Raw genomic sequence first — 71167 nt, 5'->3', positions numbered from 1 at the left:
CCTAACCCTAACCCTAACCCTAACCCTAACCCTAACCCTAACCCTAACCCTAACCCTAACCCTAACCCTAACCCTAACCCTAACCCTAACCCTAAGCCTAAGCCTAAGCCTTTTTTAGCGGCCTAAAACACCTAACATCTAGAGGCTAAAGAATATAAGATAAATAAGATAGCATGTAAAGCGTGATAATCTTCTATTCTTTGCAGAAAATCTTAAATTCTGTAGAGTAGTAACTTTTATGCCTATCTAGGATAAGAAGATAATATACGCTATAAGTTTAAGGCTTAGTATGCTTTTTAAAATGCCTAATCTATTCTATAGCTTTCTTATTTGTGGTCTAGCTATTTTAAGTTATAGAGATAACCTAATTGCTTAGTAGGGTAGAATCTTTATACTAGTTTATAAGGTAATACTGCCTTATAACTATAATAAATAGTAGGATTACCTAACTGCAAGAATTAATAGACTAGAGTACTAAAACCTATTCTCTATTACCTAGCTAAGCTAAAGTTAGATTACCATGTCTTTCTAAGCTTATAATAATTATTATAGTTAAGATTATGCCTATTATAAAGCTAGTCTTATTAAAGTTATAAAAATTATTATTATATATGCTATATTTTATAACTGTATTGTGTATAAGCTTAAACTAAGAGCTAATTATCTTTAGATCTTTGCATAAGGCCCTCTAATAGTTATACTTATATATAAAATACATAGAAAGCTATAGTTAGCATTTAATAAAGTTTAAAGCCTATTATAGTCCTATAGTTAGCGCATTACAATTAGCAAGCAGTTAATTTGCTATATCTTCTATACTACTAAGCTAGGGAGGAAAGGATTATGCGTCTAGGTTAAGAATGTATTTAATAATAGTTAATTCCTCTAGATCTATAAGCTTTTAAGAATTAGGCGTGGTATTATGTCTTGTAGTTTTACCATTACGTTAATTATACAGTAAACTATAGCTAATACTATATACCTTTACTGCGCCTTAAATGCTTAGCTTTAGGTCTTATTATATTACTTTAAGGGCTAAGTTTATATAATTCTCTTTACTTAATAATTCTATGATTTATAGCGGAGAAATATGCAATTAAAGAAGGATAGTGCTATTTTTATGGTTGCGTGACTGACTTGCTATGTTAACTAACTCGCTATGCATTCACGTTAGTAGTATTATAGTAGTATATATAGCAGACCTATATACTCTATTTTAATTAGCTCTTATTAAATAAAAGACTTTAGCATTTCTATACTCTCTAAATAAAAGACTTTAGCTTTCCTGCTAGCCTACCTAAATAGGTTTTCTGCTGTCTCTACCTATACAAATTACCTACTCTTGCCCTACTTTTTCTTTCCTAACTGCCCGCCACATCCCTGCTAACCCTAACCCGAATAACCACTCCAATCTTTACATAAGGCCCTCTAATAGTTATATCTACGTGTAAAACGTATAGAAAGCTATAGTTAGCGCTTAGTAAAGTTTAAAGCCTATTATAGTCCTACAGGAGGCATATTGCATTTAGCTAGTAGTTAATTTGCTATATTTTACACACTAGTAAGCTAAGAAGGAAAAGATTGCGCATCTAGGTTAATAATATACTCTATAATTATAGACTCCTTAAGTTTTATAAGTTTCTAGCAGGGAGGCATAGTATTATACTGTGGAGTAATTCCGTTAATATAAGTGCTAAGCATACTATAAGGTACTATATAGATCTTTATAGCTTCTTAGATGCTTAGATTTAGGGTTTTCTCTATAGCTTTAATAGCTAAGAGTATCTTCTATTCTTAATTTAAAGTTTCTATATTTTTTGGTGGAGAAATTAAGAGATATAGAAGGGTAGTTCCATTTAGGCGGTTAGGTGGCTAGCTCACTATGCACCTACGTTACTGCATTTCCTTTATAGTACTATACTTGAGTCAAATTTTATTCACAATCTCGGCTTCGCATTAACCACCACCAGCGCTAATTTAACCCCGACTCCTCTTAGAAAATCTTCTAACAGCCCACGCACGCAAAGGGCACAAAGGGCACAGTCTCTGTAGATACCAACTTGTAAATGATAATGCAGGTGCTTTTGGATGAGCAGGTATGTCAAAGAGATCTGGTAGAATCCTATGGAAATCAATGCCAATGGGCAAACAGCACCAAAGGCGGTGATAGGGCCGTGCATCTTTATTAATGGGAGCTGCTTTGTGACCGCACTCAAAAGACATCACAATGTTAGCAACCCAAGCGGGTGTGTTAACAATTAGGCAAGAGCCTACTACATGGCAGTATCAAAGGCTACCGCATGTACATAAATGGGAAAGAAGAAATAGTGAAAGAACTCAAGAATCTTGTTGACCATAAATTCGCAGGTTGGTAGGTGCAAGTCGCTAACCCCCAGTTCATGTCATGTTTCCATAATTTAGTATGTCCTGCGGTGTCGTTTTCGCGGATAAAACTTTTGCTGTTCTCGCTGCAGCAACGTGATAATGGCTTCGTCATGATTTAATTGAGCCAGCTGCAGTACCGTCCGACCCCGATCATCCTTAGATTCAATTTTAGCGCCGTAATCCAGCAAATACTGCACAGTGGCAATGTGCCCATTTTCCACGGCATATAGCAAGGACGATCCACCCAAGCAGTCTTTTGACTCAGTGTTGGCGCCACTCTTAAGAAGTATCTCGACGGTTGCTGCATATCCCGACCAGGCGGCTAACAAGAGCGGGGTGTTGTCGTGTTTATCTACGTCTTCGATGTCGGCCCCATGTCTGAGAAAAATCTCAACAATGGAGCAGTGTCCCTCTCCGGCGGCACACAATAGGGATGTTCGACCATTCAACTCCTCTCTCGCCTCCAATTTGGCACCTTTACTAGTCAAGAGCTTAACGATGTTGTCATGGCCATTTGTGGAGGCACGCAACAGTGCTGTCCAGCCATGTTTATCTTTCGCTTCAACGTCAGCGCCATCACTAGCCAGGAGATTAACGACGGCACAGTGGCCTTCCATTGCAGCACAAAGCAACGGTGTCTGGCCGCAGTTATCAGTTGCGTCAATATGGGCTCCATTATAAACCAATAATCTGCATATGGATTCATGTCCCTTGCTGGCGGCCAACCATAGCGGTGTGCAACCACAATTCGCGTCATGCGCGTTGATGTCGACGCCCTTGTCCAACAGCATCTCCACAATCGCCTCGTGGCCCTCATAAGCGGCCCAATGTAGTGACGTTCGACCGAAGCTGTCTTTCGCCTCGGTCTCTGCGCCTCCTTCTAAAGCTAGCATAGCGACAGCTTTCAGACCCAAGAACGATGCCATCATAAGATTCGTAAACTCCTTGGGCCTGTACGGTGGAGGTTCCCAGTATATATCAAACCATGCCTCGTGCACATTCGGATCGCAAACTTTTAAGGTAGCAGTCGCCATTGCTGAATTGTCGACCATATCGCCTTTTCGAAGGTGAACAACCCAGTGAGTTGCCGCGTAATCGAGTAAGGCTTCCCAATCGACAGATTGGCTAACTTCCGAGCCCGTTGTGTCCGGAGTGTCCGGAGGACTGACGCCTGAGTTAAAGAGGTTCAGATACAGCAAACAAACCTCTGCGAAGACGGCGTGTGCGTGTTGGATTGTGATAGACTGATACCATTGTAGCTGTGGTCGAACATTTGAGGGTGACATTAAATCTGCGAGGAGAAACTCGCGAGCAGTTTGATGAAGAAAGTATATATTGCCGTCGTGGACTGAGATAAACAATCCGCACCAAGATCTAAGATGCGTTATGAAGTCCTCTTCGCTCTCCAAGTCAAGGTCGTATATAGATTGTGCTTTATTGTCTAGATTTACGGCAATATTCATTTCCGCGAGTGTTAGCGGTCGGCTTGCAGCTAACATAATGCATAATGTCTTTCGAACTATTGGATCGTCTTTGGACTTGTTAAGAATTTGCTCATATGCCTCATTAATACTCCTGGGGAATGCTGTAATTGCTGAGTCTACCCCTTTTTTCGTTCTCTTGAAGTCTTCTTTATCCAAGTAATCAAACATAAGGTGTACCCAAAGGTAGGTGCGGTGGGTGATCTTCTGCAGTCTTCTCTTCAGGTGCCTCTTAATTTCGGGTGAGAGGCCCTCCATCTGACCCTTTGTTGGGTCTTTCGTCCGCAGTTGATTGACTCGGTATGTGATGACGCGATTTACCTCCTGACTAATGGTTTCCGAATCTTCCTCCCCTGGTATACGCATACTTGGAAACGGTTCCAAAAGGTCTCGGAATTTAGACGTGATCTCGTTGTACGGGCGACTCGTTAGAAGGTACTTTAACTTGCTATGTTTAGACCGGCTGCTGCAGACTTGGCTTCTTATATTTTGCATTAAGTTGGCAAAGTCTAACTCAGCGCATTCGTCTAAGGCATCAAGGACCACGATTACTGGTCCCGCCTCATTATTATTTATAGCCATTTGTAGAATTTCCCAAAGCGATCTTGTTGAGTTAATAAGACCTTTGCCATGCTTTATATAATATGGTAAGGCGTATTTAATTAGAGGTAGCTTCTGATTAAAGAGCTGGTGGAGTAGTGCGCAAAGCGCTTGCCGGACTGTATTCTGATCATGATCCTTAAAGAAGAAGTAGCAGATAGTTGATGATTGTGGCAAGCCGTAGTCGATTAGGTACTTAGCTAGCACTGACTTACCACAACCAGGATCTGCTGTAATTAGCAGAGGCCCAGACTCCCGTGTTAGCCAACTCTGGAAATGCTTGTGTTCGAGGAGCCACATGCACGTGCCGTCAACCCTTTCCCTCACTTGGTCTTTATACCACTCGTATGTGATATCTCTGTTGCTATTTGTGAGGCGGAATAGCTGGTGGCACTCCTGTTCCATGTCGGACGTCCTCTTCTGAACAAGGTTTACCTGGGCTTGGAGCTGGTCCTTTGCTATCTTCAGTTGCTCTTCTACATTTTCATCAGGGGTCAGTACAGGCGATTCAGCACATATCATAATGGCATCATTTACAATCAGGCTCTTCCTTGCCGAGCCCGTATTGTAAAATTGAGAGAAAAACTACGTACGTGCTGCAATCCTATTGTTGCCATCACCAGGACTAGCAATAGGAAGCGCCAGGTCGGCAAGCCTCTGGCGATGCTTTGCGTCTTCAACCGCACGCTCGACAAGCTGTATAATGTTTCCAGCCACCTGCTCATACATGTCATCATCGGCTGACGCAAATTTACACATCTCATCATGATCAGAGTCGAGTCCAATCGATGTTTCACGGGTGCCTGGAAGCCCTAATGTGGCTGACTTCTTATCAACAATCTGCAACCCAAGACAAAACCCCGAATTAGTAAGTGAAGCAGAGGAGGGAGTAGGTTCAATAGTATACAGGGGAACAAGTATTCAACAAAATTTGGCTATTGTGGATGGCTCAAACATACCAGTCCCAGCTTCAGTCCATGCTTCTTATATGGCTTCGTCTCGAAAAAGCTGATGATGTGTCGGTCTTCGAGTTGGTGCTTGAAGTTCTCAATGAGCTCGTTAGAGAAGAGTGTATCCTTCTTCAATGACTCCATGAAAGAATTTGGCACATCTCGTCGCACTGCACGCGTCACTGTTGCGACAATTTCTCCGAGGCCGGCCTTGTCGCTGCCTTGGTGGGGGGTTCCGAAGAAAGCTATGCCGTATGTCAACCTACCGATTACTTCGTATGTTGGGTTCAATTTTGTCTCGACTAGGGCCTTTGATGAAAGTTGTAGATGTTAGCCTCCTCTGCTTTATTAGGCAACCTGAGAGGGCAAGTGGATACCTGTTTCACTACGATGCCCCCAAGGCTGTGTGCAATAAAGACAATCGGCCTATTAGCCGCATCACGGCGTTTTAACTGGAGTCGGTTCAATAAGTTCGATGCCTGTTCGCGGACGCCACTAATCGAAGTCTCAAACGCAACGTTGGAATTGTACCCAAAGAGCATCACACGCGCGTTTGGCAACTGCTTCGGAAGGAAATCCCGCAACCATAGTGCACCTCTGTCGCTGTCGCTATGAACAGTCCATGTCCTTTCAGCGTGAAATTTGGTGTTAAATGGATTAAGGCCATGAACAGCGACGATGCTATAAAGACCCGTGGAATGGCGTTAGTCTGACTTAACACGGCGGGCAATATGAGACGTTTTGTTTCGGGTCTGGCGTACTCAACACACGCATCATCCGGATCGACGATGACTCTAAGAAAGTTTTCGGACGTCGTGTCGCCCTACACAATCATAGATTAGAACTTGTGAAATTCGGATTCATCATATATCCTTCAATGACACACCATCGCTGAATATTTCGTCCTCACCCGCAATACTCTTGTTTTTGTCCACTTTCGGTACTGGCTAAGTTGCTTCGAGATGAAAACAAATGAGTAGGGGAGAATCCGTGTTGTCCAGCTGATCAGCCAAACCCCTCATCTCATGTAACTTCGTCCACCGTATGGACAGGGGGCGGCACGGATCCAGCCAACAGCAGAGTAAAGCGCCCACCCACCACATACACAACCCCACCAAGGCAACAGATATGCACCGGCCCACAACCGGACTCAGCGTCAGTAGCCTGCGTCGGCCCTTCAAGTTGAAGTACAGGCGTGTTCATTGCGGATGAGAGTTTTTCGAGATTTTCACTCAGGCTTTGTGTCACAAGCTGGATCTAGACGACTAGATGTTTTGCCGTCTGATGTTTACGTGTTACTGTTGCTGCGGGGAGCTAGCACCATAACAAAGCTTCGGAGAAACTTAGTTCCGTCTGGCTCTAGAGAGTATCTCATCCAGATGCTTGGAGCAAGCAATGGGTTCTCATCTTTGCGCTCCTTGGCGAAGGTAAAGCCGCCAATGTCGTTAAAGGGCAAGACAGACAGGTGGTATTAGTTTAGTAGGTTACCTTAAGGGCTTCAAACTGAGTCTGGACAAACCATATTATCTTATCCTTACGTTTCATCTACAGAAGGCTCTAACTATTAGCGTCTAGGTTAAAATTAAACACATTAATAAGCGGCCTGTATATAATCTTTAGCATCTTATTATTTAACGTCTTTAATACAATCTTATGTCTTATTAAGTCTAGTATGTATGGAAGATAGTGGTCATAAAGTACAGATATGTCCTTAATAAGGGTGTTCTATAATTTAAGTATGTCTTCCCTTAATAAGGGCAGTAAGGTTGCGTCCCTAAGAAGACGCCAAATGCAATAGTTTGGGTACTTAGGCTGAAATTATCTGCAAGTAATCTCTGTGCTCTGCTAAGAGCATACATGCAAGATCCTATTCGCAAAACGCGATGCTTTAAAGCGTCAGAGTAATTGTGAGTACAAAACCATGCCAGTTAGTTTGTAATAGGAGTGCTCTAACTCTAGGCGCCTTATCTTTTTGGCGCTTCCTGTGTTAGCCTCTTGGGTTTTGCCTGGGTTTGCTAACTTAGTGTTAAGCTGCAGGCTGTTATTTGCGATTGACGGGTTAGCTCGTTAAGGTCGCACTAATGCCGGTCAAGAGCCACCCGTGTTATCGGAAGTTTAGTGCGTTTCGGCAGAAACATAATACTTAATAATGGGGAGCGCAAGTATAGCTCTTTGAACTGCATGATAGTTTATTGATACTTTGCTTCTGGCACTGTATTTAGTGGGCTGGTCTGTGTTTATTCAGCTTTATATGGTTTCTATAGTGTGAGCCGCAATGTTTGTACTGGCTTGTACTGTACGCGCCCAGGATCACAATAACGTTATCGATATGGCTACACGCAAATGCCGCGACAGTCACAGCCCCTCTACTGCAGAGACCAACGATTGGGCATGTTTAGAGGGGCTCCGCACTGCATTGCTCTTGCGCGTTGCCAACCGGATGCCTAAAAGTGGGGTTGTCGCCCAGGCAACGACGACTTCCACCCATACCCTCACAACCTACAAGAGACACACTCTCATTCTTCTCGAGAACCATGAGATACACGCCAAACACGAACCCCAATCACCATGGTGGATGTCTCTAAGTGGATTGGCGAAATAGTTACTCCCACAGAGGAGGTCGGCTATTGTCCTGGCCTACCTATATCTTATCAACAATCACGCAAGCGAACCCATCCGCTGTCACCAGACCCGAGCTCCATGGATGAAGGGTCGACTCCAACGAAGAGGAGGCGACAGGATGATGCAGATCGAACGCCAGTTGCGACAGTTCTGAAGGCACCACCGAGACCTCCGAGAACCTCATCCTCCTCCCCTACGAAGTCATCCGCATCCGCCAGCATCCGGAGCAGCTCACAATCATCATCGCGCCGCAAATTCTCCTCCCTACAGGTCTCTGAAGAGGGGATCATCCCTCGACAGCTTAGCGGTCTTCAAACGCAGAATCTGCCTTCAGCCATTGAAGCGGCGCTGCTGAGAATCAGACAAATTGATCGCTGCAAAGGCATCCTGTCAGCAAGATCAGACCAGTCCAGATTCGAGGCATTCAGAAGCGACAACGACCTTGATATGAATGTATTTGCCAAGTCAGAGACTGATGGTAGTAGACTCACACCTGAAGAGGCTTGGGATATTGCAAACGGTGCACGTCGCTGCTTCGAGAAAAATCATGACGAGGACAACTAGACGTGCGACGTCCACTGCCCACTATTCAAAAAAGTGTTTCGCAGTTCGAATCCAAACACTCCTAAACAGCTTGTCGATTTCGCTTGATGGTGCGTACAGCCTCAAAGCCTCCAGCTCAGAGAAATTGCTAACGGGATCATATTTGCACAGCACAAGCGCCTGCATCATTCGCGAATACTTACCGACAGCAGCACCGGATCGACGGATTGACATGTGCATGTATATTGACCCCGAAGGCGAGCCAAGTTATGCGACCAGAATCGATGAATTGCGACGAACGCTACCCGAGAAAAGTATCAATCACTCTTCATATATCGCACTCCAAAACTGTCCTACTTCCTGCAATGTTGAGATCAAAAGATCTGGCAATGATTATGACGGTGCGGTGCTGCAAATAGGCGTCTGGCAGGCTGCCCAATGGAAGATGCTGCGAATTCTACTGCAGATCACCGCGCGTCGGCGCTTTTCCGCTATTCGGACAATGCCTGGCCAAGACGACGTATTCGTTGACAATGGCGAGGAGGGGCGGTATGTTGATGAGTCTCTCGAAAAACTGGGAGCTCTCCCGGGAATATATTCCCAGGGACATGAATGGTACTACGTTGCAACTTCACCAGAAATTAGGGACGAACAAGGGCGGCCTTCTCTAAGAACAGTATGTTGATTCCCCCACCGACTGCGCAGAGACTCCTAGCTTACAGTAGATGAAAAGATACTCTGGCTTCAGGAGCCCATCGGACGTACCAACACAGAGTTAGGTATTCATCGCATCGCCGCATTTCTAGAGTACATAAGAGACTGGTTAGCCTCTTTCTACTGGCCCTGGTTTAAGGAATGCATTTTAGACTAAGACCTGCACTCGGTCCTCATACGTCGCGATAAGGCACTCAAAAACGCTTTGACATTCCCGCCGCAACTGAATACCCAGCAAACCGGTAGTATGTTCTTGATAGCATGGCAAAGGACGCATTCGCACCTTCTAAGTTCAATGCCTACGACCTGCTCAAGTATCCATAGCCAGGCTGGCGAGTGCGAAGCATCAAGTGAATCAATGATGCACTGTGACACCATCGTTCGCCCAGTTAATGCAACGCTCGAGTTTGGCGGTAATTCGAAATAGTTTCCTTTATGTCGGCAATATGATGTTCTGTTGGAATATCATGGATCTATCGCCCAATTATTCTCCCATGGTTAATCGCAAGGCCTTACGGCATTACTATAATATGTGTTGTATTAAGAATATAGCGGCTAAGATGTTTTTGTTAGATATCTACGTTTCTAAGATAACGTTAAGGCTGGCAACCTTAGGACCTATTTTGCCTTTTAAGTCTGGGTATTATACTCTAATTATCCCAATATTATAAACACAGCTAGTAGTTTATCTAAGGACATTCTGGGAGACCCTTAAAAGCGGGCATAACTAGGATCAGACAAGCCTGCTACTTATATAAATTAGTCCCTTAATAAGATTGAGTTGTCGACGGGTGACAGCTCGTCTGCCTCTAGTTCACGCTAATACAACCCTAGCCCACTGGACCGGATGGACCTCGCAAAAGATAGGTGGTTGGACTTGGAATAAAGCGGCGGCGAACTTCAGAATGCGACTATTCCGTTTAGATACACGACGGAGATAACCAGTCATTAAGGCTTCTCTGGGGGGGGTCATATCACGCCCAAAAATCACAGAATATTTTTGGCAGGCGTGGACGGGGAACTAAAGGGATTGGATAGTGCTGGGTCCTCTTATTAGTAGTAGCATCCAGTACATTTGGAGCTAATTCCAGCTTCATTTGCACCGGTTTAACCGTGCCCGTATGATAAGGTGTTTCGTTCAGCATGCCTCCTAGAATACCAGCAGGACATAGGGCCGGGAATAAATTTGACAGAAGTCCAGCGCTCGCGTCAATTGGCAATAGAGCAGTAGCATAACGACTGACGCGTGCAGTGCTTGCGGCCAAGGAAATACCATCCTGGAGCGTTCACAATCTTCGAAGAAGCAAATACCGAACAGCCAGTAGCGTCTACGGAGCTGCGGCAAACAGTGTTGAACATGATACAACATCACGTGCAGGGTCCAGCCTGCGCCTTCCATAAATAGCCTATGTTTGCGGAATCTCTAGGTTACAGAATCAACACACTCTTTCCATCTGTGTTCCGCTGTGAGGTTCAACAAACAGTACATACCTACCGGAATAATCTCTTCCCCTGTATGCACCGCATCGCGTCCACAACTAAATTCTGTATCTAAGAATATGAATCACAAATCTCAGAGAGGGGACAGGTTATTTCGGGGACAGCTAATTTTAGCACCAATGCGCAAATGTCCCTCACAAATTCACCCTCATAACTAATGTGAGGACGACCTAAGCATCAGGGAAGGTTGTATGTGCAACGGCAAAACTTAAATCCGAAAATTTCGGATAATTTAGCCCTGTACATTCTCATTTCGGATAACAGTTTCTCATATATTTTACACAGATACAGGTTGAAGGATACAAAATAACCGATACATTGTGTTGCAGTCTAGGCTGCATGGGTATTTTGCCCCGCCCAGAGGACAATTAGGTCGAGTTTTGCAAACCAGTAGAGCACGCACTTTCACCGACTACGTTCTCATTTCATATTGCGGTCTTTAGCACGATTACGAGAGTTATGGAAGCGGGGTGGTTTGTGCTCCGTACCATCGCTCAATTAGCTCCGATAGTCGGAATTCTTGATCAAATACGCACCAATCGGGTCGTACGAAATGAGTCAATAGTGAATCAGCTCCGCGATGCAGAGAACGCGGTGAACAATAATCCGACGATCCATCCCAGAGAAGTCCATATTCCGGCCAATGGATTTAACGCGAGCAATGTGTTTACATCAGTCTTTGCTGCGAGTGCTATTATGGGGTCAGTTCTGTTGACCAATACGACTGGTGAGCTGCAAAATATAAGTGCACATGTTCGGGGTATCCGAGACGAGCTCAGCACACAGTCCACCGCTATAACAGCTGGCTGGAGAAATGACGGTTATGGAACTTTCATCTACAAATTTTTGAAAACAGAGATCAACGACCACGGCGGGCCTAAATCTGTCGGGCACCATGCCTTCTATGTATACAATCCATCGACCATCGCTGATGTGGAGTTTAAAGAAAAAATAAACCACCAACCACTACCTTCATCTTTTGGAGGTTACGGTTCCGACCTCCAAGCCCTATTCAGTCTTATGTGGGCAAATCGACGAACTCTCCGAGCCACGATGCCCAGGGAAGAGGCGGATGCGATTGTCTTCCATCTCCTTGTCCCAGCGAAACGAACACTAGTTATTTTGGACCGCATGTCTATACACGAGTCTGTCGGTCCGCTTAAGATTAAAGGCCATAAAGACGAAGACGCCTGTTACGTCCACATGAATTTCGTACATTTACCTAGGGAAGTCACTTTACATGACATCAACAACCTGGACACTGATAGAGCTATTTCGAATGAGCGAGAACGATTGAGACAGAAACATCAGGGCTACATGGTGACCGGGTTGTGCTCGACAGCTGCAACAGGGCTTGGGATTATTGGCTCCAGTTTTGTTTTTCCGCCAGCAATGGGTTATTTTGTAGGCGGCTACTTTGCCTCGCTTCTCGGCGTCTCCGGGACCGCGGTATACCACGGGATTGTCAATCCTCCCCTACCTCTGGAGGAAGTAATAGTCTTAGGCCCTCCAGACCACTTTTTTGAGGATATAGCAGCTCTACAGTAGCCCTAGATTCCTGATCAAACAGTGCCTACATAAGAACAATGCAGCGTGACTACCCTGAAAATTGTATGACTTTGTATGCCAATTCGACATGTAGATTGCTGCTCAATAGGCATAACCACTGTTAACTCCTGGGATATTGGAAAACAGCCTCAAGTTGTCAACAACAACCCAGAGGGCCTGAGCCGCCACGTGGCGCATGAGTGGACTTGCTTGATTGGCTGTTGCTACAAGGACGATTCATTCCAATGCTGAGAGTCTGAGACCACCCACTTGTAGCCTCATGAACCTATTAGCTCCCACAATGTCACGGTCCTTGTCTGATATTGTTTGGCCAGCCTATCCCTGCCACGTCCGGCTCCTTGGCCTGGTTTGTAGTCGTCTCCTTGGCAGCGAACCTCGTCTAAGGATGAGCGGTATTTAACATAGAAGACAATGTATTTATCATATTAAATGCACATCTAGGGGCAGCAAATTGTGCGCCTTTTATGCTATCCGCTATAATGGTTTGTTCAAAATAATACAATTTAACCATTCGGAAAACAGGTTAGATAACAAAACAGATGTCGCATATACATTAGGGATGCTAGGGCATTCCAGGCATTGCCAAGGACACCATGTGGTGCATTTATAACTTTAAATATCAAGTTTATTTTTTAAAAACACAGTTAGGATCACGGAAAGTAAGAAAATGCAAGTATACAACCACATCCCTGCGCCTTCAAGCAATTTCCGTCGTTACACTTCTTATCTAAAATTTTATTAACATACATAACATTTAATAAACAGCACGTCTTTAAACGTTTGTTTCTCAAGGCAAATAAAATCATGTAAAGATATTATTAGATATATCTTCACAGACAAAATGTTATACATAGAAGCCTTAAATGTTAAAGCGGATAGCATAACACATTACGTAGAGGACGGAAGAATCTAAATACTACTTAATAATAAATATCTCGCAAAACACAGTAAGGTTAAGGCATTATAGAAACTAGAGCTAGGGTGGGGTTAATTTACTAGTTTAGGGAAAAGTAAAGTTTTTTTTCAGATAGCTATTATTTTTTTAGTTTGCTACTATTACTAATAAGCTACTATATAGGACTTTAGACGTTTGTTAAGGCTAAAGTAATGTGTAATAATAACCTAGCTAAAATAGTACTCACATAAGGCCTTTACTCCTGTATGATTCCCAATAGGGGCATGCATTATATTACACCATAAATAATAGCAATAACCTTAAGAGCTATCTTTAGTGTAGTATATTTAGACAGCAGTAGTAACGCTCTTAATATAGTTTTAGAATAGTTAGGCTTAAGCTAGGCCTAAAATTAAAAATTATGGCTTTAGGAAGTGCAGAGTGGCCTTTTAGATAGCGCTTAGCACTATACTTATTAATAACACAAGCCTAAAGAAAGGGATAAAGTCTTAAAACGTAATATAGAGCCTAGTATACTTAAAAAGCAAGAGAAAGCATTTATTTCTTACATACTAGGCTGCAAATTCTTCTTAAAGGGCAAATTAACTAAGGCAGAGATACAATTCAGACAAGCCGCAAGAGATTAGGAGTAAATACTAGGATAGTTTTATAAAGACACTATAGAATCTTTAAGTTAGCATAGCTATATGCTTTACAATTTATATAGATATAATAAGGCAGAAAAGGTACTATAACAGGCATTAAAGGGATAGATAGAATTATATAGAGAAGACTATATAACTTTACTTACTAATTTGCATAATCTTAGCATAACGTTATTTTATTAAGGAAATTATTCTAAGGCAGAGATAGCATTTTAGCAATATACACTAGGACTATACTAAGAATTTAATTTGCAGCAGTTAAACGTATTAAGGGTCTTTAAGCATCTTTATAGCGCTCTATTTAAGCAGGGAAAGAATAATGCAGCTAAAAGAGAATATTAGAAGGTAATAGAGAGGCAAAAGCAATTGCTAGGGGATAGCTACAAGGAGTCTCCTCTATTTAGGCTCTTACTTCATAGAGCTAGAAGTAAGAAGCTAAAAGCGCAGGAACTAACCTAGCAAGGTTAAACTTTTAATAGAAACTATGAGTTCTAGTTAGCATAGCGCTTTTCTATTGCGTGGCAAGTATATCCTTATTCTAGGACCTTTCTAGACGTATTTTAGTATTAAATTGGGCTTTAATCTACTACCTATTAGTTTATTACCCTAGTAATATCTTAAAACTTTTTGGTTTTAATCGCAAGCGCTATCTAATATGTAATTTAATTAACAGCATAAAGAACGTGTAGCTAATACGTGTCTAAAGCGTAGGGGATAATACTATTAACATTTATGCGACTATTTGCATTGTGATTCTGCCTGGGTAGCTTTTGCCTCTCTTCTGGCGCTAATTTGCTAACCTTTGAAACCTATAAGGTGGTATTTTAACCTCGCTCCGGCTAGACTAAATCGCCCTTGTTGTGCAGATAACCCTTGTGATATTGATATCCACAATATAAAGTAATAATCATTAAAATAATTTCCATAGGCCATAGAGAAACCCATGTCCGATACTGCTTACTATAGGCGTTTAAGAAGTGTCTAAGCAATTCTCCATCTAAAACTTGCTGAGGATAAAGTAGATATGCTAAAGGCAATAAAGCATGCGTTAGTATTTATGGACCTATGCTTTTGCTTTGCCTACTGCTACAAGATAGCTGCTAGTGATTAATTTAGCTTTACCGCAATGCGATAGTTGTCCTAGTCCTCCCTATTAAATGTTACTATATCTCCTAACTGCTCTAGTAGCTTAGCTAGTAATAGTTATTCTAGGAGCTTCTCTAGCATTATTAAAGGCGTCCACTAGTGCGCAAGAGACTACTACTACTATAGCTGCCTCTTAGGTTCCCTTTAGCCCTATCTTAGCATGTCTAGCTTCCTCTAGTTATCTAAGTCGTCTGTATTTAACTCATTCTAGTTAAGAGAATTATCTAGGATAGCTTTAGATTTAGAGACCTCTTCTAATATATATCCTAAAGGCTAACCGGAGGATGTAGGTAGATTGGTTTGTAGTTCCTTTATAGGGTGCTTACGTGGGTAGAGTATTAGGCATCTCTTATAAAGGTTAATATTACACAATTCACATAAGTACTAAGTAGCTAGGGTGTCTTTACAGTAGTTATACTAGTATACGCTTTAGAGGGTTAGCAGACAGCAAGATTTACTTTAAATAGACACGCTTTATAACAGGTAGTTAGCCGCACTAGGAGCCTTATTCTCTCCTTGCCTAAACTTATGCTCTAACAGGAAAAGGTTAGGGTTAAGAAGGCAGCTAGAGTATATTGCCCTCAGAGAGTCCTAGCTCCTATAAGTATATTAATTTGTAGCATTAAAGTATTGCTAGCAATAAGAGCATTTAGTACAGTTATTCCTATTATCTTAGTTCTTGCCTAGCCTTTATTCTATCCTTCCTCTGTGTCTAACAATTATCCTTCTCGCGCTAGTCCTTAACCTGCCCTTCTACAACTAATATAACTAATCTATAAGCAATAGCCCTAATAAATATAAGTTGGCCGAAGTGTGGCTTAAACCGCTACTCTTAACGCTTGCTCTTAACCTAGGGCGTCTTGATTAACTAATTGGCAATAGGGTCTTGGGAATTAGGCTAGAGTTAACGGATAATAGTTGCTTGTGTGCTTAGTTCTGCGTATACTCTTTAAGGGTTAGTAATGCTTGGCCTGCGACTAAAGGCGGACTTAACAGCCTTGCGGAAGTAGAGCCTCTTATTACGTTAGTATCTAGCGTTTGCACGCGCTGCTTTCTGCTAATATTGCGCGGCGCTATATAGCCTTAATCTCTCCTTGTTAGGAGCTCCTTGCCAAGTGTGTCCTGCGTTAAGTTATAGAACATGTTAACATGCGAAGAAGTGTTAAGGTTATTCTTGCTAAGTGTGACCTGCGTTTAGTGTGGAGTTTATTAGCTCCCTGTCTTATAGGCGCTAGAAGTGCTGGTATTAAGAAAATATATTAGCGTGGCGGTGTGGTGGCTTGCGCTACTAGACCCGCTAGCCTTCACGGGAAGGCGAGAAGTGGCCATTTATAGCAACCCAGAGAGGGAGTATATAGTAGTATTATAATAGTATATATAATAAACCTATATACTCTATTTTAATTAGCTCTTATTAAATAAAAGACTTTAGTATCTTTATACTCTCTAAATAAAAGACTTTAGCTTTCCTACTAGCCTACCTAAATAGGTTTTCTACTGCTTCTACCTATATAAATTACCTACTCTTGCTCTACTTTTTCTTTTCTAACTGCCTACTATATCCCTGCTAACCCTAACCTAAATAACCACTCTAATTATATAAAGAAATACTAGAGTAGACTAGAAATAATAGAGATAAGATACCTAAAGAATATACTATAGAATAATCTATAGTACCTATTTATAAAGGGAAAATCTAGATTCTAGAAGAATTATATAAAAGGTCTATTAAGTTACTATATAAATACCCTATATATAGATATTAGGAAATTTATAAAACCAAAGAAAAAATATAATAGATATTTAACTTTCTAGGAATTAAGAAAACTATAGCAAAAGTTATTAGTATATATATAATATAGATAAAGTAAAGAATCTTAATATAAGCTATATAGGGAATTATAACCTCTCTAGGTACTATAGTTACTATAGAAGTCTATTATATTTAACTATATTACTAAATTACTACTATTAAAAGAACTAACGTACTCCACAAGCGAGCTAGACACACAAGCAAGCTAGACACCTTACTAGATCGATAGACCTTTCCTCCTTTAATATTGTATTTCTCTACTAAATATTATAGATTTATCAAGCAAAGAGAGCCAAATAGTCTTAGCTATTAAAGCTATCTAGAATACTCCTAAACTAAGCATTTAAGCTACAGCAAAGATCTATATGGTGCCCTATAGTACGTTAAGTACTTACATTAAGGGAATTAACGCGCAATATAATACTATGCCTAATTCTTAAAAACTTATAAATCTAGAGAAATTAATAATTATTAGATATATTCTTAACCTAGACTTAAGATTATTTCCTTCCTAGCTTAGTAGTATATAAGATATAGCTAATTGCCTGCTTGCTAATTGTAATGCGCCTCCTATGGGAGTTAACTAGGCTTTAAACTTTATTAAGCGCTAATTATAGCTATCTACGCGTTTTACGCGTTAATATAACTATTAGAGAGCCTTATGCAAAGATCTAAAGATAATTAAACCTTAGTTTAAGCTTATACGCAATATAGTTATAAAATATAGCATATAAGATAAGGATTTTTATAACTTTAATAAGACTAGCTTTATAATAGGCGTAATCTTAATTATAATAGTAGTTATAAGCTTAAATAGATATAGTAAGCTAAGTTTAGCTTAACTAGGTAATAGAAAATAGGTTTTAGTACTCTAATCTATTAATTCCTAAGGCAAAGCTATCCTGCTATTTATTATAGCTATAGGGTAATATTACCTTAGAAACTAGTATAAAGATAGCGCGCTACTAAAGGATTAGGTTATCTCTATAACTTATAATAGCTAGACTATAAATAAGAAAGCTATAGATTAGATCTAGCACTTTAAAAAGCATACTAAATCTAAAAGTTATAGCGCATATTAACTTCTTATCCTAGATAGACATAAAAGTTACTACTTAACTAAATTTAAAGTCTTCTATAAAGACTATAAGATTATTACGCTTTATATGCTATCTTATTTATCCTATATTCTTTAGCTATTAGATATTAGCTATTTTAGGCCGCTAAAGAAGGCATATAGCAAAGAAATTAAAGGACTTATAAGGGCGCACGTTATACACATTATATAAGCTAACTTCTTTCCCGCGTTTTATACTGCCTTTAAAGTTATAATAACTAAAGAAAATATCTAAGAAGCTTTTAGAGGCGTAGGACTTATTCTATTTAATCTAAATAGTATCTTATTGCGTCTAGATGTAAGGCTATAGACTCTAATACTAGTTAAAGAGGCACCTAAGCTACTAAATTTATAGGTTCTAAAGACCCTAAATAATCTAACTAAGGCAACTTTACAGACTAACTATATTAAAAGATAAATTAGTTGCTATTAGGAAAGCTTGCTAATATTAATTTTAACTGCTATAGATTAGATTATAAAGGGAATATGCGGAATTATATATTAGGTTGCGCTCTTAAAGGCTAAGATTAACTAACTTTAGAAAGCTAATATACTACTAAGTAAGTAGTATAGAGCTAAAAAAATACAATTACGCCAAGGCAGTAGTATAACTATTTCTAAGGGATAAGCTCTTTAGGATTAGAATAATATAGAAGAGCAGATACAGCAAGAAGATCGCAAAACTAGAGGTTAGAAGCCTTAGGATAAGATAAAGGGATAGTAATGTGGTGTATGCAGTAATACTAGCTATAATACGCAAACTTGTTAGATTAATTTAGAAATATCTAATAAAGAGGATAGCAGTAAGGATTAATTGATTTCTTATGTTATGGTTATTTTTTATTGTACTCTTTATAAGAGGATAGGTTAGGCTGTCTAGCTCGCTTGTGTGTCTAGCTCGCTTGTGGAGTACGTTAATAATAGGAATAGAGTATAATAGTATCTTTATAGTAATATACTAATTAACTAAATATACCTACTTCTTACTATTTAAAGAATCTAGTAATATAAAAGAATTAGCCTATATATTTCTATAAGCTATTATAAGTAACTATAAGCTACTATAAGAGATTATCTCTAACTAAGAAATAATATTTATATCTAAATTCTAGTAAGCACTTATAGTATAACTAGGAACTAAGTATTAGCTAAGTACTATATACTACCCTTAGATAGATAGATAGACTAAATAACTTAAACTAAACTCTTAAATAGTACCTATAATACTATATAAACTATAAATAGAATAACTAGGTACTATAGTTACTAACTACTTAACTAGCATATAATAGCGCTATTATAAAATCTATAGGGGTTTTACTAAGTTATATAAATTATAGATATAATCTAGAGGTATACTAAATACTACTAGAAGAACCTAATACTAAAAAAGTATAGCTATTAGTAAGCTAGCTATAAAAGCTATATAAATATATAAGATATAAATTAGAATTTATATAAACTAGGATAGTAAAATACTATAACTAGAAATATAAGAAAGAACCTATATTATAAGAAGGTAGTATAATTTACCTGCTATAATAATATATTAAAACTATAAGACTAAGCAATAAACTAGACTATAAGAAACTTAGGCTATTTAAAGTTAAGAAATAGGTTACTAAAGTTAATTATAAACTACTACTACTACTAATAATAAAGGTATATCCTATATTTTATATCTTACTACTAGAAAAAGCACTATAAGAAATAAAAGCCTAAAGGGAATAATAATTTAAAATAGAAGATAAATAGGAATATAAACTAGAAAAGATACTAGAAGTATAATATATAGATAATAGGCTAGAGTACCTAGTTAAATAGTATAATTATAATTATTAGGATAGCATATAGGAACTAGTAATATATCTATTTAACTATAAGAAAGAGATTATAAACTTTTATAACTAAAATAAAAACCTAATAGAATTAATACTAGAATACTAACTACTAGCACTTAAGGCTAAGATATTAGAAGAATAATATAAAGTAAGAGAGACTATAAAGAAGAAAGCACTAAGGCCTTACTAAAAAGAGCATTCTAATTAAAATTATCCCTAGGAATAAAAGTAGTTATCTCCTAATAAATAACTTTCTTACTACTAGCCTCTAACCTATTAATTAACTCTAATCCTAACCTAGCTATCTTATTGCCCTAATATAATAGTAAGTGCTTCTAATAATATAACTATTATAAATAATTTAATAACTCTTTAATATTAGCCTAAGCTTTCTTTAGAGCCTCTTAATAAGCTAAAAGAAGCTTCTTAGTAGTATTCTTCTCCTAGGAAAGATATTTTAACTCTACTATAATTCTATTTACTAAATAGATATTAGTATATTAAAATTAAGACTAATTAGAAACCTATAAGAATTAAATATTAACCTATAAAAGGCATTATAAATATAACTATAATAAATATATTCTCTATATCTAGTAGATCTCTTTACTATATAATATAAATAACTATAGGTAAGACAAAAAGAATATACTATAACTAAAAAACTCTTAGCTTTAATATAACGTAAGTGCATAGCGAGCGGACCACCATAGCGAGCGGACCACGCGCACTTACACCAAAAATACACCTTTTTATATCCATGCAAAAACCACTAAAGGTAGCTTAAAATAGCTCTCTTAGATATATCTTATATTTAACTATATAAGTAGCTTACTATTAAACTTTTAGTACTAAGTTATATATAATTTTATAGAGAAACTAAGACTTATACAGTGTGAATATGAAATTTAAGGACTTCTAAAGAACTAGCTAAGCTAAGTATCTATAAATCTAGAATTATACTATTTATATAGTATAAAGTACTATATTAAAAGAAGAGCTATTTTAAGCTATTTTTTAAGGTTTTTGCATGGATATAAAAAGGTGTATTTTTGGTGTAAGTGCGCGTGGTCCGCTCGCTATGGTGGTCCGCTCGCTATGCACTTACGTTAGTCTATAAGATTATTATAATAGATAATAGAGTTACTTTAGATATTAGACCTATAGGAAGCTTAAGGGTTCTAACTTTAGTTAGCTATAGTAAATAATAATTAATATAAAAGGAAGAAAAATAATTCAAGGCTACTTATAATAATAAAATATATAGATATATATATTATATAATTTAAAATATAGGTCTTTAAGAATAAAAGACTATAGAAGGGAAGGGAATATATTATAGCCTAATAAAGGCTATAAAAGAACCCTAGCCTAACTAACTAATAAGGCTGTAATTATTTGGGAATATCTAATTATCTTTAATAATTATAGCCTATAGGGCCTAATTATTTGTAATAATTAGAAATCCCCTTCTAATTACCCTAGATATATAATTCCCTTTCTGGCACCTAGTTCTAGATAGCTAGTTAGTCTTTAATATTATCATTTTAACCCGATTGCCCAGCCTGACTTGCCCTGTAAGCCTGCATCATAAACTAATCCGTTACAATCTAACTACTCTGGTACTATTACCCTATAAGTCTTAAGACTAATAATAACCAAATATTGCTTATAGAGGGATGCTATTAGTGTAAACTAACTAATAATCCTAACTAATTACAACTTGACAACGATTTAATGGCGGCGTTTGTTTCCCCCAGAGTTTATGAACTTCCCCACGATGTTCGGAATGCGGGTGGCGTACGCTAACGGTTTGGTGGCACTCCGCCACCGATGATCCATGGCAGGCAGCAAGCCACGGCAGCTAGTGACGAAGGAATCCGAGTTCCTTGGACCTACGACCGATGTTGGTTCGTCTTGGGCGGTCCTTGTTACCTATCTGCGACTGGTAGTGTAACATTGAGCCTGTTATGCAAGGACCAACAATATCTATCCATCCGCAATTCCTGGGGTTACACTCGTATCATTCCAGAACACCTTCTGCCCAGTTGGCTTCGAAAACCCTATTGTGGAATATCAATTTATTATTGTGCAGCCACTCCACCTCTAGAATATGTATGAAAGGAAATCTACGACAAAGGAGATATTTTCGAAATGATGTGCTCTTTCTAATCGGCCCGTAATACGCTTCACCTTTCCTCAATCAACTTACACAACTCTCTGCCAAAATTCTCCATGAACTTGGTGACAAAACTCTGATCACTTCGTAGAAAGTCCTCGTTGCCACTCACATTAACACTAATATTTCCGTTCTGGTGGACCAAGATATTAAAGTAGAACTGCTGGTCGTGCATGGCAGATGTGTCCAGACCATCGACAGTCGAAACAATTGATGACGGTGCAGTCTGGGTAAAATACTCGGAAGCCAAAGGCTCCCCGAGCTTGTGACGCTGCAACACCTGCGCCTTCTTGAGGCTTTGCGATTCAACCTCGACGTCCTCATTCGAGTAGAGGATATTGATGTAGGAGTTGAACTTGGGGGACAACTTTTGCAGGTTGTCGGCCTGCGCGAATTTGGTGAGTTGGGCTAGATGGTCCTGTACAGCTTCGAATAGTTGCTGCTTAGATCGCGCCTTTAAGTCCACGGTCAGTGGTACCACGGCCATGGTTGGAACGCTCATAGCCGTGAGGTCGAGAGTGTGTTCCCCCTTGGCGGAAGTCAAGGAACGCGATGAATGATTCAAGCCAAATATAGGCTGTACGCAACCAGTCAATTCGCCGAGTGCGTGAGCATAAGCAATGATAATTGCGGCAGATGTGCATGCCTTGCTATTAGTAGCGCAGTCAAGGCCATCAGCGACATCTCGTGGCAGGATATCTGTGTAGGCTGCCTTGAAGTGTGGCCCGAGTCGGGTCATTGTCACCGATCCGGAATGGACGATTGTGTCTTGCGCCTCGGATAGGTACATCTTCCAGTACTGTTTTTCGGCTTCCGGCTGCCTGAAATTGGTGATTTCTCGAACAGCAAGCTGGATAGATGGATGAGGCTGCAAGGACTCATTGGCAAAAAGGCGAGTAAGATCCTTCAGGATCATCTTGATGCTCCAGGCATCGTATAAGGCATGGTGCACCCGAAAAACGACTGCTATTCCGTCAAAGGACTTGAGGAGGGAAAGACGAGCCGGAGGTTCCTTTAGATTGGACGGCTTGGCGTTGCCCTCGCGGACGTGCTTTTGTATCAACTCCTGAATAGAGATAGTGGTGTCCAAAACCATTGAGAAGCGCGAGGCCACAGAGACGCTCTCGTCTAGAGTGACTTGCACCAGCTGCGGAGAAGTATCGCCCGTGTAAACAAAGGTAGTTCGCAAAATCTCGTGTACTTGACTGAGTCGTACCCAATAGCTCGCGACCTTCTCTGTGCCGACGGATTCATCGTGGATGCGATAGACCCATGGAGCTTCAAAGAATCTTTTTCCGTTGTGTAGCCACTGCTGCAAGGTATGTCGTTGTCCTGAAAGGACGGGCGAAACAGATTTGATCTGTTTCTCTACCAGACCAAGCTTGTCGGCCACCAATCCTTCGAGACCTCGGACTTGATATATAGGGAGCTGTCCATTTGGTTGCTGAAACCCATTCATCTCCACGGATGCCGATTTTCTGGCAATGTCTTCCACGCTAGCACCTCTGATGATCTCAAAAACGCTCACACGGAGGCCTAACTTCTTCTTCAAGATCTTGGAGAAACGGATGGCCGAGATGGAGTCTAGTCCAATATTAACCAACTTAGTTTTATACCCAATGCCCTTCCATCTGATCTTAACCCTAACGACCTCCTTTACGATTTCCAGAACAGCATCAGCTTGTCCCGTCAAGGCATTCATGTCGACCCCACTGGTGTTCGTATTCGCAATATTCTTTGCGGGTTCAGATTCATTCGCCCTCGAAATATCCGCCAAGTGTAGATGTGCAAGATCCAGCACCGAAATTTGCAGCTTCTCCGACGCGAGGTATCGCAAAGCATTCTCCAGCAGCTTACCTAGGTCGTTCACTTTCTCCTCACTCAACTTAGCTCGCAATGCGCCGTGTAGGGTTCCGTCTTTGATGCGGAAACTAACGATAAAAGGATAGTCATCGTACGCAGGTCCTTTCTCTCCAGCCTTCACATCGTCATGTACCTGGCTTCGAACAGGTACGAGAAGATCTTGACTTGGCTTCTCTCTCTCTGAGGCGATGACACCGTCGAATACGAATAGACTCTGGAAAAGACCAGCGGCAGTGTTGACGCCATTAGCCCTTGATGATCTCCAGGCTCTCTGAATCGCCCTCAAAGACGCCATTCCATTCGCGCCCCGGGCATTGTCGCCCAGCGTCTGCAGTTGAGACATGGCCTCGTGGATGCTGCTGGCACCCGACTGACTAGTCAAATTGAGGCGCACAGGAATCGTGTTGATGACCGGACCTATTACCAGAGCCTCGCTGTCTTCGCCACTTGCTGTAATGACCTCTCCAAAGACGACATCTGCTTGTTTATAGAGAGACTCGCAGAGAACCTTGGCCCAACCGAGCTGCATGGCCGCTTTGAGAGTCGCGTTGGCCTCTCTGCACTTGGTCTGCAGGCTCAATAGCTCCGTATCGGCCAAAGTGAAATAGAAGGACGACGAAGCATGCAAAGATTCCTCTGCAATCTCAACAGGCTCATACGTGTAGTCATGGACTGTGCTCGTCCAGAAGGCGACCGCGCTCTTCTGCGCCAGGGCAGACGATTTCGCAAAAGAACGGAACAGATACTCTGCCACCTGCTGATCATCTTGGTCCTCTTCCTCGCCTGTGAGGCGTTTTCTGTAGTTTTCGTTCAGGAGCCGCCATACAGCCTGAATGGATACGGCATCATATAGGGCGTGATGTATCGTGAGCTGGACTAAACCAGCCTTGGATACGTACCAGTTGACAAGATCACTCTGCTCCGTAGGTGAGACAACGCCAACCCACGGCGCATCGTCATTTTGGGTAAAGATGAAGCGGGATCTGAGAATCTCACAAGCGTGCACTGTATCTTTGACGGCAGCGAAGAAATGATCAAAGTTTGGTGTGTCCTGCTCAAGCGCGACCTGAGATAATTGCATCGTATGGGTGTACATGTATGCCTGCTCTGCAATGGCCATGGACGCACTTAGCATGCCCTCTTGAAGTGGTGTGGCAATGAAGAGGAGATCATATGCCAACTGCTGTAGGGTCTGCTCATAAGGCACCTGGTTACCCACGGACTTGTCACTTCGAACCACCTCGCCATCTTTACGTCCTTTCTTGTCACCGTTGATAATGAGGACGTCACTCTGGCTCTTTGCCTGGTGAAGAAGTGCTGCGACGCCTTGTACTGTGCGTGCTCGAATTAGAGCGTTGGGAGCGAGTTTTATCCCCTCGGCCTTATGTATGAGCTTGACAAAGGGAAGAACATTGATAGAATCAATGCCAAGCTGGTAAAGTGATGTTGTCTCGGGGCTCTTTGCCTGCATCTCGGCCACATCCAAATGTAGGAGGTGGCACGCAGCAGACTGCACGCAAGCTAAAGCAGACTCAAAACCCTTGCTCAAAGGCTGAGGTCTAGATATTGTGGATTTCGTGTTGACTATGCCATTGGAAACAAGGTCAGTAGTTTCGTATTTCACGGATGCGAACTGTTCGACCGTAGCAGCCTTGTTCGAAGAAGAGAAGACAATCTTCTCGAAAAGGATTCCAACTTCTTCAAGCTGTGCTTCTGTCATAGCGCCAGCGGACGCCAGGGATAAGACAATCATGCCATCAGCATGCAGGTCGACGTCAATAGCCAAGGCCAGGTCGCCCCTGGATTTGCCCGGGAGAGGAGTCATGTGGCCCGGTGTACATCTTGCACCAGAGGACTCGTCCTCTGTCGGGATGACGTTGATGGTTAGGAGACTGTCAAAGAGCTTCTCCTTGAGGTTAGCCCATTGTTGGATCTTGTCAGCAGTAACGAGCGGCATATGTCCCTGGCAAGCATCCACGTGGCCCTGATGAACCTTCTGTGCTAATTTAGGCAGCGTCTCGCTCGCGCCTTCAAGTGTAAGTGTATGAACGACTGTATTAAGACATGGCCCGACAAAGTCATCCACATCCTGGGTAACATGTCTCAACAAGGGGCGGAGAGACATGGTAAACCCATAGGCAACGGATGGCCTCTTAGTTAGGTATGCAAGGCAGAGTGAGGTGGCAAGCTGGAAGGCCGTGGACATGGATACGGGTTCTCCTTGTTGTAGTTTGGCCTTTAGCTCCGTTGATGTGTAGGCAAGATGTTTTCTTACGCGGACTGTGGTGTCTGTGGTACCTTCTTCAGTGTCTCTACCAATGCGGCAGGGCTGAATACCGCGCAACTTGGTCTGCCATGATCTCTTGACGGACTGGATCTCCTCCTCAGTCAGATGGCAATGGTTAGCAAGGCGTTGCAGGCTATGGAGACTCTGGTTTTCGAATGCTACAGCTTTGCTTCTATTCGCGTAAGCTTGCTCCAGCTTTTTTCTTAAGCTTGCAATGGCTATGCCATCATACAAGGCGTGGTGTATCTTCAACAAGACGATTATTTTGCCAGACTCTTGATCCGATTGAATCTGTAGACGGATAGGCGGTTGGGAGCTTATCTGGGCAACAATAGCCGCAGCATCGTCCTTGCCATCAAAGGGTGATGGTGGCGATTTCAACACGACTTGGAAAATCTTACCATCTTCTTCTCGCCTGATGAAGCAGGTACGCAGTATGGCTTCCGAGAAGACAACTTTGGTAGCCACTGCCTTCCATTGGGCAACGTCTGTGCCAGGCGCAAGTTGATAGTTGAACTGCGTCACGTAGGGAACGTCCATGTCTGCCTCCGAATTCTCTTCATCTGACACGGAGTCGAGCCAATTCAGCGAAAGAGCGACCAGGGGCGACTGTAGAGGCAGACAAGGGAGGACAGCTGCAACATTTACCCCGTTCAGACTGCTCGCATTGGGCCCAAGATCATTGAGAGTCCATGACAGCAACTCCTTCATCGGGGAGGTCTTTTTCTTGGTATATGTCACATCCGCACCGGCTGTCCGAGCAAGTGAGCCTACTGTGCACGAAGGTGAAAGCAAATCTACCATTGTAGCCTTAACAAAGCCGCGCTTCTTAAGAACCATGATCAGATGTACACCCAAAAGGCTGTCAATGCCCAGGCTACGGATGCTGCTGGTTGAAACGGCAGTGCATGTAACCTGGCAACCAACGACTTCCTGAAGCGCTGCAACAACCTCCAACTCTGCGTTGCTCAGTGAAGGGGTAGCTCCATGTTCTTTGGATGGATGTGGAGCGCTGGTAGCATTAACTTGAAAGCCTTGCTGAAGGGCCATAAAGTCATTGGCCAACTTGATAAGGGATTTGCTATCGGTTTTGCCGGACGCAGCCAGGTACGGAATCTTGGACACCCACATCATCTCGGGAACCATAAAGGCAGGAAGGCCTTCCCGGCATGCCTGCTCTATGTATGGGAGCATACCTTGAAGGGCCTTATTGTCTTGTGCGAGAAGTTCAGGCTCAGCATTAAGCTCTGCCTTGAGTAAAGTGTTCTTCTTGCGCGCCAGGAAGCCCACCAGTCGCTGGTCAACAACTGTGGCAGCAACGTCCAGAGGTCCTTGGTCGACAACAGTTTTCTTGATATACGCCTCAACTTCACTTATCTCGAAGCGCTGCCCACGAATCTTGGTCTGTTGGTCTCTTCTGCCGAGAAACTCCAAAGAGCCGTCGTGCATCATCCTCATGATATCGCCAGTCCTGTAAATGCGCTTCTCACCACCTCCTCCCAATAATCTGGTGTACTGGAAGCCCTTGGCATTCTCTTCAGGTCTGTCAAGATACCCAACAGCTACCTGAGGCCCAGCAATGCAAAATTCACCAGGCTGACCCTTGCGGGCAACGACTTGCTCGCCGTCATCGCCAGCGACGAGGAGGATAGCCTCCAAACCGCGCAGCGGCACACCTAGGTTGCGCGAGTTGGAGTGAGGGCCTACAATGTGACTCAAGCACCCGATGGTCACCTCAGTTGGCCCATAAAAGTTCATGAGTGCCGCTTTGGGGTTTCCCGTGTTCAATTGCTCAAAGAGCTCGTGAGAGGCCTTCTCACCACCAAACGTAAGAACCCTCATCGAAGGCACATCCTCGAGCCGCAAACCCAGCTGCATGAGAACGGAGGGTACAGATCCCATATGCGTAATCTTCACTTTGTTAATGACTTGTTGCAAGCTGGCAAAAATGGCATTACGGTCTTTGCCGATGACGGAACGGAAACCAAGATGCCATGGAGCAAACATAGAGGTGAGATGGGTGTCAAAGGCTCGAGACGCGACATTGAGGTATTTGCCAACGCCCCCAAGATGGGCCGTGTCTACATTGGCTTCAATGAGACGTTTTGTCATGGCAGAGATAAAGTGAAGCAGGCTTTCGTTTGTGACACTGACACCTTTAGGACGGCCAGTTGAGCCAGACGTGTACAGGAGATACCCTCCCTCTCCTGTCGTGATTGCATTAGCAGCCTTTGAAAAGGCATTTGGCCAGGTCCGAATCACCTCCAGCTCGTCGTCGCCTTCGGGAAGGAACAATGCCGGAGGATCATTACTTGAATCCAAATTCAGATCCCCGACCAAGCCCTGCGTAGTAAGGACAAGCTTAGCGTTCGCATCACGGACAAGGAGCTGTTTCCTAGCCGCGGGAAGATCCCCGTCAATGGGCAGATACATGTAGCCGCACTTGAAGGTAGCCAAAATGGCAGCCAAAGACTTGGTATCTCTCCCAAGGTACAAAGCAACTACATCGTCGGGCAGAGGCTTCGATTCGTGACTGCGCAGCGCGGTGGCAATTGCGTTAACAAGCACCTCCAGTTCAGCATACGTGAGGACTTTGCTAACAATCTGGTCGTCTTCGTCGTTACCATCTTCTAAGGAGATTTCCTCGACGGCAATCCAGTCTGGGTGCTCAGCCGCTTGTTTAGTGACCAGGTCTGCTGGATTCCTGGTAATGTCCGTGCCGACAAGGCTGCCAATTTTACCACAGATAGACATCAGCTCACGGTTCATATGGTTGCTCAGTTGCTTCAAGGGCATCCTGGGGTGATCTAACATGGCGCGAGCCTGATCCAGTATTTGGTCAAGCATAAGCTCCAGCATCGGCTGAGAGATAAGGCGGGCATCACCTGTTAGCTCGATGGTACTGTCAGCCTCAAAGATGTTCAAGGCCATAGGATGCTCGACATTGAGTGGCAGAGCCTGTCCGATTTCGCGGAACATGTCCACTCCAACATCGATATGATCATCATCAGCGGTGGCAGTTGGATGGTAGACGAACAGGGCTGGGAAGGGAGCGTGCCTGTGTCCGCTGCCCTCGTTGACGATCTTCTTAATGTCCACAGGATGCAGTCTATGGGCACTTTGACTCAAAGAAGAAGCATCAAAGCCCATATCGGCCCAGAGTTCTTCGGCGCTCGAGGCGTGCGCACGAACGATCACCGGCAACGTGGCCATCGCAGGACCCACGACTCGAGCAATGTCCGGATGCAAGATTCGCTGCGATACAGTCTGCCCAAGGACAATAGTTTTCAGCTCGAGGGTACCCGCCAAAGCACAGCCAAAGGCAGATTGCACAAGCCGCGGCAGGTCTGGCTCGCCAGCTCGGTGCTCAAGCAGCCTGCCAGGGATGGTTTGCTTGACAGATAGAATTGTTTGTTTTTGTTTCTGACGGGATCCTGTTAGGTCAGGAAACGGTCCGTTCAGAGCACCATCTGCTTCCACTAGGCCATGCAGACGTTTAGTCCAAGCAGACAAAGCCTCATCTCGTTGGGAAATAGAAGGCAACAGGCCAAGTTCCATACCCCTTTCCATTTGCAGGGCGGCATTGTAAGTTTCCGAAATTTGTTCCGGATTAAGGTACAGGCTTGCAACTGACTCTAGAATCATGCTCGAAGCTACTCCGTCATGGAGCGTGTGGTGCATACTTAGCATCATCTTGTTATTCCCTTCAGAGAAGGTAACAGCCCATGGTGGGTTAGATCTGTTGGTCCCCAGCGGCGCTAACGTCACTTGTATCTTCTCAGCAATGGTGGTTAGACCTTCTGTATCTGCGTTGGAAAGTGTTGTCCAGTGAATGATGGGCTTGTTGAGGATAAGCTGGACCATGGTGGCGTGGACTCCTTGCTGGCGAGCCCATTGAGTCGTGTTTGGGATCTCAGCGCTGTCATTGTGCACAGAAAGCTCCGATAGTGGCGCAAAGACTGTCCGAAGGATATCAAATTGAGTAGCAGCGGAAGACCATGAAGCCTTTAGACGAGAACTATCAACTAGGGAAATATGGCTGAGGTCAAAGATGCGGTGTGACCAGTACGCTCCTGTCTCAACCATCGTCTCGACGAGGAGTGATTCCTGGACTGGTGTGGCAGGCAATATGTAGGACGTGCTCTTTGGTCGCATGTCTCCGTGCAGATTCTTTGTCAGATTTCTTTTCAGCAGCCTCACCAACGAACCTTCGGAAGCTTGGTCAACCTTCGCCTCGACCCCTTTTGTCTTCTTGATGGAGCCTAGGACAACGTCGACCAGTTCGCCAAGAGTCTGACATCGCATAAGATCCAAGACCCCTACAGTACATTTTAACTGGCGTCTTAACGCCCAAGCCAACTTGGTAACTTGTAGAGAGCTGAATCCCAGACTGGCCAAGCTGTCATCCGGGGAAAGGGGCTCGACTGGTACTTTGAAGTTCTCTGCAATGGCCTTGACCACATGAAGCTGATCTTCAGGCCATTCCACCTTGGAATCCAAGCGGTCACCAGCTACAACCTCCCGACCTGCAGCCAGATAGAGGTTGGCCTTATTGTAGATGTTTTGTAAAGCCTTTCGATCCACCTTATTGGAAGCTGTACGCGGCATGGTAGTGTCCAGTACAACCACGTGTCCTGGGATCATGTAAGCTGGCAGCACTTCCCTCGCTTTTTGGAAAACCTGCGTTCGGACCCTAGCTGTGTCTACACCATCTCTCTTGATGGAGACAAAGGTAACCACCACCTTGTGGTTATCATCGCCACCACAGGCCCCGGGACGGGGCAGGTAGAGTGTCTCCAAATGCTCGACACCCGGTTCTGCATCTTTAACGGTAGCACAGGCCGCGCTAATCTCACTCAGCTCGATGCGGATACCTGTAATCTTGACTAAATCGTCATTGCGGCCTAGAAACTCGAAACCGTGGTCATTGAGGCGCACCATGTCTCCAGTTAGGTATATACGCTCACCAATGCGGTGACCTCCCTGAATAAAGGCCCTGGAAGTCTTGGCCTCGTCATTGAGATATCCCTTGCCCACCTGACCACCGCCGAGAGCAAGTTCACCGACACCATACCGAGGCACAAGTTCCCATTTTTTCTTCTGCGCGTCATCTTGGTTTTCCACTTGACGGACAACGTAGGCTGTGCAAGTCGCTAATGGGAAGCCAACATTAGCAGCCTTCGCCTGGTCACGGCTCTTTCCGAAGAACCGTCTCATAGTTGATACGACAGCATTTTCGGCCGGTCCATATGTATTGTATGCTTTTGTAGTTATCCCTGGCGCAGCCCAAGCCTCAGCAACGTCCTCGGTCAGTTTCTCACCAATAAAAGTGACATATTGTAGAGTTGAGCCTCTAATTTCCTCAACGTCGATGCTGGCGCCGAAAGATGGTGTGAGATGAGCGTGCGTCGGGCGTGACTTGTTCACAAACTCAGTGAATGTGCCAAGTATCAGCTCTCGTGTACCACTAATCACACTACCAGCCACGCCCCACGTGAAGAACAGGTCTTGGACGAACACGTCAAAGCTGTAGGACGACAGCTGCAGCGTCTGCACTTGGCCGACCGTCTCATCCCGCTCGACCTGAACCTGAAGATCACGCATAGCATTCGCAGCAGCAAAGTGCTGAATCATAACGCCCTTGGGCTCGCCAGTTGTCCCCGAGGTCCACAGGAGGTAGGCAAGGTCTTGTCCTCCGATATCAGATCGTGAAACTTGGATACTGCGTCGCGGTGCGGCTCTCACAGATGTTTTGTGGTTTACGTATTGGTCGACAAGAATCACACGGACACCGGCTAGACTCTCGTGGGCTAAGCAGGGTTCAACCAAGTGGAAGGAGTTGGTGTTTGTGAGAAGAACCTTTCCCTGTGTTCTGGCAATCAACGAGGTTCGTCTCTGAATTGGCGAGGTTTCGTCGATGGGAGACCAGGCCGAGCCAGCCTTGAGAATGGCCAGAATGGAGATGTACAGCTCAACGCTACGCTGTATACAAATAGGAATTATATCAACGTCTTCTTCACGCAGAATGTTCGCCAGACCATTGGCCCTAACATCGAGCTCTGCGTAGGTTAATTCGACAGGCGCAGCATCAAGGGCCGTATAGAAGCTCAGGGCTAACAGATCTGGTGTTGCTGCAGCCTGTTTCTCGAACTGAGCATGGAGAAGCTGGATGCGTTCTTGCGGCTCTTCCATTGGCAATGGGATGGTGCCTTCCGCAGACAGCAAGCCCCTGGGTAGTCGAGCCGGTAGAGTCTGCACAAGATCGTCAGCTTTGGAGTTAAGCAGTACCTTGGTCATTGCTTCGAGCTGCTTCACAATAACTCGGGCCGACGTGTACGACAGGGCGTCGTTACGGTATGTGAGCTTGAACGACATGGTTTCCGTTTGGAAGCCATCAGAGAGAGGACCGGGATCAGCTGGGAAGACCTCTACAAATATGTCGAAATCGTACCGGATCGCCGGGTTGCGCATCCCAGTCCCGGCCCAAGGTACCACCACTGCGGCATCCTGAGTCCGAAATTGGTCTGAGCCAGCTTTGGGGGGAGAGTACGCCTGAAGAGCCAAAGCAGTATTGTACGGCAAGGTTTCGAATGTACCAAAAGACATGTGGCGGTGTCTCTGGGCGAACCTGGAGCCCCTAATGAGGCTGTCAAGGAGCTCGCCAACCGTCTGACGGTCAGGCAGCGCGACCCGGCATGGCGCTACGGAGAATGTAGGCGCATGAGTAGCCTCGTGTTGGCCAGAGATGACACTACCAAATACAATGTCCCCAGTGTTTGCTTCAGAGAAGATTTGTAGGAGCAAGGACCAAGATGCCTGCAAGACAGAGAGGGGCGATGCACCCAATGCCTTACAGCTGGCTTCGAGCGTCTGCCATTGTAGATCACTTGCAATCTGGACCATGGCATGTCCATAATCAGCTGGAACGCCTGGGTTGGACGAGTTTATGTTGTTGCCGCTCAATGCGCGGAAGCGTTCTACCTCCCAGCCTCGAAGTGCTTCTCGCCATTGCTTGTCGGTTTCAGTGTCTAAGCATGAGACCCAGTCCAGCACAGCGTCCTCGATACCAAGCCGTGGGAGAGGATCGAGGCCCGTATATTCCCTAGATATGTCACTGAGTAGAACCTCTAGTGACGCGCCATCGCAGAGACAGTGCGCCAGGCTAATGACAACCAATCCACTATCGCCTTCAGACTCGACAATCTGTATGTAGAATAACTTCTGTGACTCAAGATCTAAGTACTGATGGGCCAATTCTATGCATTCTTGAGCACCATCAGTGGTGGTACCCTGTCTACGGACGACCCTGCGACTATCAGCCGTCCATCTGTGCCAGGCGTCAGGCTTCAAGACCACCAGAGAAAATGGTGATAGTTCATCGTCACATGAGACGAGGGCACACCTATAGATGGCTTGTCGGCACAAGACGTCATTGACGGCTTCCTCAAGAGCCTCAAGCGAGACGTTTTCTCTGAGAGGTAGAATTGTATGGCTGACATAGTTTCGTCGGTCCATAGCAAAGCTCACAGCCAACTGACTTTGTGTGCTTGTTGCAGGCAACACCATTTCAATGTCGGCTTGGCCAATGGAACCGAGCTTCTCGATCAACTCAAGTGTGTGGCGCGAAGCAAAGTCGGCGATCTGTCGTTGCGCCCGAGTTTTGTCCATAGCTAGACCCGCAGAAGCTGAACCGAAGACAGATCGAATGCTGGCTTTGGGGTCGAGTAGCAAGCCTAATGATGGCTGAAGATGCTTCGAGTCTGGCCACAGGTTCCTAATATCACGCAAAAGCCGCATAGCGCAGAGACTATCGACTCCGGCCTCACTGAGCAATGTTGTGGCTTTGAGTGAATGTGTAAGAGCTGAATCGTCACAAATAATATCTGAGAGTATCTTGATGATATCAGCTTCCAGTGTGGCATCCTCAGACTGTTCCAAAAACCCTTCCTGTAATCCCTGAGCTTCGCTTCTTCTGGATTGATGCAGAATACTTTGCACGTATGCTGACGCTGCTTTGCGGTCAACCTTGCCAGAAGTTGATTGAGGCAGAGTGTCAACTTGAAGAAAATGTACGGGTACCATATATTCCGGTAGCTGACGTGGCGCTGCCTCCAGGCATTGTGATTTTACCACTTCAAAGCTCAGCGCGCTCTTTGGGTCAACAACGACGAGACTGACAACTTTCTCTGAGCCCAATGAGCCATTTTTGGGCTTCCAGACACAGGCCAGCACCTGTTTAAGGTCTTTTACCTTGCTTGCTAAGACACTCTCAATCTCGCCAAGTTCGACACGCCTGCCGCTCAGTTTCACCTGGCCGTCAGATATTCGTCCCAAGAACTCGACGAGAGCCTCGCCTTGCTCATTCCACACAATCCTGGCGCGATCACCAGTCCTGTACGCACGACCCCACTTGGGATCATCTATAAAGACCTTGGTTGTCTCTTCGGGTCGATTGAGGTAGCCAGTCCTGCTGACCTGGGCACCCGTGAGAACCAGCTCGCCATCCGCGCCCATGGGCACAGGTTCCAGACCTTGAGCTTCAGTGTCTACGATGAGAACTCCACAAGTCAACAACGGTGTGCCAATAACAGAGCCGCGCTGGTTCTTGGGCACATGCGCTTGAGCAACTGAATAGATGGTCACTTCTGTAGGTCCGTACCCGTTGTAGATGCCCCGTGGCACTGCTAGAGTATCCTTAGTCGAGGGATTATAGCAAGAAAAGTCTTGCAGAAGTCGAGTATTAAGTGTTTCGCCACCTACCATGAGACCACGCATTGAGCGTGGATCAATTAGGCTGGCAAAACTGGGTGTGACATTGGTAATGTCAGCCTCTAGTGTAGTGACCACCTTGTCCACATCCTGCATAGTGAGATGCCTGGCAGCGCAGCACAGCGTCGAACCGGTGCTGAGTGTCCAGAAAATCTCAAAAAGCGAAATATCGAAAGTCGGCGCGGCGCCTTGAAACCATCGAACCGGTCGGTGGGAAGGCAAACTGCCTGGGGTGCAAAATCCATAGTGATTGCTCAGAGCGCTAATAGTACAAGCTGCAGAGATGTGGCTAATGATAACGCCTTTTGGTATGCCTGTCGTGCCTGATGTGTACAGAATGTAGGCCGCGTCTGTTTCAGAGGGAGAAACGAAAGATGGGCGACGTTGAGGCTCAACGTCACACGCGTCAAGATATCTAGTCACGCCAATACTCTCCACGACATTCTTGAGAGGACCACCAGATTCTTCCTCAAGAACTGCCACTGGCTTCAAGTCCTCCAGCAATGCAGCTTTTCTCTCATAAGGTGCATCGATTGGGATTGGACAGAAAGCCAGGCCGACTTTCAGAGCAGCAATATAACTGACGTATAGTTCAGGACACGGACCCATATGCACGGCAACTGTCATCGCCGCTGCGTTTGATTTGCAGCTCGTTTGATAAAGATCCAGCGCTAATGCGGTGGCAATATTTGAAACCTGCTGGTAAGTATATTGTGTCCTCTTGCCAGTCTCAAGATCTGTAAGAAAGTCCAGGGCAACCCTCTGAGGGAAATCTCTCACTCTTTGCTCAAACCGCCGGTGAAGAAGAGCCGGCTCGGCAGCCTGATTTTCGCCTGGCCATAATGCTATCGGCCTGTCTTGAGGGGGGTGGTTCAACACAGAGGGCTGGGTCCATTGTAGGGGACTTGTGTTATGAGGAGACTTCTGCAGGTGGAGAATTATATCTTGGAGCATTTGACCCAAGGCATCAAGGGCTGGTTGGGGAATCATGCTGGCTTGAGCCATCAGCTCTATCCGGCCGTCTATCATGTGAAGTTGTAGGCTCTAAGCTCATTGTCAGTACGGAGCGTCTAATTCGATTTAGATGACGCACCTTTCCTGATCCGATGGAAAAGTCGGTACAGATATCCCCTTGACCCTCACCGTGATGTACAAAAGTATAGCTGCCATCTTGATTGTCCTCACCAGCTCGAGCATGAATGTAGCCGCCAAGTGCGGCATATTGAATACAGAACGCCTCGCCTGAGTCGACAATTATGATTTGGGAGACGAGTTTCACAAAGCCTTGAAGTATGGTGTTCTTGTTCGTCCGCGTTCCAAGCGAGCTCGTCCAACTCAACAGAGCTGACAATGATTTCTTGTCAACCTCATTGCGTGTATGCAGAGGCCGAAGCCGCGTGACCGGCGGCCGATGTGCTGATTTTGCGTCCTGCATATGAATATCGTGTAAAATTGTTTCTACTTCACCTCAGTGACTCAATGACGTCTTGAGATGCAACTGTAGGGGCTATCAGCACATATACATGATCTCAAACGGCCAGGTAGGGTGGGGATAAAAACCGCCCTCAAGGGTCGTTGGGGTGTGTCTATCATCTCGCTTGGCCCCAAACGTCCGGTGCTGGATCCCGGAGTCCACATTGGAATAAGTCGGGAAATGGAAAATACCAATTCGAGCAGCAAGGAGCGCATCAAGCTCAAAGACTCCAAGTTCAGCTGCTGTGTGCACCAAAGGGTGAGACTAGAAATTCGACTCGGCTCCCGTTTGGAGCTGTGGTTGCATGAGCCCCACTTTTACAATGTTGGCCGTCGACCTGATTGATAAGATTCTGCTGTGCCGAGAGATAAAAGTTTTAGCGAGTGGGCAAAAAATTAGTGTCTCCGCACAGTGTCTGACATATCACCTGCTGACCCTTGCACATGAGCCACCCCCAGTCATCACGCTCTGCCATAAAATAAAAGGTCACACTTGTACTCCGTAGCAGTCTTGATCTCAGGTCATTGAGATTGTGTCTGGCACATCAAAGGAGTCTCTTATAGGAAAGGAGCTCTCACCCCTGCTCTCTCTTGGGTAGAAATCAAGGACTTCATGCAGTACTCCATATTGATTAATGCCTTAATATCCTCACACATACCAGTGGAGTCAACATGATGTCGATACTGCAAAGCTGGTACGAGTTCTGCTCCACTACTTTCCGAAGTTAAGAGTTTTGCGTACCCCATTTTGTCAATTTCGCTTGGGAGTAGGAATGAACAGGTGAGTAATTGACCATAATTGGGCCGGACGCCATGCAAGCGACCATGGTGAAATCTTCCTCCCGCTTATCAAAGCAACCTGCCTTGCTACGGGCCTATGAGTGGTATTACATGGAGTAGGTGAGGAGGTATTAATGCTTCTCTGCCAAGGCTTTTCAGTCATTACGCCCTGTCGCCATCGATGGGAATCTTAGGCAGAGAGGTACATGTGGTCACGACAGCAACGACTGGAAAAGAGATCTGCCATCTGCCTGTACACCATTACGTGGCCGGCACGCCGATCTTTTCCCCCTCATTCCTCGACATGAACTTTACAAAAACAGGTTATCTAATCCCATTAGATCATACCCACACAACATTGATCTTGGCGGCTGCTCGCGTGGATGCACTACTCATTTGATACATGATGCTGTTAGAAAAGGTTTCTTGAAGATAGGGCGGTCTGTTTATTGTGTGCTATCGATATAACTGCTTATACAAAGTGGCCCTCCTGGAAGAAGCGGTCTCGCTGTAGGGCAATTAGCATTGACGTCTTGTGTGGCAGATGGAAGCGCTTCTTTTGCTCTATTGGGAGAAATCTCTGTTGGAGCTTGACGCTGATCTGGTCGTACTGTGGCTCGCCAATAATTTGCTTCGTACGCGGGTCTCGCAGGAAGGCAAGGTGCTTCATGGAGCCATTGGCGGCCTGGTATCGTTTTGCGCCGCGGAACTTCTCCTCGCCCACCAGGAAATGCGTGTTCTGGTCATGTTCACCAACAATGATGTTGCAGTTGGAACCGATAAAACAGGCCACATTGTCCTCTTTGACGAATCCAATCTCCATGTATCCGGCAAGCTCGCCATCCCACTCGAAAACACACGACATTGTATGCGGATCTGCCAATTGTGACGCGAGGTACTTGCGGTGGTGCTCATCAGGGCCACGCTCTCTCCATCCGGCATTCACACGATCCGAGTTCTGCCAATTAGCGTAAAGTCGAAAGTGAACAGGGTTTTCGGCATCAATATGGTAGATTCGTAGCTGCTCACCAACGTCGAGAATGTATCGGGAGTAGAGCAAAGTCCCTGGAGCAGGCTTAGGTGGCCGCACCGGATGAACAGTGCAGACATTGCCCTGCCGGGTGAAGCCTATCTGGCTGGGGAAGCTCCCGTTTGTGCCATTGAAGCCGGGGAATTGAGTGACCTCGGGACGGCTGCGGATCCAGTTCTGCCAGTCTGGCGCTCCGGCGCCTTGCCAGAAGGCCTCACGGTGAAGCCAGAAGTGAGCGTCTTTAGGAACCACGGTCGTCGTGGATCCGTTCCTGGAGAAGGGGGAGATGACTCCCAAACCAGTGCTCCGTAGATATTCTCCAAGTCGTCCGTCGTTGACGACAATGGCGATCAAGTCCTTTTCCCTAAGATGGGGGTGAAGCCACAGAGCGTATATAGAAGCCCATAGCAACGCAATGTCCTCGTGTCCAGCCTTGCCCCCAATTGCGATTGTGGATGCGTCCGTCTTTGAAATTTCGAATTGGAAGAGATTGTCATACTCCGTCACATCGTCGTTGACCATTGGCGGCGAAACTCTCACATGCTCGCAAGCAGTCGTCCATCGGGACCGAATAGCTTGCCCCTGGCCAACGTGATATACGACGGTGCACTTGTTCGAAGCAAGAGTCTCAACCCACATGGAAGTCTTGCCATCAGGCAATCTAAATAAAATTTTGGGTTGATCTTGCGGCAGTGACACACGGTCTACCACCACCTTGTCAATGCTGCCCATTGTTAGTTTCTAGGGGTAGATGGAACTGTAGTGTTAGTCCAATTATCCAAATCATCAAGTGTAGGCTACTGACCCAAATGTGCTCAGTGAGTCAGAAGCAAAAAATAAGGAAGTGCTGGGGATACGAATTTAGGAATTTGGGTCTTTGTGCAGTATCACTGGTTTAACAGTTGAGAGATGATAGATATCCCCATTTACACGTTTACACATATGCAGGTTGGACTGTACATGCAACCGCGGGCAGGTCCAAACTCATCTGGGCAGAGGTGGTGCGACTGGACTTGGCACGCGCATGCTCTAATGCGTCTGGTCTAGGCACTCAACACTTCAGCAATTAATTAATTTCTTGCTTTCTGCACGCCGTCGCTACGAATATCATCACTTAATGCAATGTTGTCGCTCATCCATCCCAAAGAAGCTATTCCGGCAGACGGTTGGTTGGCAAGTTGGTGGCGGGGGTGGCTGCCATCCTGGCTCCGGCGAACTTCCGTGTGGGCAGATTGATAAGATGAGACGATAAAAAGCTTGGCTGGAAACCCACGAAAACAAGGCACACTGTGCGGGTGGCGGCGCCATGATCCTCGGCACGCAGGATCATCATGGGTTAGCAAGTTTTTGCCCACCGAGCTGGGTATTCCCACGACTTTTGGGTGATGCGCCTCAAAGGTGGATTACAAGGTTATTTCTAAGCGTGAAGGTGTTCTAGGGTCTTGCGTGCTGACTCGTGCAATCAGGGATGGGATGTGATGCCATTCCCTCAACTGTGGCGGGACCAGCCAGCGACGTCGCGCCCGTACTGACCGGTCTCAGCATTCTGGGCTCGTCAACCGTCAAGTCTGGTGTCTGAGCCAGCTCCTACGATTGACTGAGACATGTATCCTTGGCTTTATGCGTTGTGGGCCGTCTGCAACTTGACCGCCGAGAAGAAATTTCACTGTGAAGCGGAACAACTTGATGGCAAAGATCCTCGTCGCACTGTGCCTTCGGTGATTGGGCACTTTAGCAGGGTGATCAACATCCGCTCTTGGGGATGGGGTGTCGCTCATCATGGTTCCGCCTGAGCTACCTGGGTAATTGGCAAATCTCTGGCCTATTGAAGGATGTTGAAGCTTCAATCTCTATCGGCGTATTCCGTGATCGGCGAACTCCTCCAACTTTCGGCTTGGAAGACGTGCCTCTGTCCTCTATTGTGTCGGCGTGTTTACTTCAACGGTGGCTGTGGGAGCACTCTGAAGGGAGTCAATTGATGCGAGCCCATCAGACCTTGCAAGCTATTTTCCAGTCAATGCTGACCACGACATGGCAAGCACCGATGGGAAAACGTTTCCTCCCAGGAAGTGGTATAGGAGAGTACCCTTCTTATCACAGAAACCGATCAAGACGAAGCTCACAGAACGACATTTGAAATCGAAACCATTCTCGTCGAGTAACGTGGAAAATGAAGAGGGCATCAACAGCCAAGCATATGAGACGGAAACGCCAGAAGTGAGAGCCAACTTGCTATCCATCATTACGTTCAACTGGCTAGGCACTTTACTACGGACCGGTTACAGTAGACCCCTTCAGGCAGATGACCTCTACGATCTTCCGAGCACCAGATTGGCTATTGGCCACGCCAATCTTCTTGAGAAATCATGGGCCGCGAGGTTCAAACAGAACAAAGAACGACCTCCGTCTAGACGGTGGTGCTCCTGGTGGCCCTTTTCGACAAGACGCACAACAGACACGACTGTCCTCGCGCTATCTCTGAATGACGTCTGCTTCCGGTGGTTCTGGTCCGGAGGGCTGCTCAAGATGTTTGGCGACTTGACGCAGATCGTCTCTCCGTTGCTCATTCGATTCCTCATCAGCTCGCTAAATGATTCATCCCAGCAGGCATATCGATCCGGGTTTGGCTTTGCCATAGGTTTATTCGCGCTCTTGGCCTTGTCCGTCATCACAAACGTGCATGGCTTCTACCGATCTGCTACGACTGGGATTCTCCTGCGAGCAGCCCTCATGCACGTCATCTACCGTAGAGCGACAACCAAGCTCACCGAGCGGGCAAAGTTGAAGGGAGATCTCGGCGCCGGCAAGCTGATGAGCTTGATGAGTGCAGATGTGACGCGTGTAGAATTTTGCTGTGGCTTCTTTCACTCTGCGTGGACCAGTATTCTCCAAATTATTCTTTGCCTGGGCCTCACAATCTGGACGCTTGGATACAGTGCTCTACCCGGCTTTGGCTTATTGGCACTGCTATACCCTCTGCAGTCGTTTATGATGAAGAACCTCTTCCGTCTGCGTCGAACCAGCATGCCCTTTACCGACGCCCGTGTTAAGGCTGTCGTCGAAGCTGTGTCAACCATCCGACTCGTCAAGACGAATGCATATGAGCAGAGTCTCTTGTCCAAGATTGGAAAACTCCGATCCGGCGAGGTTGTCTATATCCGCAAGAGAATGCTGCTGCGAGCCATCAATATTGCTGTCTCGTTCACAGCACCCACACTTGCCTCTGTGGTCAGCATCGTGTGCTATGGCGCCACCACTGAAAATGGTATGCAGGCCAGTGTAGTCTTCTCAGCTTTGACTTTCTTCTTACTGATGAGGACGCCCCTGGGCTCTCTTCCCATTGCCATTTCTGCTATTGCTGATGCGCGAGCGGCTTTGGAGCGTTTATCTTTGTTCATGGTTGCCTCCGACGACTCAATTGCTCACGATGCTGCGTTGCGCCATGAGCTCTCTCAGAAAGGTAGAGACGCCGGACACGACTATATTATTGAGGTTGAAGATGCCATGTTCGCCTACCACGATGACGAGCAGCTATTTGCAGGCCATGATGGCAATGACGAAAAGTCTAATGCTACTCCGTCGCAGAGACTATATATAGATTCACTCAGTGTCAAGAAGCACCAAGTGGTTTCCATTGTTGGTCCAGTTGCGTCGGGAAAATCCTCAGTTTTCGGCGCACTCTTGGGCGATATGCATCTCGTGAAGGCGGAGTCCTGCTCCATCAACCTCGATCTGTCCGTTTCGTCGCAATTGGCCTTGGCGCCGCAAGTTGCTTGGCTTCTGAGTGACACGATACGGGAGAATATTGTCTTTGGACGCCCTTTTGATGCCAGTTGGTACAGCGAGGTTCTCACTCGGTGCTGCTTGCACCCGGATCTCGAAGTGTTATCTGACAGCGACATGACTGTCGTCGGTGAGAAGGGCGTTTCCCTCTCAGGCGGCCAGAAGCAACGCATCAGTCTCGCAAGGGCTATCTATGGGAAAAGTCAACTTCTATTGCTAGACGATTGTTTCTCTGCACTGGATGCTCATGTGGGAGCCCGTGTATTTGAAAATGTTGTCAATCGAGCACGTAGGGACAATGAAGGCACCATTGTGTTTATAACGCACTCCATGGTTCTCGCCCGCCAGGCCGATCATATAGTGTACATGGAGAATGGGCGTATTGTGGAGCAGGGATCGTTTGACTATCTACAAAGCCTAGATGGTCCGTTTCATGACTACATTGGCTCTTCAATGACGCAGGATTCGAGACTGGAGACATCCTCGGAGGTTGCACAACCCCCTCACGATCCAAAGAATGCTCAACTGTTACCAGAAGACAAGGCAAAAGTGAAAGATGCCGAGTTACAGTACCAAAACCAAAACCAAGAGAAAGAGAAAGACACAGCCGCTGCCCCGCCAGACCCCAAAGCTCGAGGCACTCAACAGGGAAGAGGCAAAGAAATTATGCAACAAGAGGAGCGACTCGTCGGCACTGTCAGCGGGAAGACATACTTGCGCTATATCAAGTTTGGTAACGCATGGCTCACAGTGCCTCTTTTCTTTGCATCCATAGCCGTGTTCCAAGGAACCAGTGTTGTGTCTCCCTTATGGCTCAGCTGGTGGCAAAAGAATAAATACCCAGGCATATCGGAGAGCGCCTACATGGGAGGTTACGCTGCTTGGGGTATTGGACAATCTCTGGGCCTGTTTCTCACGAACACTGTATTTGCCCTCTTCTGCTTTTGGTGCTCCAACCAACTTCATGCTGCCGCCTTTTCCGGCGTACTGTTTGCCCCTATAGCCTTTTTCGACACCACGCCCCAAGGACGCATCACACATCGCTTCAGCAAGGACGTGGACTCGGTGGACAATGTTGTAGGCGAGCAATTGCGAATCTTCATCTCAACGCTAGTGCAAGTTATAGGCACCATTATTGTCGTGAGCATTATTTTGCCCGTCTTCGTGGCTATTGCTGCGGGCGTCTTGCTCCTCTACATCTGGACCGGCATGTACTACCGCCCTGCTGCACGAGAGCTACGTCGTCTCAATAATCTCCTTCGCAGCCGCATTTACGAGCACTTTGGCGAGTCGTTGTCCGGATTACCCACACTCAAAGCATTTGGCGTTCTGGATCGGTTCGTCCAGGACAATGGTCTTAAGATCGACACCGAAAACACGGCTTACTGGCTCTCTATTGCGGCCGTGCGCTGGTTGAACCTTCGACTGGATTTATGTGGCGCTGTGCTTGTCCTGGGCGCAGGTCTACTAGTTGTTGGGCTTCGTGACACCATTGATCCCTCCTCTGGAGGTGTAGTGCTATCGTATATAGTCACTGCTCAAGCTGCATTTGGGAACATGATTCGCTTTAGCGCCGAGATTGAGAATAACATGAACTCGGTTGAGAGAATGCTCCACTATGCGTATAGCCTCGAGCAAGAGCCGGCGTATCATGTCAAAGGCGTGGACAAGAGTCTTCAGGATCAGGAATGGCCCAGCAAAGGACACGTGCAATTCCAGTCATTAACCCTCAGCCATAGACCCGACTTAGATCCAGCACTTCAGGATGTGACGCTTGACATTCGTCCTGGTGAAAAGATTGGTATTGTCGGCCGAACCGGTGCGGGAAAGACTACTCGTAAGTCATGACATGGGAAGAAGCCTCTGTTTACTGAATTATTACTGACATCGTCCAGTGATCACGGCTCTCCTCAGGCTGACGGAGCCCACAAACGGGCGAATCTTCATCGATGGTATCGACATCCATAAAGTAGGCCATCATCTTCTACGGTCACGCTTATCTGTCATCAGCCAAGACGCGGTGCTCCTGGCTGGAACAATAAGATACAATCTCGATCCGTTTCAGCAATATGACGACGCCTGGCTCATGAAGTGTCTGCGTATCGTCGGGCTCGCTGGTGAGAAGAACAACACTACGGCTACCATTTCTACCGGCAAGGATAGTGGCGACTCAAGTGACAATGAGAAGAACCCCGATCACACTGGCTCTATCCTTCATCTCGATTCTCAGGTAAAGGAGAACGGTGCGAACATCTCTCACGGCCAACGATCCCTCATCTCCATTGCTCGCGCCCTGGTTAGACGTTCCAAAGTTGTAATCCTGGATGAAGCCACAGCCTCCATTGATGGCCGAGCTGATAAGCAGCTTCAGATCATGCTGAATGAGGTCATGGCTGACGCCACCGTCCTTACCGTAGCCCATCGACTCGAAACCATTGTCCATTCGTGTGACCGAGTCTTGGTCATGGAGCGTGGCCGGGTGGCAGAGTTTGATACTATACCCAGTCTGTACGCGGAGACGGATAGTTTATTCAGGGCGTTGTGCGATGCTGCTAAGATTACGATAGCCAAGGAAAAGTGATAATCACGGAGATTTGCATAACAAGACGGTTTAGATTACAAGAAAAAGTTGGTTATTAGATTTTCATCCTTCATGTGGAGTAGATATCAGGTGAATGCGTTCTTGGCATGATTTGTGATGCATTTACAAACAATAATGTGATTGCCGAGACTTGGACTTTGGTTAGCGTCCTTTGTGACGAGAAAGGGTCAAATACCACGCTACAACTTCGTGGCCATCTGTTCTGCGGCCCAACCGGAGGTTCTTCATATGTACAACAGACAACAATACGATAGATCACTGGGCTCCATTTGGATGAGTCAAGTATCAATATTCTTGCATCCAACGAGCTGGACGGCAACATGTAAACATCGAATCAGAGGCCAGCATTGATGTAGGGATCATTGCGAATCGCATGATGGGAATAGTTGCTTCGCTTGGAAAGTCGGAATTAGTTGGGTTGGCCGATATAGGCGTGGACCTCGACGAGCATCCGTTGGTTTATCAGATCTTTTCCTGAGAGAAACAAGTTTTGCACAAAAGGGGGTGTACATATCGACTGAGCTCTTCACACTGTACGGGGTACTGCACAGTGTGAGTTCTGTGGTAGTGAGTTTGTGGCGCGAGCCAAGTTAATCTGTGTGTCAATCTGTTAGCTTGTTGGGTTAGGTTGGATACACCAGGGCTCTTTGATTCACAACCGGGCCAATGCAATGATTATGGGGGCCTTGTCTTTCCGCGGTAAATGCGGTGCCTACCTACCTACCCAGGTACACGTACATACAGAGAACGACATCCGTGTGAACTATTCGCTCCGAATACCCTGCAAGGTGGCTTCGATTTGCGCGCTCAACGTCGGAAACCAAACTGGGAAGCGATCCACCATCCGCTTATCAGATGGATGCAACTCACCGAAAGGAAATAACGGAACCCGCACCACCCAATTGCCTCGCATCATCATGTTGGATAGGCAATTTTGTTTCCCACCGCCTGCCTTTGTAGAAATACCAGGCAATGCGACATCACCTGCTTGTTTGGTAGACATCAAGCTTCCCTTCATCCACAATCTTTGCTTCCCTCAAGAGCCTTCTATAGCTCGAGATAAAGCCAAGCATGTCAACACCAACACCCGCTGGCAATAAACATCCTGAGGGCGAGGAGCCCAAGACAACGCCCGTCTCGGAAACTGTATTTCAGAAGACGGCCAACAAGGAGATGGGTGTTAAACCGGATGACTCCTCGTCCAATGTTGCCAACTCGAGACGAGGCTCCGCCTCTCACGATGGCAGTCACAAAGAAATCGGCGTCAACAGGGTCGAAGCCTTCAACAAGCAGCTGTACCAGTCTGGTAAGAAAGGCAAGATGTTGCTCTGGCTGCTCGGTATCTCCATCGGGCTGACCATGTTTGCATACGCACTCGACATGGGCATCACCACCACCATTTTCGGCACCTTGGCAGCCTCAGCCTTTGGTCGCCATAGCCAGGTCGGTGCCATCAACACTGCTGGTCAAATCATTCGTGCTGTCAGCAAGCCTTTCATTGGTAAGATGGCCGATATTACTTCACGACCGACCACATACGTTATCATCCTCGTCTTCTATGTGGTGGGCTTTGCTGTCGCGGCCAGCGCTAAAACTATCGCATCGTACACGATCGGTATGTGCTTCACATCGGTTGGCAAGTCCGGCCTCGATCTTCTTAGCGATATTATTGTTGCCGACTTGACGCCTCTCGAATGGCGCGGTTTCTTTAGCGCTTGCCTGTCTCTCCCATTTGTCGTCACGGTGCCCGTCAACGGCTTCATTGCAGATGGCTTTGTCGACAACTGGCGATGGGGTTTGGGCATGTTCGCCATTCTTGTGCCCGTTCTTCTCGTTCCCGCCATCATTACCCTGTATTCAATGCAGCGCCAGGGTGAAAAGGCGGGCATGGTCACCATGGCTGACTCCAAGGACGTACGCACTGGCGCCGCTGAGGCTACAGCTAAGGGCTTTGGATATTGGGCCAAACTGGCATACCAAGGTCTGATTGATATTGACATTTTTGGTCTTATTCTCCTTGGTTTCGCCTTCTCCCTGATCCTCTTGCCCTTCGTTCTCGCCAAGGGCTCTCAAGGTGGCTGGTCCAACCCTAGCATGATTGCCATGATTGTCGTAGGTTTCGTCTGCCTCATCATCTTCGTGCTCTTCGAAGTATTTGTCGCACCTAAGCCTATCATGACCAAGCGCATTATCAAGAATCGCGCTTTCATTGCTGGTGTCATAATTCACACCTTCAACCAGATGGCCTCGTCTGTTCGCAACACTTACTTCCCGTCCTACATTTTCATCATCAAAGACTGGACTGTCTACCAGTGGACCATCTTCTTGGGTGTCACTACCATGGGTCTCTGTCTAGTCGGCCCCGTCGTAGGTCTGGTCCACCGCGTCTCTCACCGCTACAAGACCGTCATGGTTGTCGGTGCCGCGGCCAAGATTCTTGGCTATGGTCTCCTAATTGATCCCACTGGCCATATGACTCAGGACACTGCTCGCCTTGTTGCCGCACAGCTAATCTTCTGTCTCTCTGCCCTCAACGTCGTCGGCGCCCGTGTTGGTGTTCAGGCCTCAGTTCCTCACGAGGACTTGGCCTCCATCATCTCCATCATCACTCTGTGGTCTACGTTGGGATCTAGTATCGGTAGTGCCATTGTGTCTGCCATCTGGACCAACCAGATGCTCGATCAAATGTACACAGAGCTTCCCGGAGTCCCTAATAAGACTGTCCTCAAGATCTATGGTAATATCAGGGCGCTGCGCAACCAATATGACTTCTTGAGCCCTATTCGCCAGGGTTCCATTCGAGCCTACGCCATTGTAAACGGCCACATCATCGTCACTGCTATCTGCCTGTCTGCCCCTCCTCTCATTGCTTCTTTCTTCATGCCTAACTACTACCTCGGCAAGCAGCAAAATGCCATCAATAACAAGGGCCTTGATGGCGAGGTTGTTGATGTGCCCGGCCAACATGGACAGAAGGAAGAGTCGGTCTCTACTGAGCCTAAGTCTGTGTCACTGTGGGAGAAGATACTTGCTTTGTACCGAAAGTAAGTCCCAAGTCTTCAGGCTCGTCAGTGCTAGCTAAGATACATATGTAATCACCCAATCACTTATCTCTATTTGAGGCACCTCGACCTAGTTATTTGAGCTATCTACTCACTATGATTCGTGAATTTCCTTCCACCCAGTTGATAAAACCGTGCTGTTCGATTTCTATACATTAGAGTGTAGGTCTACTACTAATATCGTAATACCGTGTGGACTTCTTGCGTTCGTCGGGCGAGAATTTGCTCCATCCAATTTAGCTGAAAATATTTGAAACAGCCAAAAAGATCCCCGATGGGCCAAACTTGAGTCTCTACCATCGTCATAGTTAAATGAAGATCGCCGCAGATACACTAGACGGGTTCTGTAGCGGCGAGAGGCTGAGTATTCTCAGAAATCATGTCTCCGAACTAGCTTTTTGTACATGTCTGCGTGCTCCGAATGCGGTCAATAGAGTATAATACCAAATGTCTTTGTGCAATCATACTAAGAAACAAGCATCTACCGTCTATGATAAACAGAACACCTTCCATGGCCTTCTGTAGATGAATAGTTCAGGCGAGTAGAAACTAGGTATATAGATGGACCTATGTCCTTCATTTTCTTAAGTAGAAAATCAACTTGTACTTTACAGCATAAACTTCTGGCTGTCGTAGTGTTAGGCAGGCCCCAGGGGTGTACATGTAAAATTGCCTGAGACGTGGTCACGCCTCATCTACCTGGTCCACACCTCAGCTTATCTGATCATCTGATCAAATTTCACGCATTGCTCGTCCGTGTACGACAGCCTTCGCACTCGACATTAGCGGAGATCCTATAACTTTGTTGAATTCCCATACTTGAACAGGAACAAGGTCATTCTGTTGCCAAAAATGCGATCCCGGCTATTGGGCACATCAGCGTGCTATGTCGCTGCGCTTGCGCCACATCTAGCTCAAGGAGCCGCCCATACCGTGGACGACAAATTTTGCGGAAAAGCATGTCGACAGACATTTAAGACATTGCGGTTTTCGGATGTTCCCGCTGGTCTAGCACCTCCCTTTCAAGAATGCAGCAGCCGTCTGTACCAGCAAGGACTCTACCTCTGCTGGGGCATGCGTTGCAGTACCGAAGTCAGGCTTCTCGAGTCAAGAAGCATGAACCGGACCTGCAAAGACTTGATTGGTTCATACCTTCCACAATACAGTATAGTTGATAACTTCACAGATGAGGATATATCTCGGCTCGTCAGATTCAATGCGACCTACCCAGATCACAACCAATTATTTAACCAGCCGATGCTGCCGTCACAAGACTTTTACGATCTTTGGGGACGAACATTGGTCAGTCTTTCCTTCAAACTTAAACCCATGTTTGGAACTTAAGTCTAGTTGGCTCACTAGGGATGACAAAACAGGATGCAGTTGACTACGTGCATTATTACCACTATTATTATGGTTGGGCAATGGGAATATTCTGGGCATGGGTCGTTTTGATGGGTATAGCAAACCGAGTCCTCATAGGGACAAGAATTTGGTCAGCAAGATCCTTCTCTGGTCAGAATCGGATGTTATTATGGCTCAAGCGCACAACTCTCACGCCAGCAACGTTTGGCCAGCGGTGCGTACAGGATCTCGGAGGCTGGGGTACCTTGCCTCCTCGGGTACAGACATTGACCCTATTATTGTTCGTGTTTATAAATGTGGCGTTCAGCGTCCATGGGTATAGGATATTCGAGGGAAATATGTAGTGAGTTCCAGGTGCTATTTGCCGCACCATCCCTTGACCTCGTACTGAGAAGATGAACGGTGCAGCTATCCTTCCAAATCGATGCAGATCCTTCGACATGTCTCTGATAGAACAGGCATCATTTCGTTTGCCAATTTTCCTCTTATATGGCTTTTTGGAATGAGAAACAATCTGCTTATCTGGCTCACAGGGTGGAACTTCGGAACGTACAACAACTTCCACCGCTGGTTAGCCCGAATCGCAACCGTACAGGCCATAGTTCACTCATTAGGATACTCTGCGCTCATTTTGAGAAGTAAGATATTGTACAGGCTTACCAAACAAACCAATTTTACTAATGGCTTTGCAGAAGGTGGATGGGAGTATTTCTGGCGGCTGTGGGCGCTGACCTTCTGGTGGACAGGGGAGCTGGTTAGTTACCAGATCACTTTTTCATTTTGCGGCCGGCTGACTTTGGGGCAGGCCACCGTTTTCATGAGTTTACTTGTAGTTTTCTCGGTTTTCTGGGTTCGGCGTAGGCAATATGAAGTCTTCCTTGTCGTACACATTGTGCTATCGATCTTGATCCTTGTTACCATGCTGGGGTAAGCCTTATCTGAAGTTCTATTACAAGTTGATGAGCTAACTGCGATTCAAGCCACGTTTGGATATTCAAAGGTGTTTATGATGCTCTCGTGTGGGTTCCAGCAGTGATATGGCTACTCGATCGGGTTCTTCGCGGGGCTCGGATCATTGCTTTCAACCCGGTCTTCTGGGATACTCATGCCTCGGTCACGTACAATGAGCAAGCTCACATGATTCGTCTGGTTGTTCCACTATCTTCAAACTTTTATCAAGTCAAACCAGGGACATTCTGCTATATTATGGTGCTAAACAAATGGGACTTTTGGGAAAGCCACCCCTTTACAGTGGCATCTGTGTCAGGGAATAATCGAAGTGCGGCGCAACCACAAGAGCATGCGCCTCTATTGAGAAGCGAGCCACTTTCTCTCGACGACATGGGAATAGAGCCGAAAAGACGTGCAGAAGAGATGACATTTCTGATTCGTCCCTATGACAGCTTCACTTCACGGTTGAAGGAGCATGCAGAATCAAGTTATCCAAAGCCAGCAACACTCCGCGTAGCTATTGATGGTCCTTATGGAAGAACAGCCCCCTTGGAACGCTTCGATAAAGTGCTTTTCGTCGTGGGAGGCAGCGGGATCGCGGTCCCCCTTTCGTACCTAGAGACGCTCATAGCGTCGTCAAAACGGCCAAAGGCGATTTATATTCACTGGGCTGTACAACAGTCGGCTCTGGCCATCGATGTACTCCACTGTGAACTAAATGAAGCTCTGAAGAGCAATCGGGTGCGGGTCAATGTTTATGTGACTCGTTCCCAGGGCAGAGTATCGAGTGACGAAACCACTTGTCGTTTTGTGGAGTGGAGAACTGGACGAATGAGTACTGAAGGCGTCATTCAGGCAACTCTGTCCACCGAAGAAACCGACAGTCTTGCGGTAGTCGCATGCGGTCCGGCCAGGATGGCGGACGATTGCAGGAGGATCGTAGCGACCAAGATGGTGCATTCACTACCCTATATTGAGTATTTCGAGGAAAGCTTTCAATGGTAGTACAAGGAGATAGAAGATATAGAAATGCAATCTGAAACTAGGATCATAGCATGGGCACTTTCTAGTTATGATAAGCCAGTGCTGGCCACCAATTCCAAAGAGTCTGGTGAAAGTGGAGGCGAGGCTTCAAGGCCTTGGTGAGGTGAGTGTGAGATGACATGAAGAGCTGTACGAAACTGTAGAGTGTTCAGATATGTGATCCGTTGTGAGTAAGTTTGTTGTCGTCAAAGTTAAAGCATAGTCTACGTATGTTTAGTTACAGACATTGTATTTTGCGGAACATATACCCAGTAATTGCTACATCTGCTTAGACTCCAAAAATACCATGCCATACAATTTGTGGCTGTGATGATTTTGTGACCAACGGGTTTGAATTATGTATGCAATTGTAGCAGATCGAAACGCTGCTGCTCAACACTCCTCACTATGAGTCTTCGAATGCTAGCCGCTAGAGATGATAAACATAGCCTCTGCATTACTGCGCTGCCAAAAATTGCCTAATGTAACCATTTGTTTTAAAACCGGAATCACGACGCTTTACACCGCTGCTTTTAGCCACACCTACTCAGGCGCTAATCACCCAAAGCTCAGTGAGCTCGTTTGTGGCACCCATGTTAAATGAGTCATTGTACTTAGTGGCGCGACGCTGCCGCCGTCCAACGGTACGTAGAGAAGCGCTGGCTCTTCTAGTCCGCGATTTCTATAAAACGGCTGCAATAGATACCTCGCTTCTCGTCTGTGAGGCAAAACCCGTTATTAACACCGAAGAGAAACCCATGGAAGACGATTCATCAAGAACGTGGAGTTGCACACTGTGGCTGTATTCGTGATGCTTTTATCTGCAACGCACATCGAGTTACGCAGACTTCGCTTACTTACCACGCAGAGTGGACTGCTGAGATCCTAGCCTGCATGGTGGATGACATGAAATATAATAACCTAGGGCGGAGGATATCAGTCATGTATGGAATGTACAGAGACGAGACGTGCAACGTGGAAAGAGTAAAGGATGTGAATCTTGTATCACTACCTACATTGCCCTTGGATTTGTAACGGGCTGAGCCCGATAGTGGCTTGGCTGGCGCTCTCGCCTTCGTCTCTAACCTTGTTACTAGTAACCCCTAGCAACAAGCGAGATTAGCAGAAGCAAGCTCACAAGCCTATAAGAGCTCTGTGAGCTCTTGCTTTCTTGGTCTCCTTTTGTTTTCTTCTTTAGCTTTAGATACTCGTTATAGTAGTTCTAGCCAGTTGTTAATATACTCGCTTAAACCGTTACAGGATCAAAGGTTGCCAAACTCAACAGTGGATAAACTATTAGTGTATCCCGCTGCAATATTAATGTGTTCTTATCCGAGTTATTAAGAGTTTCTTGTTAACCTAGTGGTACGTTCCTGACTACAGCTGCAGACTTTATTTTATTATTATGGTCGCATTGTATCACAATATAGCTAGTTATAGGTTAAATTAATAGCGGACTTAATCCTTAATTTGCGTATAAATAAAGATAAATCTAGCTAAATATTAGGTTAATAAGCTACCAGAGAAGAAGTATTTCCTATGCATATCTGGAGATATCTAGAGGAAAGACTACAAGAAACTGCCTACCGCACTTATCTCTGAGCATTACTTGCGCCTTTATCTGCAGACCATCTAGAAGTTATACCTCTATATTGCTTGCTATTTATCCTTACGTTCTAAACAAACTAATCTGCCATACTTATTTACCCCAGGATCTAAACATATTAATAGTCTTAACTGCAGAAAGAATTAATTGGTTTGCGGTAGAGGTCTTAGGAGACCGTTCTATGAACTATAATAGCATGCTTTTACAGATGCATCTTATGTGCGAGAGTTATATCGCAGACCTAACATACTAGCTAATTGTTGTCCCGCAATTGCGCTAGGTGTCTTTAATAGAAGTATTTACTTAAATCTCCTAGCGTGTAGAATTCGCTAATCTTATCTTCTACGCGCGGGTTATCTAATAGCAATAAGAGTGTATTGCTAATACAGAGGAAACACCTTCTAGGCCTCTATTTAGGATTATTAATAAAAATAGATATAGTTGCGAGAAATAGTAGACTATCTTTTAGGTGCTTATAAAGATTCTTATTTAAGACTAGTATTATTAGCAGTACATAAGTATAGCATATTATTAGCCCCTCTTTGATGCTGCAGTATATAACTATAGCCTTAATCGCGTTATCCCTACGTTAATACTATCCCTTAAGAGTATTATTAACTAGAGTCTTTAGGGCCTTAACTAGCAACTTTTAGGCCGGCCGCTAGGGACAGATTGCATTATCTACCTATGGTTCTATAAAGCTAACTCCTTAGAGTTAGCGTTTAATATCCTCTATAGCCTGTTTGTTAGTCTAGTTATCTTAAATCTTCTATTTTAGTTCTCTCTTTAGCCTCTACTTTAGTAATTATAACTTACAGTATGTTATCTTATGCTATTTAGATCCTAGGCGTAATTTTTATAGCTAGATAGTAAGCTATTAAACTTTAGAATTAGATATAACTAACGCTAATTACTTAGCTGTAAGGCCTATTAGCTAGCGTTTGCTTATTAGATAACTAATGCTATAAGCCTAATCTATAAGCGCCTGCTATAGCTTCTCGCAATAGATAATAGCCTATAGGTTAGCATAAATAATGCGGCTAAGATAATATTTTTAGAAAGGGACGGAGTTAGCGTGGTTAAGAGAGAGATTCTGGAGCGCCTTACTTATATTGGCTATTATAGGTGTAACGGGCTAAGCCTAATAGTAGCTCGGCTTGCACTCTCGCCTTCGTTCTTAGCCTTATTGCTGGTAACCCCTAGCAACAAGCGAGATTAGCAGAAGCAAGCTTATAAGCCTACAAGAGCTTTATAAGCTCTTTCCTTCTTATTCCCCTTTTCCTTTTTTCTTAGCTATAGATACTTATTTATAGTTACCTAGCTAGTTATTAATATACTCGCTTGGACCGTTATAATAGGAAAGTTAAAAGGTATTCCTTTAAGTTAATTTTTAGGAACTTATAGCTTTAATTAAACTTATTAGCTGCATTATAGCGCAGGCTATATAGTATTATTTTATACTAAAGTCCTATGATTTTACTAACTCTCTTAATCTAGCTTGCTATTATGCTATTTATAATAGTCTTTATTGCTAACATTTTATACCCTATTAATATTTTAATAGCGCAATAAAAAATATATACCTCTTTTAAATTACTTCTTAGAGGTAAGAGTAGCTCCCACTTGCTAGGATATATATCTAGCTTATCTAGTTGCCTAGGAGAGGTAAGATAGTTTGTTAGCCTAAAACAAACACACCTAAGAGCTTAGAGTGCCCTGCAAAACACCACACTTACATGCAGCTTATTAGCAATTTAGTCTAGATAATTACTTTCCTTTAGTCTAAATAGTTAGAATCTTTCTAATTGCCTAGATTAAATAGTATTTAATCTTTAATTACTTTAGTCTTTCTAGAAGACTTTAGCAATATTATTTAGTAGTATACCTCTATAAGGTATAGCTTATAGCAAAAGAAGGTTCTCTTAGTTAATAAGAGATTTAGTAAATAAGTATTAGATGCACTAAGTAAATAGCTCTAGTTAAGAAAAATTACAGTTAAGTCTATTAATTAGGAATTATCTAGCTAGAGAGAAAAGAATCTCCCTTATATCTGTGTGCTAGCTATAAGATTAAATAAAAATACTAAGTCCCTTTTTCCTATTCTCTTGTTAGGCCCCCAGGTGTAAGCAATTCCGCCCACATAATAGGATGCGCAAAATGCTTAGTAGCAAAATAAAATACCTAGCAGAAAGGCATAGGGACTAAGAAGCAAAGACAGATTAAATATTATCTTAGAGATAGTTATAAGGCGTAATTTAGATTGTAATAATAAGAAGAAAGGCATAGGATAATAGTCTAACTTAGGTTCTAAAGGGTATAAGAATCTAACCTAATTTAGGTCTAAATATATTAGTGTAAAAGGTAGAGCCTTTTTGAGTAAAAGGGAGGTTTAGTTATGCGCGGGAATAAGATAGAGATAAGGTTATTATACGGATATAATACGGATATAACCTTAATATATATAGCTTAGGATAATAGGTTATTATGTAAGCTATTATTATAGAATATAATTTGGGAATAGTACGGGAATAAGATTATATTATTGTTATATTATAGAAAAATTAAGGATTAAGTCTCTTTTTATCTTTAGAAGGAGGATTCCTTCTTTATATAGTAAAAAAATCCTGCTTACTAATAATATATAAGTATTCTAATTGGTAGAATTTGCTTACAATATTATTGGTAGAATTTGCTTGCGGTATTCTTCTCTTATAGAAGCTCTTTCTCTTACAATTAGGAGTATAATTACTAAACCCTGCCTAACTTAGACCTAGGTACCCTATAGGTCTCTAAGGTAAACCTAGTTTAAACCTAGTTCTAAGGTATTAAAAGTAGCTTTACTTAAACCTAGTCTAACTTAGGTCTAAACTAAGTATACCTAAAAAGTACCTAAATTATATAGAACTTCTAAGTAGTATAAGTTTTTATCTATAGTTTCTTTCTTTAACTATTTAATAAAGCTAACCTATAAGTAGTCTTAGTACTAGATAAGTCTATCTAGTATAGTATATTATATTTATTATTACTTTATATTTTTAGTAAGATAGCTACTAGTATAGGTAATCTTAGTAGTATTATTAGAAAAGCTATATTAATTTATAGTAAAAGTAGTATTAAGGTCTAAGAGAAAGTATTATAAGCTCTTATAGGTATCTCTCTTATATATAGGTACCTTTAGCTATACCTTTATAATACTATATTATAGCTATAGCACTATAAGCTTAATATAGAGTTAAGATAGTAAAGGCACTTTACTACTTCTTTATTTCTTCTTAATAACCTTTAGTTATAATTCTAGTATAATAAGTTTTACTTACTTTCTTATAAGTTATAGCTTTCTTATAACTCTATTAATAGCCTTCTAAATTACTATTTTATCTTCTACTTTTATAGTTATACTTACTTATTAGTCTAAAAGAGTATCTTATAGAAAGTTATTAGTAGACCTAAAGAGTACTAACGTGAATGCATAGCGAGTCGGTTAATATAGCAAGTCAGTCACGCGACCATAAAAATAGCACTATCCTTCTTTAATTGCATATTTCTCCGCTATAAATCATAGAATTATTAAGTAAAGAGAATTATATAAACTTAGCCCTTAAAGTAATATAATAAGACCTAAAGCTAAGCATTTAAGGCGTAGTAAAGGTGTATAGTGTTAGCTATAGTTTACTATATGATTAACACAATAGTAAAACTACAAGACGTAATACCACACCTAATTCTTAAAAGCTTATAGATCTAGAGGAATTAACTATTATTAAATATATTCTTAACCTAGACGCATAATCCTTTCCTTTCTAGCTTAGTAGTATAGAAGATATAGCAAATTAACTGCTTGCTAATTGTGATATGCTAACTATAGGACTATAATAGGCTTTAAACTTTATTAAATGCTAACTATAGCTTTCTATGCGTTTTACGCGTAAGTATAACTATTAGAGAGCCTTATGTAAAGATCTAAAGATAATTAGCTCTTAGTTTAAGCTTGTATGCAATATAGTTATAAAATATAGTATATATAATAATAATTTTTATAACTTTAATAAGACTAGCTTTATAATAGGTATAATCTTAACTATAATAGTTATTATAAGCTTAGAAAGATATAGTAATCTAACTTTAGCTTAGCTAGGTAATAGAGAATAGGTTTTAGTACTCTAGTCTATTAATTCTTGTGGTTAGGTAATCCTGCTATTTATTATAGTTATAGAGCAGTATTACCTTGCAAACTAGTATAAAGATTCTACCCTACTAAGCAATTAGGTTATCTCTATAACTTAAAATAGCTAGACTATAAATAAGAAAGCTATAGAATAGATTAGGCATTTTAAAAAGCATACTAAGCCTTAAACTTATAGCGCATATTATCTTCTTATCCTAGATAGGCATAAAAGTTACTACTCTATAGAATTTAAGATTTTCTGTAAAGAATAGAAGATTATTACGCTTTACATGCTATCTTATTTATCTTATATTCTTTAGCCTCTAGATATTAGGTATTTTAGGCCGCTAAAAAAGGCTTATAGTAAAGAAATTAAAGGACTTATAAGGGCGCACATAATACACATTACTAAGGCTAACTTCTTACCCGCGTTTTCTATTGCGTTTAAAGCTATAATAACCAAAGAAAATATTTAGGGAGCTTTTAGAGGTGTAGAACTTATTCTATTTAATCTAAAAAGTGTCCTATTACGCCTAGATGCCTAGCTATAGACTCTAATGCAGGTTAAAGAGGCAGTTAAGCTACTAAACCTATGGGTTCTAAAGACGCTAAATAACCTAATTAAGGTAACTTCACAGACTAACTATATTAAAAGATAAATAAGCTGCTACTAGGAAAGCTCTCTAATATAAATTTTAGCTGCTATAGATTAGTTTATAAAGGGTATACACAAAATAATACACAAGATAGTTCTCTTAAAGGCTAAGGTTAACTAACTTTAAGAGGCAAATAAACTACTAAGTAAGTATTATAAGGCTAGAAAAACACAATTATATTAAGGAGGTAGTATAACTATTACTAAAGGATAAGCTCTTTAGGATTAGAATAATGTGGAAGAGCAGATATAGCAAGAAGATCGCAGATCTAGAGGTTAGAAGCTAAGAGTTAAGATAAAGGGTTAGCAATGTGGTGTGTGCAGTAATACTAGTTATAATGCGCAAACGTGTAAGTTTAATATAGAAATATCTAATAAAGAGAATAGCAGTAAAGATTAATTAATTTCTTATGTTATGGTAGTTATTTTGTAGAATCTTTATGATAAGGTGCAGTTGTATAACTAACTCGCTATGTTAACCGACTCGCTATGCATTCACGTTAAGCTTTTAGTAGTAATTACTATATCTTTACTATATAGGGTTAATTTAGTAGGAGTATTTATATCTATTATCTTACTGCCTTATCTAATAGTTTACTACCCTAAAGGATAGAGAGATTAAATTATTAGAATACGTATTTAAATAAGTAGAATAAAGAATAAGAGGAGTAATCTTATATTTATAGCAAAATAGTAGATATCTAGCAGTTAGAATAGTAATAATCTTAATCTCTAACCTTCTTAAATCTAAGAAGCTCTTCTCTTACCCTTTTATACTAAAAGTAAGGTAATAGCATAGTGCCTGCTACCTGTAGTTACTCTTTCTTTGGGATAGCCTCTAATAATAATATTATCTGCTTTGCTTAAATCTAAGCACTAAGACTATAAGAAGAAATTTATTAAGTGCCTCTAATATTTAGTTTATCTAATCCTATAAATATAATAGTTTTATAGTCCTTCTTAGCTATAATATGATAACTACTCTAACCTAGCAAGTTATCTAAACGCTAGCTTTCTATAACTTAACTATTTAGACTTATTTGTCTCTAATATTAAGGGGCCTTTATAAAAGTATATAGAGCTTTAGCAAGTTAGAACTATAATTTTTAGTGTGATGCATTTAGCTGGAATTAGCAAGCTAGCTTTATGCTAGTATTAGACGTGTATTTACTAGTCTAGCACCTTTAGGAGGGTAAAGTTAAGCCTTACATAGATAACAATCTCCAAGTAAGAGCAAGCATAGACTAATAGGGGGTTTCTATAGACTAGTTCTAAACTTAAGGCTTGGCCTTTGTAAGCCTTTGCATCTAATAAGACGAGGGTGACATCAGCAGAAAATACAGTTAATGTGACGGTAGCACTAAGGCTGGTTCTAAACTTTAATTCTATACCCACCCTTAGTAGCATGGTGTAAGCCATACTGCTTTCTAACTTAGTGATAGATTGTCTTGACGGAACGACGCCTAAAAAACCCCTTTCCTCCTCGTTGGCTTCAAGGTTTCAGCCAAGCAGAGCAGTTTATCCAAGCCACTAATTATGGCTCGCGATTTTGGAAGACATCAAACGTACAAGCCTCATCGTTGCGAATTTCGCAGTCCGTTATTGTTGGCCGTGCAATTATCTTGGCTTAACCTATGTCCCCATTACCCGCTCCGGACAAGTTCAATAGCCAGAAAGAGGCATCCCGGTTCGGCTGGCTTCTCTATGGCACAGAGGAAGACATGTACCAGATTCATGGCGGCTGTGGGTTTTCTAGGAAGCTGCTGCACATCCTGAGCCAGGTAACCTATTGCGCTACGCGGCTAAAGCAAGAGCCAGAGAGCCCTGTCATACCAACAACGGCGATTTACCTGCGCACAGAGCTGCTCAAGATGAGACAATGGAGCACTAAATCGAAAAGTTGGAAGGATGCAAAGTCAGGGCCATCCGTGATTGAATGGGTTCGCTCTCAGCCGAAAGGTTGTAAGATCGACACAAACGCAGACATGACGGATGTCACTGCAGAAGCTTGGCGCTTTGCCGCCATGATTTACCTCCAATGTCGCGTGCTTCGGTAAGTACTAGGTATTGAGGCTGCCATTAGTGCAGCGAAAGGTCTGACGCACCGAACTACTAGATTGCCTCGAAATCACCCTGACATAGTATCAAAGCTAAACGATCTTGCGAGATGCATTACCGTCATGCCTACATCGGGCACACAATTTACAGCCCAGGCTCCACTCTTCCCTGTAATTTTGCTGGGGTTGTTAGCAACTGTACCTGAACACAAAGGCGTTTCGAGCCACTGGTTTGATGAGGTTCTGCAAACGCCAGTTAGAAGTGTAAGTTTGGTATCCCTCGAGACACCCTGGTGACACAACAGCTTTGAACGCTGACGATGTTTGGGTGCCATCAAGAGTGTTCCACCTCTGTACAGCACACTCCTGCATACCTGGACCTGGATAGGTAGAGATATTCCGGTACCATCACCACCTGACCTCGAAACATATCAACCCATACATCTTCGACAGCCGTGGTGGGGGGAATTAGTCACCCAAGTCCGGCAGCAAGAACAAGAAGCGCTCTGCCTGACCTGATGCTAGATGCTGGGTTCAATCAGAGACGAATGTGCTACTCAGTTTGATCCATCGATCGAAATTTATTTTATGGTCCGTCCTGAAAGCTACCTAATTGCCTTCTGCGTAATCAGTTGGCGTTCAGCTCAATGAAGCAAGGGTGAAAATGCTCTGGGCGGGAACAATCACTTTTACTCAAGTCGCATTTACACTTTACTAGCTCGAAGCTTAACGCCATGTACTCGTTGCAGGTGATTCTTGAAAGCATCCAAACTGGTTAGAAAGTCGCCTAAATGCGCGCATTATAGATAGCAGCAAATAAACCTTTCTTTCTTGCGCTTATGCTTAAGATGCACGTTCTCCGCATAGTCTATTATATAAGACAGACGCTTAAATGAGCGCATGAGCGTATTGTATGGGAGCTGTATTTTGCCGACATAATATATGCACTGTGATTTACCGAGTATAAGGGTTATTTCCTCAACCTTAACTTTGGGCCTAATAGGCTTGATGTTGGCATAGCTCTAACGAATACTGCTTCCATACAGCGGTGGTGACGGGGATGGCGATTGCGCGGGAGGACGCATCTCACGGCGAGATGCGAGAAGAGCCATAAGGTTAATAGCTCTCTTGCGATCTGTGATATGCTTTGTACCCAAGTCTTGGCTGAAGTCACTTAGGATAGCTTGCAGCTGCGTTCGCTCTTCTAGCTAATGCTGCATACTAGGCTTAAGCCTTAGTTCTCCGTCAGGTTTAGGGTCTATTATTATCCCGCTTAACTGCTTTTGTAGCTTCTTGTTATGCATGCGCTAACAGCATGCTTCTTAATATACTTTTATTATATTAGCTTAAAAAGCTTATTCTGTGTTTTTAAGATCTCTCTATAGCTGTTAATACACTTTTCTAACCGCCTTAGGCGCAGACTTAATAAAGCTATACTCTTGCCTTATATAAAGCGCTATTTTCCGAATTTAATTCGCAAGGCTAGCGACTTTGGGATTAGGAGGAAGCTTGTCCAGCTCAGCTTTGGGAATCTCCTTTGGCACTTTAGGATTGCATTTGATGCTTGTATGTGTGAAAGCTCGCGTAAGACCGTTAGCATATAGGTCTCTTTCGGGGAATAACTCCTAAGTATTAGATCCTATCTAACAGGTTTAATATGCATTTTGCATGCATCTAGTGAGGGATTGTGCCTTATAACCTTATCCACAATAGAGTCGGGGGCAACACCAAGCAGAGCGTTTGCATGGCCTCAGCGAAAACAATAAGATGTCTATTTTTCCTCTGAGCCGAGATTGCAGCCTATCCTGTCGAGGTAGAATGTATATGCGGAATACTTTATAGGTTCTGTTTCGGATTTGACGCAGCCAACGGCAGTGCGGACTGACCTTCGGAAAACCAGCTTTTTTAGAACTGAGGGTTTCCGGGCTGAGCCGAGGTTGGCTCGGCGGGCGCTCTCGCCTCCCGTCCCGGCCTGACGCGGGACCCATTACAAGCGAGATTGCTTCTCATTACTTCTTAAGCTCACGAGCTCTCCTTTTCCTTGTCTTGTTTTCTCTTTCTTTCTTAGCTCTGGATACTTGTTTATAGTCGCCTAGCCAGTTGTCAATATACTCGCTTGGACCGTTACATCCAGGTGGCTTCATATACCGGGCCAACCCACCAACAGGGCCTTCTATTTTCTCAGCCATCGAAACCCAATCTTGGTCAGCAGGTCAAATTACCTCGTTTAATATCATCTATATCAGTTCCAAATAAGTGGGTGGTCTGATTATTACTTTGAGACTAGTGTGGCTTGTCTGAGCTCTTTGGGCCTCCAGGTGGCTTCATATACCGGGCCCCGACCCACCTACAGCTGGAGTCCTAATATTTTCTCTGCCGTCGAAACCGAACAGAACTTCCGTGACATCAAACATGGCCCTGGCAAACGCAGTAATAACACTAGCCTTCCTTGACACCATCTTAGGCGGCCAAACTATTATTAATCTTCGCAATATTCTACTTGCTCTCATGGTCGCTGGCATTACGGGCGGGTTCTCGTTTGCCCTCCTTGTCCCTCTTATTGTCTCTGCTGCTGGGGCGATTGGCAGCGGTTTAAACTACTATATCTACTTCGCCGACTTTCCGATCCTTAATATGGCCATCGCTGCCCCGTTCGCGGATGTCGCTTGGCTGGTGAGTGTGACGCTGCGGTGCAAGAGAAAGGGCCTTGGACGCTTCATTGTCGCTGTGATACAACATTGCTCATGTTCTCATCCTTATCTCCGTCCCAACCCAGACCGGCTATATTGCATTCGACTAATGTAATAACTGGCCTACTTTACCAGATTGGAGAAGCCGGACTTAATTTCTATAGCTATGCGATCCTCATCAATATCCTCCGTGGCAGCGAGCGCATATTCTTCATGGCGCTTTTCTGGTCAATGTTGTTTATTATCGCCTCCATCCGGGCCACCATCCTCGTTTTCCGCGTGCTCTGGATCCTCGATAACGATACCTCTCTTGTTATAGGACTAACCATCGGCTATCTGCACATAGGGTTGTTTGCAACCATCGCGCTAGTTGAATGTGTAAGCGCTGGATTCCTGCTAAAAATATTCCGCCTTAGACTCCAGGCGCCGACGTTTAGCGCTAGGCTGTTGCGCTACCTCGCTCGAAGCACCGAGATCCGCCTCGCCACGCTTGCGCCTATCGGCATCATGCGCAGCATCACCTTCCCATTACACTTCCTGGAGCCAGAGGCAAAGGTAGCTCGCCAGCTAGACAACTTTGCCATCACAATGCTATGTGTATTCCCAATCGTACTATTGTGAGTTTGTTCTCCATTTTCAATAGTATTAGCAGAATCTGCTAACATGGAAATGTTGTTAAATAGCATTGACATCCTCGCCTCGCGTCTTGTATTCGAGGACGACCGGAGCGCAAGAATGCAGCTGGCGGCCCAGTCCTGCCATGTCTCCTCCACCCGCCCATCGTCCAAAATATTGGCGAGGGTTGGTGAAATCATGTCGGGGGCCCCTGCGGAGTGACAATCGAGACACTCATTTCGGTGGGTTATCCACCACCAATCGGCCAGATTCATGAATCCTGACGGATGGACTGGTGAATGAGGCTGTTGCGGCTGCTCACCAGCGATACTGAGGCAAATTGTCATATATTGGATACTCGTTGCGTTTTGCTAGCGCCGCTTTGACGCCGTTATCATGCCACAAGGCCATGATTGGTCCCAGCCAATCCTGCTGGTGTCTCTCCTTGTGACCAAACTTGTGTCTTATGAGTAACGTACTCCACATGCGAGCTAGCCACACCGCTGAGCTAGCCGCCGCAGACTAGTGTCTTGCGAAGATGATGCAAAAAATAAACCATAACGCTAGAATTTAATTAAACTTTGTTGCTATTCTCTTTATTAGGTATCTCTACAGTGATTTAATAAGTGTGGGTATTATGACCGGTCTGGCCGCATGTGCCACATCGCTGGCCCTTTGCCTTATTCCTCGGCTTATAACCTTAACTTCTATAGATATCTTAATATATTTGCTACTTAATATTCTTTTAATCTTAAAAAGCCTGTCTCTTAGCAATAGTTATACTATTGCCTTAATATAGTTATATTTTTCTTGCTCTATACTGCTTGCTTAATATTGCATTTGCTACTTATAGTTATTTATTCTTAGCCTTTAATAGTGCTATCTAATGTATTATTTCTCTTGCGCCTCTCGCAAATTAATCTATAGCAGCTAAAATTAATATTAGAGAGCTTTTCTAGTAGCTTCTTATTTATTCTTTTATATAGTTAGTCTGTGAACTTGCCTTAGTTAGATTATTTAGGATCTTTATGTAACGAGCTAAGCCTAATAGTAGCTCGGCTTGCACTCTAGCCTTTATTCCTAGCCTTATTGCTAGTAACCTCTAGCAATAAGTAAGATTAGCAAAAGCAAGCTTATAAGGCTATAAGAGCTCTATAAGCTCTTTTCTTCTTATTCTCATTTTCCTTGTCTTCTTAGCTTTAGATACTTATTCTAGTTACCTAGCTAGTTATTAATATACTTACTTAGACTATTATATTACCTAAAGCTTCTTTCTAAATTCTTATAATTATTATATTATGCTTTTATATATATTATAACTATATTAGAAAGTATTATATTTAATTAATTAATTAATTTAGTTAATAGAGATTTACTTATATAGCTATATAATATAGTATATAGAGTATATACTTATAATTTTATCTAATTAACTAGATGTAAAGTAAAGCCTAAGAGGGAAGATTATATTCCTAATCTTACAGTATTATATACTAACTTAAGAGGCATTTAAAAGTTTATAGCTAGATTGCTAAAAGCAGGAAACCTATAAAGACTCTAGTAGACCTAGATTAGCAGAAAGCTCTTAACAAATAAGAGGCATTATGTCTCTATAATAGATCTTAGATTAAGATAGCAGAGAGCTCTCTAGAGAGAGAGGTAAATTATCTGGTAAAAGCTTATAGAAGCTATAAAAGATCTCTATAATAGAGATACATAAATAAAAGAGTTATCTAATAAAGAGATAACTTATAATAGAAAGTAATAGCTAGGAAGAAAGCCCCTAAAGCTAGACCTCTTAGCTGTTAATACAGATAATATCACTGTTAGGGGCCATCCCAAAGAAAGAGTAACTGCGGGTAGCAGGCACCACGCTATTACCCCGCTTCTAGTATAAAAGGGTAAGAGAAGAGCTTCTTAGATTTAAGGAGGTTAGAGATTAAGACCGTTACTATTCTAACTGCCAGATATCTGCTATTTCGCTATAAATATAAGAGTACTTCTCTTGTCCTTTACTCTGCTTATTTAAACACCTATTCTAATAATTATAAATATTAGAATAAGCAGCTGCAATATAATAAGCCTTCTAGCAAATAATAGAGATCTTACGCGCAAAATAGGCGTCTAACCGCAAAGAAATAAAAGCCTAGATATAAGCCTTATAGTTTATAATTACTATTCTAAACTATTTCTTTCTAGGAGATATTACTAACCTAATATCCTAGAGGTTAGGTCTTATACCTCTAGTATTAAATACTATCTTACTGCTACTTATTACTCTAAATAAAGTATAACTAGGCCTCTAGCTAACTAAAAAGAAAGCCTTTCTACTAGATCTCTCTTAATTTAAAGGAAATTAGCTAAGCTTCTATATATAGCTTAGTAAGATTTAAAATAAGCTTTAAGTAGATAGCCTTACTATTAGAAGTAAACCTAATTAATTTACCTATATCTATATAAGGCTAGGTAGAGAGCTATAAAGAATAATAATTACTTATATAGAAGCTAGAGAAAATAATAGAATATTTAACTTAGACTAATATTTATAGTATCTAGAGAAATATTATAGTAACCTAAATGCTAAGGCTAGAGCTATAGAATGCCTTAGGTTTCTAAGATAGAAGAATAATAAAACCTTTACTATATTCTTACCTAAGTTTAAGAGAGAGCTAGTAGACTTAGAAGAAAGCTCTTAGCTAGAAGATATAAAAATTAGTTATTTAGAAGTATTAATTAATACTTAGCTTTACTATATAGCTATATATATAGATCTTAACTAAATAAGATATCTTACTTAGGTATAAACTCTATAAAAAGTCTCTTTATATTTAGAGAGTATTAGTAAAATAGAAAGACTTTTATATAATAAGTACTTAAGTAGTTAAATAAGAGAATAGCACTAAGAAGCTAAAGAAAAGAAGGTATTATAGCTAATAATTAAAGAAGAAAAGGCTTTAGAGTAAATAGACTAGAAACTAATAAGAGTAAATATAGTAAAAAGTAAAGTAGCTATAAATAAAATAAAGAAAACTAAGAGTATTACCTATTACTATTATAACTAACTAGGTTATATTACTAGAGGTTATAAAGGTAAAGTTAAGAATATAGGTAAAAAGAAATCTTTTATAAGGTATAAACTATCTTAAATTATAGCTATAAGAGTATAGGCTAGAAACTCTAATAACTTTAAACCTAGTAATAATAGATATAAAAGCTTCTATAAGATAGCCTTAGACTAGGATTTAGAAAATAAGTAGCTTCTAATTAAAGGTATAACTAGAAGTAGAAATTAGCTAAAAAGAACTAGGATAAATAGAGAGACTAAATAGATAATAGGCCTTTCTATATTAATATAGAACTTAATAGAGAATACTATATAATTACTCTTATTAACTATAAATACCTAAACTATAGTATAATTAAAGAGGCTCTTATCTAAAAACTTTAGCTACTATATATTACTATTTCTCTCTAAATACTTAAATAGATAGTAGAATTAGTTTCTAGGGTAATTTAATATATTTTATATATAGATATTAATATTAATAGCTACTAAAAGAGCTATACCTTCTTCTATATTATACTAAGCTAAAAGAAAGATATAATTCTAGGAAGAACCTAGATAAACTAAGAGAATATTATAATTTACCTAGTAAAAGGCCTTCTCTATATAGGCTAAAATAGCTTATAGGTTTAGGAGAGATACCCTAGGAAAAAGAGAAGATATAAGCTTTAAGATATAATAGTATTTATATTTACTAGCCTTATATAATAAGCCTAATAATAAGAACTAAAAGATAAGAAGAATAGGCTATAGGTTTTTACTATAAGTCTTTAAGATATTAAGAAGACTCTTACCCTAAAGAAATAAATAGACTCTTATATAAAGCTTCTAGAGTACTACTATAAGTTTCTTTCTATCTATAATAGAGAAAAACCTAACTAGCTACTACTAAATTAGCTTAAAATTAACTACTAAATCCCCTTATAGGTTAATAAGAATAGAAAGAAAAAGAAGCTACTATTTAGGCCTTTATATAGAATATTAAGAGAAGAACTTATTATTCTTTGCTAAACTCTTACTAAACTACTAGATAAGAGATTTATTTAAGCTAGTAGTTTGCTAGCTTTTATACCTATACTCTTTATATATAAACCTAGAGGTAAGCTCTAATTCTATATAGATTATTAAGCGCTTAATATAATTACCTAAAAGGACTAATACCTATTACTCTTAATTAATAAGACCCTATAAGCTATATTAAAAGCTAAGTAGCTTACTAAGTTAGATATTATTACTACCTTTTATAAGATTTATATTAAGAAAGAAAATAAATAAAAGACTACTTTTTAAACCTATTATAGTCTCTTTAAGTAGCTTATTATACTATTTAGGCTAATAGAAGCCTTTATAACCTTCTAATAGTATATTAATTAAACCTTATAGAATTATCTTAATAAGTTTTATTTAGCCTATATTAATAATATCTTAATCTACTTAGATAGGTTTCTAAAGAACTACTAATAGAAGGTTAAGTAGGTACTATAAAGACTCTAAAATACTAGCTTATAGGTAGATATTAATAAATATAAATTTAAGACTAAGAGTATAAAGTACCTAGGCTTTATTATAGAAGTAAGTAAAGAAATCTAAGTAAACCCTAAGAAGATTTAAGCTATCTAGCTATAGAAAGAACCTAAGACTATAAGAGAAGTATAATAATTTATTAGTTTTATAAACTATTATTACTAATTTATCCCTATATTCTTAAAGATTATAATACTACTTACTATATTAACTAAGAAAGATACCTAGTTTATATAGTTACTTACCTGCTAGGCTTCTTTTAATAAGCTTAAATTACTACTAATTAGTACTCTCCTATTAGTATAATAGAATTCTAACTAAGAGATAGTAGTAGAGATAGACTCTTTAGGCTATATTATTAGAGGTTTACTATTATAGAAAGATAACTAGGAACTTTTATGCCTAGTTACTTTCTTCTCTAAAAAGAATACTCCTACTAAATATAACTACCCTATTTATAATAAGAAGTTACTTACTATTATCTACTACTTAAAGTATTAAAACCCTAAACTATATAGTATTTGTTAGAAGCTATCCCCAAAGGGGGCTAACTGTGAGTAGCAGACACCGCACTGCTACCCCGCTCCTAGTATAAAAGGAAGGGAAGAAGAGATCTTTAGGGTTTTAAAGGAGGTCAGAGATTAAGACTATCACTATTCTAACTGCAAGATATCTGCTATTTTGCTATAAATACAAGATTACTTCCCTTATCTCTCACTCTACTTATTTAAATACCCTCCCTAATAATTTAATCTCTCTACCCTTTAGGGCAGCAGACTGTTAGATAAGGCAGCAAGATAACAGATATAAATGCCCCTACTAAACTAACCCCACGCGGCAAACACGTAGCAACTACCGCTAAAAGCTTAGCGCTCTCTAGGTCTACTAAGAACTTCCCCTAAGATACTCTCCTAGACTGGCAAGTGAGTATAACTATGGAAGTAGAAGACAAAATAGCAATTTAAGAGGCTATTAATAGAGTTGCAAGAAAGCTGTAACTCGCAAGAAAGCAAGCAGAGCTAGCCGCGCTAGAATTGCAACTAAAGGATGTTAAGAAGGAATAAAGGAGCAGTAAAGCGCCTCTGCTACCTTAACCCCACACTAAGCTTACAGCGCCATAGCCACAATATAGCATCGCGAAGGCACAGCTAAAGGCACCTGTATATAAGGGGGATACCTATAAGAGCCTATAACACTTTCTCTTAGACCTTAATGCTGCCTTTACTATGGATTAGTATAGCTTCCCTAATAACGCTACTAAGGTTGCCTATGCTAGCAGCTACCTTGCTAAAGATGCAAAGCAATAATAGATAAGATATACTGCAGTAGACAGACTTATCTAGTACTAAGACCACTTATAGGTTAGCTTTATTAAATGGTTAAAGAAAGGAACTATAGATAAAGACTTACGCTGCTTAGAAGCAATAAAGACACTAATAGGCCTTTAATAGGAGGAAGGATAGACCTTCTAGGCATACAAGAAGGTCTAGAGCAAGGCAGAGGCTAAGCTTCCTAAGCCTATCCTAGAATAATTGTAAATCTGTATATTTATTAATAGCCTAAATAACGCTATAAGGAAGCAGGTACTTAGCTAGAAGTTTCTAAAGAGCTAGAATCATCTTATAGGGCAAGGAAAGAAGGTAGAGGTCGCAATTAAACCTACTAAAGGAGAACGCAGTAGGCAGAGAGACTAAAAATAAGATTGCTTATAATTGCTAATAGCAATAAATAAATAGCAGGCAAGCAGCAAAGAAGCAGCATCCTTAATAGGGATATCACCCTTATAGGCGTCTAAAATAACATGCTATAAATATTAGAAACTAGAACATATCTTACCTAACTATAAGGAACCTAATTACAGAACTTACAGCAGTAGTTGCCACACTACTTCCACCTATAGACAGAGTAGCAACCAAGCAGCAAGAAACCTAAATAAATTACCTATCTTAACCATATATAAGTAGGAAGCTAGGTCTGCCGCAGACAAACCTAAAGACCCACAAATATAGATGTAGGTAATACTATAGTGGGATTACAGCTAGATAGCTGTAAATGCGCTATTTAACCTAGGCGCTATACATACTATTATTAAACCGAGCTTATTAAGTAAAATAAGCTGGAAGAACATACAGCCTAACTAGTAGAGGTTAGAGAGCACAGTGGGAACCCCGCTATTACACCATAGGGTTCTTAACTAAGTTATAAGAATTACTAATAGCACTAGCTATACAAGAATGTGCTAACTTAGCTGCTATGTTGCTAATGCTAGAGAAGACCTTATCCTTGGAATAGACTAGGCTTTAAGGTACAAGCTGGTGGTAATAAGTTAGGAATAAGGGTACTAGAGACACCCGATCCTAGCCTCTTAGCTCTTAATAGCATAAGGAAAGCAATAAGTGCGCTGTAAGGCAAACTAATTAGCGGTAGTGCTAGTGCTTTAATAGGGTTTCCACCCAGACTAAATTACCAGACCTAATAACCACCTTAATAGCAGCAAAGAAGCAGAGAAAGAGGTACCTAGTGCCTATACAGAATACCAAGATGTATTCTCTAAGGAGAAAGCCGCTATACTACCCTCCCTTAAAGGCTAAATATATACTATTAAACTAGAGAATAGGCAGACACTACCTTAGGGACCTATCTATAGCCTAGCAGAAAAAGAGCTATAAGTTCTCCGCAAGTACCTAGCTAGCGCAGCGCAATAAGGCTGGATAAGAAGGTTAATAAGCCTAGCAGGAGCCCTAATCCTCTTTATGCCAAAGAAAGGGGGCTAGCTACGCCTATATGTGGATTATAGGGGCCTTAATAAGGTTACAAGAAAGGATAAGGCGCTCTTGCTACTAATCACCAAGATCCTTAATAGGCTGAGGGACGTAAAGGTGTACACTAAACTAGACCTCAAAGATGCTTACTACTAGCTATATATTCGCAAGGGCAATAAGTGGAAGACTGCCTTTTAGTGCTAATATAGTCACTTTAAGTATCTTATAATGCCGTTTAGCCTAGTTAACGCTCTAGTAACCTTTTAGGAATACATTAATAATGCCTTAGGGGAGCTAATTAATACTATCTATATTATATACCTAGATAACATCCTAGTGTATAGCAGCAATATTGCAGAGCATAAGCAGCATATTTGCCAAGTACTAGAGAGGCTTTACAAGGCAAAGCTATACACAAATATTAATAAATATAACTTTTTAGTTATAAAGGTAGGGTTCCTTAGATTTATAGTAACTAATAAGGGAATTAAGATAGAACTAGAGCGCATCTAGGCTATTATTAACTAGCTGCTACCTCACAGCATGATAGATATAAGGTCCTTCTTAGGATTTACAGGATTCTATTAACAATTTATAAAAGGATATAGCAAGATAACTATCCTACTAATAGACCTCCTAAAGGGAGATAGTAAAGATAACTTCCAGCTAAATAGCAATATAATAGTAGCATTCTAAGAGCTAAAATAACGGTTCTAAGAAGCGCCTATTCTAGCGTACTTTAATCTAGATGCACTACTACAGCTAGAGACTAATACTTTAGGCTTTACTATAGGGGCTATACTAGCACAATTGCTGCTAGATTGCTAGCACCTAGTAGCATATATATCGAGAAAGCTCTCACCTATTAAGCTACGCTATACCACCCCTAATATAGAGCTACTAGCTATCTAGAAGGCATTTAGGACGTAGAGATATTATCTTGTATACTCTACGCACCTAATCCGCGTTATTATAGATTATTTAAACCATAAGTATCTAGCATCTAAGCCTAAGCTAATAA

The 71167-nt window shown here is 42.9% G+C and overlaps 9 protein-coding genes across 9 annotated transcripts in view; 6 read left to right on the top strand and 3 right to left on the bottom strand.

The window, feature by feature from the left end:
* Positions 1–2417: 2417 nt before the first annotated feature.
* On the bottom strand, positions 2418–6305 carry VFPPC_09235 (ankyrin repeat domain-containing protein; the record flags this gene model as incomplete). Its single annotated transcript, XM_018287805.1, has 6 exons — positions 2418–4942; positions 5060–5306; positions 5426–5725; positions 5794–6097; positions 6178–6239; positions 6303–6305. The coding sequence occupies 6 exons, from the start codon at positions 6303–6305 to the stop codon at positions 2418–2420; spliced, it is 3441 nt and encodes a 1146-aa protein (XP_018139094.1).
* A 1679-nt stretch (positions 6306–7984) lies between these two features.
* VFPPC_09237 (hypothetical protein) lies at positions 7985–8602 on the top strand (the record flags this gene model as incomplete). The annotated part of the gene is made up of 1 exon (XM_018287806.1): positions 7985–8602. One exon carries the CDS (start codon positions 7985–7987, stop codon positions 8600–8602), a length of 618 nt encoding a protein of 205 aa, XP_018139095.1.
* Positions 8603–11254: 2652 nt separating this feature from the next.
* VFPPC_09239 (hypothetical protein) lies at positions 11255–12343 on the top strand (the record flags this gene model as incomplete). Its single annotated transcript, XM_018287807.1, has 1 exon — positions 11255–12343. One exon carries the CDS (start codon positions 11255–11257, stop codon positions 12341–12343), a length of 1089 nt encoding a protein of 362 aa, XP_018139096.1.
* Positions 12344–21830: 9487 nt separating this feature from the next.
* On the bottom strand, positions 21831–36374 carry VFPPC_09240 (nonribosomal siderophore peptide synthase SidC; the record flags this gene model as incomplete). The annotated part of the gene is made up of 4 exons (XM_018287808.1): positions 21831–21904; positions 22054–26342; positions 26403–35983; positions 36033–36374. 4 exons carry the CDS (start codon positions 36372–36374, stop codon positions 21831–21833), a joined length of 14286 nt encoding a protein of 4761 aa, XP_018139097.1.
* Positions 36375–37664: 1290 nt separating this feature from the next.
* VFPPC_09241 (siderophore biosynthesis) lies at positions 37665–38954 on the bottom strand (the record flags this gene model as incomplete). The annotated part of the gene is made up of 1 exon (XM_018287809.1): positions 37665–38954. The coding sequence occupies one exon, from the start codon at positions 38952–38954 to the stop codon at positions 37665–37667; it is 1290 nt and encodes a 429-aa protein (XP_018139098.1).
* A 1299-nt stretch (positions 38955–40253) lies between these two features.
* On the top strand, positions 40254–44586 carry VFPPC_09242 (ATP-dependent bile acid permease; the record flags this gene model as incomplete). The annotated part of the gene is made up of 2 exons (XM_018287810.1): positions 40254–43842; positions 43901–44586. The coding sequence occupies 2 exons, from the start codon at positions 40254–40256 to the stop codon at positions 44584–44586; spliced, it is 4275 nt and encodes a 1424-aa protein (XP_018139099.1).
* A 1092-nt stretch (positions 44587–45678) lies between these two features.
* VFPPC_09243 (siderophore iron transporter) lies at positions 45679–47655 on the top strand (the record flags this gene model as incomplete). The annotated part of the gene is made up of 1 exon (XM_018287811.1): positions 45679–47655. The coding sequence occupies one exon, from the start codon at positions 45679–45681 to the stop codon at positions 47653–47655; it is 1977 nt and encodes a 658-aa protein (XP_018139100.1).
* Positions 47656–49536: 1881 nt separating this feature from the next.
* On the top strand, positions 49537–50990 carry VFPPC_09244 (ferric-chelate reductase; the record flags this gene model as incomplete). The annotated part of the gene is made up of 4 exons (XM_018287812.2): positions 49537–49672; positions 49727–49788; positions 49840–49961; positions 50015–50990. 4 exons carry the CDS (start codon positions 49537–49539, stop codon positions 50988–50990), a joined length of 1296 nt encoding a protein of 431 aa, XP_018139101.2.
* A 10913-nt stretch (positions 50991–61903) lies between these two features.
* Positions 61904–71167, top strand: part of VFPPC_09245 (hypothetical protein) — a gene marked incomplete at both ends in the record, with an annotated part of 10346 nt that continues 1082 nt past the window's right edge. Inside the window, 2 exons of the mRNA XM_022428648.1 lie at positions 61904–62164; positions 62317–62798. Coding sequence (XP_022284131.1) covers positions 61904–62164; positions 62317–62798 — 743 coding nt within the window. The remainder of the gene's footprint in view (positions 62165–62316; positions 62799–71167) is intronic.

The sequence above is a fragment of the Pochonia chlamydosporia genome, chromosome 7 (genome assembly GCF_001653235.2).
Source record: "Pochonia chlamydosporia 170 chromosome 7, whole genome shotgun sequence".
NCBI classification, from domain to species: Eukaryota; Fungi; Ascomycota; class Sordariomycetes; order Hypocreales; family Clavicipitaceae; genus Pochonia; species Pochonia chlamydosporia.
Note: the sequence above shows the minus strand (reverse complement) of the source record. Positions and strands in the feature narration are given on the sequence as shown.